The sequence below is a fragment of the Ruditapes philippinarum genome, unplaced genomic scaffold, assembly GCF_026571515.1.
Source record: "Ruditapes philippinarum isolate M1 unplaced genomic scaffold, ASM2657151v2 ctg3234_1_1_1_1, whole genome shotgun sequence".
In the NCBI taxonomy this organism is placed as follows: domain Eukaryota; kingdom Metazoa; phylum Mollusca; class Bivalvia; order Venerida; family Veneridae; genus Ruditapes; species Ruditapes philippinarum.
The window spans coordinates 30,741-98,331 of NW_026859637.1; the positions used below are offsets into that span (position 1 = coordinate 30,741).

The 67,591-nt window shown below is 32.7% G+C and overlaps 3 protein-coding genes and 1 long non-coding RNA gene across 13 annotated transcripts; 1 reads left to right on the forward strand and 3 right to left on the reverse strand.

Moving 5' to 3' along the window:
* Window positions 1-2,469: 2,469 nt before the first annotated feature.
* Window positions 2,470-48,921, reverse strand: LOC132757314 (caspase recruitment domain-containing protein 9-like). 9 transcript variants are annotated; one of them, XM_060748560.1, is made up of 21 exons: window positions 48,700-48,921; window positions 38,352-38,554; window positions 36,797-36,925; window positions 35,640-35,806; window positions 27,928-28,030; window positions 25,935-26,081; window positions 25,273-25,316; window positions 24,492-24,641; window positions 22,796-22,921; window positions 20,982-21,167; window positions 20,560-20,589; window positions 19,263-19,292; window positions 17,190-17,237; window positions 15,973-16,066; window positions 15,554-15,574; window positions 9,211-9,423; window positions 7,450-7,611; window positions 7,010-7,181; window positions 6,189-6,351; window positions 5,027-5,177; window positions 2,470-2,601 (listed from the first exon to the last, which is right to left on the reverse strand). In XM_060748560.1, the coding sequence occupies exons 2-21, from the start codon at window positions 38,527-38,529 to the stop codon at window positions 2,513-2,515; spliced, it is 2,403 nt and encodes an 800-aa protein (XP_060604543.1). In that variant the 5' UTR covers window positions 38,530-38,554; window positions 48,700-48,921; the 3' UTR covers window positions 2,470-2,512. The 9 variants fall into 9 exon arrangements, with proteins under 9 accessions (XP_060604543.1, XP_060604544.1, XP_060604546.1 ...); XM_060748561.1 differs by lacking the exon at window positions 48,700-48,921 and adding an exon at window positions 38,812-38,996; XM_060748563.1 differs by lacking the exon at window positions 17,190-17,237 and having other exon boundaries at window positions 15,973-16,081.
* Window positions 29,712-32,354, reverse strand: LOC132757311 (uncharacterized). Its single transcript, XM_060748559.1, has 2 exons — window positions 31,845-32,354; window positions 29,712-31,471 (listed from the first exon to the last, which is right to left on the reverse strand). Exon 2 carries the CDS (start codon window positions 31,461-31,463, stop codon window positions 30,669-30,671), a length of 795 nt encoding a protein of 264 aa, XP_060604542.1. The 5' UTR covers window positions 31,464-31,471; window positions 31,845-32,354; the 3' UTR covers window positions 29,712-30,668.
* Window positions 32,368-33,643, reverse strand: LOC132757313 (uncharacterized). Its single transcript, XR_009629431.1, has 3 exons — window positions 32,801-33,643; window positions 32,524-32,586; window positions 32,368-32,406 (listed from the first exon to the last, which is right to left on the reverse strand). It is a non-coding gene; the product is annotated as an uncharacterized LOC132757313 (long non-coding RNA).
* On the forward strand, window positions 48,889-56,488 carry LOC132757316 (uncharacterized protein C7orf50-like). Of its 2 annotated transcripts, none has more exons than XM_060748569.1 (4): window positions 48,889-49,024; window positions 51,473-52,206; window positions 52,690-52,810; window positions 54,478-56,488. In XM_060748569.1, the coding sequence occupies exons 2-4, from the start codon at window positions 51,493-51,495 to the stop codon at window positions 54,537-54,539; spliced, it is 897 nt and encodes a 298-aa protein (XP_060604552.1). In that variant the 5' UTR covers window positions 48,889-49,024; window positions 51,473-51,492; the 3' UTR covers window positions 54,540-56,488. The 2 variants fall into 2 exon arrangements, with proteins under 2 accessions (XP_060604552.1, XP_060604553.1); XM_060748570.1 differs by having other exon boundaries at window positions 48,909-49,020.
* The last annotated feature ends 11,103 nt before the right edge of the window (window positions 56,489-67,591 follow it).

The window sequence follows — 67,591 nt, forward strand, 5'->3', positions numbered from 1 at the left end:
TTCATACAAAATATCTCATCTGTTTACATTTTTCATATTTAGTGTACATAAATAGCTAAATGAGCTAGTATCATGCTGCCAATATGATTAGCTCCTAAAAGTGGTCCTTACATGTTAACACATTTTATACATATTCCAACCAATGGTTGTTTAAAAATAGTTCAGACAAAAATAGCAGATGAACAGGTATGAGAGGTAAATGAAAATGTGAGACATCAATAATCTGGGTCATACTGAATGATACAGCTCAGCTTGGTAGTGAAGCTATCTATAAACTTTAGTGAATTTTATGTGTGAAACAGCCAGGACAAAAAAAAGAAACATCTTTGGGGAGCATACTAAACAGTGGAAAATGATATACAGTGGAACTCACTTACAGTGAAAAGTCTGTTATAAGAAACAAATCCGCTGGGTCCCAATTTTTCCCGTTCTTTATCCCCTATATAAAACTTTTTGTTTATAGCATACTTGCTTATAGTGTTACAAGAAACTGCATATTGAGGTCAAAACCAACCATTTACCATAGAAGGTAAGTTGTTTCCTGGTAACATGCTTTCACACCTTCACATGTATAGCAAAATGTTGTTTATATTTATAAGATACTATTTCCTTATATTGTTTATAAGAAACCTCAGATACAGCAAACTAAATGTCAAGGTCCAAACAAGTTCTATATAACTGAGTTTCACTGTATATAACTAAGATTATGCAGCAGTATATAAATAATACAGGAAATTACAGTGTTACCCGAGGTATTAGCCAAGGGTAATAGTGATTTTACATTGGGATGATATTTTTACTGTTACTCATAAACACAATGTGTTATTTATTTTATTACCTCAAACAATAATCAACAATAACTGTTATGATTTTATGATGAATTTATTATATTTTCTTTAGAAAATAAGACCATGTTACCAGATTTTATACTGTTAAATAATACTGTTACCATGTAACAGTACAAATTTCTAAGTCACATGCTACACTTGCATTAATAGTATAAAAAAACTCCCAAATTAACATTACACAAAAAATAAGCAGAAATAATATAACATGTCATTATGATAAAGTAATAATGTAATTCAAACCATTGAACAAAACAAGCTTTACTTTAATAGAACTTAATTTCATTTCCTAATCTAAACAAGAATGTCGAACGAAACATATACCCCCCTTTCTAGCCATTGACTCACATAATTGGTAATTTTATTACAGAAACTTGCCAAAAATGGGTACAGGGAATTGTTCAATTATGGAAAAATCAATGGAAAACATTTTCACATTTAAGGCCCATGTGACATTGACCTGTTGACTAAAGACCCGATCAAAGATCTCTACTATTATGACATAACTAGATGAAAAATTTAAAATTTGTGATGAAATTTTTCAAGTAATAGCGGAACCCTTTGACATTTAAAGGCCCCCGTGGCCTTGACCCTTTTCCTAGTGACCCAAAAAAATGGGGGCATCTTATGAAACCAAACCTTTTTGAAATTGAAGATTTTGATACTACTTTTCAGATAATCAGAGGAAACCCTTTTGAATTTTAAGCCCCCGTGACCTTGACCCTTTCCCATGACCCCAAATCTATAGGGGGATCTCTGTTAGACCAAACACTGTGTGAAATATTTAAACTTTTGATAAAAACTTTTTAAATAATCGCAAAACCATTTTGACATTTTTTAAGGTCCCTGTGCCTTGACCCTTTTACCCATACCCCCAAAACAATGGGGGCATTATAGTGATGACCCAAACACTTTTGTGAAAATGAACTTTTTATACAATTTTCAAGATAAAACGCGAAAACCCTTTTACTTTGCCCGTGCTTACCCTTTTCCCAGGACCCCAAAAACATAGGGGCATCTATATGATGACAAAACCTATGTGAAATATGAAGCTTTGTGTACATATTTTCAAATAAACAGCGGAACCATTTTTTAAAAGGGCCCCGTGACCTTGACCCCTTTCCCATGACCCAAATAATAGGGTATCTATATTTTTGACCAATCACTTGTGAAATTGAAGACTTTGTTTAAATACTTTTCAAAAATAGCGGAAACCCTTGTCTAGACGGCAGGGCGACGACTGAAAAACAACCCAATTAGCAAAAAAATTCCCCCCCTTCTTTGAAGGGGGTATAAAATTCACACTTTTAAGATAATAAATTAGTTATAAAATTTTTTAAAGAAGCATTTATGGGCCTCTTTTAAATATGCAGTTGTAAATAGGCTATAATTTAATAGTTTGCCCCAAAAAAAGATACATACATATACACCCTTAATTTTTTGCTTTAAAGCTGACAGTAAGAAAAGGAATTGCACTTATTTTCAGATACAAATTTCCTGTTAGAAAAAAGAGATATGTTTACTTTTGAATGTAATTTTTCAAAAGCAAAATTATGTGCTTATTTTTGATATATCCTCCTATATTTAAACAGGCCCCTACTATCGAGGTTCTACAGTATGTTAAATATTGTGTACCTAATACAGAAACAGGCCCTACTATCAAGGTTCTACAGTATGTTAAATATTGTGTACCTAATAAAGAAGTAATCTCCATGCCCATTGTTATTCTCCATCCATCTGCATGCAGACATGTACTCTAAATAAACAACAACAATAACATTAAATATACAACAATGATGCCACAATAACAACAATAAATATACAACAATGATGCAACAATAACAACATTAAATATACAACAATGATGCAACAAGCAAACATAAAACAACCACAAAATTACATCTTTGATTTTCTGTTGCAAATGTAAATAATTTTGAGTACTACCATCCCAAGAACTATAGTTCTTTTTGTATTAAAATATATTATGTCTGAGATAAAAGAAAGGATCACATTTTGTACAGTTTTTTTTATTTGGCACTCATTTGCTTTGGGAATGTTGGTAGCCATATATTTCAACCTTTAGTTAGAAATAGGAAAGTTAAATTTTAAAACACAAGATGTTTGACTGTCATGTGTTTCTCATGATCATAATCAGTATAATATAAAATTAATAATGTATGTGTTTGTTGCCATGGATACAAATTAGCATATCAACAAGAGCCACCACCGGGCCAGGACAATGCTTGACTTTTTAAACTTTTTCTATACAAAACAAAAGAAATTTTTAAAAAAAAGTTAGTTTTTCCCTTTTTTTTCATTCTAATAAGTCTGCCAAGGCAGCACACATGTTGTTTTGTCCAAGTATGAATCATCTCTTTATAAAATGACAATGTTAAGAAAATATAAGCAAACTTCAATAATTTGACCTCGATGGTCAAGGTCATTTAAATGTTAAGCTCATGGTCATATCAGTTCAGCATGAAGGTCCTGACCTAGATGTTGTGTCTAAATATGAAGTTAATCCATCGATCTATGAATTACAAAGTTAAAGCCAGTTACAAGGAAAAAAACATGAAAATATCATTAACTTGACCTTGATGGCATATTTTTTTGTTTGGTAGCACATCTAGTTTTGTAAAAATCAAATCCATATATAAATTACAAAATTATGACAATTTAATAAAATTTGACCTTGACTGTCAAGATCATTTAAAGGTCAAGGTCAGTTCAACCTATTTAGAAGGACTTGTCCAAAGTATGAAGATATTAATAAATCCATTTATTTATTACCAAGTTAAAGTCATTTATAACAAAAATCAGTAACATTCAATAATTTAACCTTTAAGTTTTAGCTCATATATAAGCCAAGGTTAGTTTGAGTTTGGTATACATGAAAGTCTTATCCTAAAGAATGTTGTGTCTTAATATGAAGCCAATCCATTCATTATAACAAATTAAAGTCATTTATAGCAAAAACTGAAAATTTCAATAATTTGACCTTCAAGATCATTAATTTTAAGGACTATCCTAAAAGATCATTGTGATCAAGTTTGAAGACAATCCATTCAAAAGTAACAAAGTTATAGCCCCTTACAACAAAAATCAAGCAAAATTTAGACATTTGACCTTGAAGATTTAGGTCATTTAGAGATGAAGGTCAAGTTTAGTCTGGTCTACTTGAAGGTCTTGTCTTCTTGTGGCCATGTGAAGATAATACACTAAGAACTTAAAAAGTTATGATCAATGTTAAAGTTTGGGGAAAGGCAACAGCAATGGGAAGGCGACATGACTGTAACAATGCCTCTATTCTTTTCTTCGAAAAACAAGTCAAACTAACAAAATGATCAATTATCTAATAAATTGAGCTTTTAAGTAAAACTTTAAATATTTCTATTGATGTCAATTTTGAATTCCATGCATAATTCTATAACATATTATTGGCATCTTAAATGAAACATATGTATTATTCACTATCCAGAAGGAACAGGTCTGAAAAAAATATCGCATGCTGTTTCACCAAGCACAATAAAGACCTTTCTGTTGTAAATTATCTATGACCATTACCATATGAATAAAAAGCTACTTAAAGCCTAATTAAATGCAATAAACAGCTTACCATAACCCTATCCCATCAATCTAAAACCAGTTTCCCAATCTAAGCTTAATTCCTAAAGGGTATTACTGCAATCTACTTATAAGGTTTATTTCTATAGAAACAAACACAGACTTTTTGGTCCCACAATTCCTTATCAATATTTAAAGATGGCTAGCTTAAAATGCAATTACTTGAAACTGGAGAATTAAATATCATTGAATACTTAAGTTTCACAGCAGATTAGGTCTCGGGTCTGCATTTCCTTATAATACAAACAAAAACTGCCACAGGAGATGGCTACTGAAATATTCTTATAACAAATTTCAATGACTTCAATTAATATTTTGGTAAAATAACATTTCTGAGATGATAGGAGCATACACAATTTTTGTCTGGTGATAAAAACATTTTAGGGTGTGTAATACAAAGTTCTGTAAAAATCCACTGATTGGTTCATGATATGTTTAAAGGTTAAATCTATTTACACATGTACCTATGGTCAAGTGTTTCTAAAAGTTTATCTAAAACTATTGAGCAATAAATCTATAATATCTGTCATGTGACAGAGTGACATAGTCAGTCTTACCTTGTTTGCTATTTCTGACCTCCAGACAAAGTTCCTTCTCTTTTTTCTTATTTATGATTTCACCGCCTAGCAGACGATGAAAATCATCTAAGCAACAACCTTTGAGATTTGTGATAACTGGGTTAACTCTTTCATTTGGTGTGAATATAATCTGAAATATTTAAACCATTCAATAATACCTCCACCAAACAGAAAAGATTCCTGACATTTTATTTTCAAAAGCAAATCCAGAAATCAGTCAAGTTAAAGTGACCGTATGCACATTTATTCACTGTAAGGGCTGAGATCATTTACATGTAATAATTGTACATATATATTTTGAAAGACTAACTATAACTATGGCAATTGAATTAAACAAGAACTGATAATAACATAATGTATAAATAGCCTGAAATATTAAAAGACTGTCCCACTCTTTTTATAAAATGAAGAAAAACAATAAATAATGAAGGATATTTATAGAAATTTCTGTGGGTCACAGTAGTTTTTGATTATTCAGATGATGTTTAGTTTAAAATTGAAAAAATATGACATAATGTAAAAATAAAAAGTTTTTTTTTAAATTTTACCTGCATTATGTGACTCAACATTTACTCTATATATACAGCTCTACATGTATAAACAGTTCAAATTTGATAAAGAAATATCTATCTTCCATAAATGTCTAACCCCAGGCTGGGACATAGACATAACTCTAGACTTCAGAGACAGCTATGAGATACAAGGGAATCTGGGAACCAGTCCCTGGCTCTTATTGAATAGACACCCCTTGGATCTTTTACATGCCCTGTGTATTGCACTGATACATGCGAGGATTACCTGGATTTCTTACCAGTGCACCTCTAGGTAGGAGGAAAACATTGAAAGTATCTCTGAAAATTCCAAAGGATGTTATCCAGGATCAAACCCGGGACCTCAGGAGTGACAGTCAGTGGTCTAACCAACTAAGTTATTGTGCCACCTTTCTATAAATATTCAAATTTATTGGCCACATCTAAACTACAATAAAGCCATTATTCTAAGGTGAGCTTAAAGTATTACACTTGTCCAGCCTAAGAATGTCTTTATTCCCCCTACTAGAACTCATGCCAGTTTGGAAAGGGTAGATACAATAAGTAGGTAGGTAAGTTTTTTTTACACCATTAATAGAGATTAAACTTACTCCTTTCACTTGCTCCCCTTCATTAATCTCCAACAGCTTGTGTTGTTTAGTTATAAATATCCCAGTGTGATTACCTCCCTTGAACACTAGCCTGTCCAGGTTTGAGTATTTCATCCTGATACGTCTGCTCATGTTCTTGTCTGGCAATCCTGTCCGATTTTCACTAGAAATAAAACATCTTACTATGTAAGTTATCCATGTTTGTTTATTTATTCAAACACCTCCAACAGAAGATATAGTTTAAACATATTTATTTATGCTCTATTGTGAAACAAGGTCTTGCAACTTATATAAATCACTTTTGAGTTCTCTTCCTGGAACCAACCAGAACTGGTGTCATATGAAGAAACATGGTCGTGATGCAAGTAGGGTTCGAACCCATGATCCCTGGGTTGAGAGGCAGATACCTTAACCACTAAGCCACCACTCCTAGATCACAAAAGATTATACACAAGCATGGCTTATAACAAGGTTCACAAGTTAAATTCTAACATAATTAGATGTTTAAAGGTTTCATCTATAACACACAAAGTTGATAGTGGACTTGCTCGATAACTTAGATTGGAAGTGAATGATCCAACGCTAGTCAAAATTGATGAATATTTACCTATAACATCAAGGAAAGACAAACAGATTTTTTATTTAAGATATTATATTAATTTAATCCATTATTATTCTTTTTATTTTATATGTAACATCATGTAATTTTAGGAATTGAATTATTTGGACAATTTAAGAAAGGCTAGCCACTTTGCATGTCTAGACTCTGTAAATAATTATATAATATAGTCATGGTTTAAGTAACTTCCAATAAAGCTTACGTTGGACAATCTTTTGGTAATAGTGCTGTATAAACTTCATGACTGGAGAAGTCAGATATAACACTATTATCACTGGAGCTATCTGATTGGCTAATGATGCTGTCACATTCTGCACCCTGTCTTTTATTTGCTGACCTCATACTGTCACCTGTCTCTCTAATGTAGGATTTACCTACATGTACAGCAAACACATTTAAAACTGCCGTCGATTGCTGATTTATTTACTTTAATTAATTTTATTTTACTTTTGATCTTTATTTCTATTTCTGTGAAAAATTTGTACCATTTTTAATATACAGCCTAACCCCATTATTCGACAACCCTAAAAATTTCTAACAACCATGTACGTATTTAGATAATCGTGATAATAACATGTGTTTTTAAATCAACTTTTATTACCGAAAATAAAATTATGCAATAAACATAAATAAGCTGTAAACCTGAAGTATTTGAAGATTCAAATGATGAACCAGATGGTATTGTGCTTAGTTTGCGACTTTCATCATGACTTCCTCCAGATGTACGTGGTATATACACTGTACTCTCACTGGCAGTGTCAGGTACTACTTCCTCATACTTGGCTAAATGATGACTCACAGGCACTGCAACAGTAAATACATATCATACAAATGACTCACAGGCACTGCAATAGTAATATATATCATACAAAATGACTCAGAGGCACTGCAACAGTAATATATATCATACAAAATGACTCACAGGCACTGCAACAGTAATATATATCATACAAAATGACTCACAGGCACTGCAACAGTAATATATATCATACAAAATGACTCACAGGCACTGCAACAGTAATATATATCATACAAAATGACTCACAGGCACTGCAACAGTAATATATATCATACAAAATGACTCACAGGCACTGCAACAGTAATATATATCATACAAAATGACTCACAGGCACTTCAAATAGTAATATATATCATACAAAATGACTCACAGGCACTGCAACAGTAATATATATCATACAAAATGACTCACAGGCACTTCAATAGTAATATATATCATACAAAACGACTCACAGGCACTGCAATAGTAATATATATCATACAAAATGACTCACAGGCACTTCAACAGTAATATATATCATACAAAATGACTCACAGGCACTTTAATAGTAATATATATCATACAAAATGACTCACAGGCACTGCAATAGTAATATATATCATACAAAATGACTCACAGGCATTTCAATAGTAATATATATCATACAAAATGACTCATAGGCACTTTAATAGTAATATATATCATACAAAATGACTCACAAGCATTTCAATAGTAATATATATCATACAAAATGACTCATAGGCACTGCAACAGTAATATATATCATACAAAATGACTCATAGGCACTGCAACAGTAAAATATATCATACAAAACAACTCACAAGCACTATCAGAGGATCACATTTCTTTTTTACATACTGAAAGTTTAATCATTTAATTAGTATATTGATTTTTCTTGTCTAATGAAGTTGTGTGAAATTTTGTCTGCTTAAGGCATAACATCAACTAGACAGGTTGCATTATTGTATGATGTCATGGCCTTTAAATAATGCAGATCTAGCATAGCAAATGCATAAGTAACTGCAAATTTTTAAATAAGAACAAAAATCTGCCACAACCACTGTGTAGCTTTTTGTTTATTTATAATATTCTGTAGATAAAAAGTTGCAAAAATTTGCAGATACAGAGTAATACGAGATCTACTGTCTTCAGCTGGTTTTAAAGTGTAAGGGATGGGTAAAACAGGGAGTTTGACAATAAACATCCCTGGTGGCCTTCAATAAAGAAGTATGCCAACATAGTGGAGAACCATATAAAAAAAAGACAGCTAAATCGCTATTGTACTCCATCTAGCCTCATCTTCATTTTAATAATCTATATCAAATCCTTATTGTAGTTTAAGTAACAATTTTTTCTCTCAAAATATCAAGTAATTGGTGGTATGAAACAAAGGGGTCATTATATTACATTGTTGAACACAATGCTGACTCAACTGGGCTTGTGCAAAGTTAAAAAAAAAACTATATAAAACTGGACTTAAGCGCTTTGTCCAATATAGGATTGACAGCTTTGTACTTGTCCAACAGAATTCAATAATGTACTAAACAATATATAATATAACCTCATAATATCATTCAATATGCCTCATAGACAAAGTAACATACCTCTTCTATGTATGGATTCAAATTCAGGTGTTTCATTCAACATCACAGGTGTGCTATCCCGAAAACTTCCAGTGTTCACATTCATTGATGTAGATATATTTTTTTGAGAGAACCTAAAATTTGCAACCTCTCGCTGAAACATTTTCTCCGGGGTCTCATTTGCCTTGGCAGGTAATGTGTAAGATTTATGATTCAAGTCATTCATGTCATCATCTATGGTAAAACAAAACAAACATAATTGAGCCGTGTCACGACAAAACCAACGTAATGCGTTTGCGACCAGCATGGATCCAGACCAGCCTGCGCATCTGCACAGTCTGATCAGGATCCATGCTGTTCGCTTACCAACCCTTTTACAAGTAGAGAAACTGATAGCGAACAGTGTGGATACTGATCAGACTGCGCAAATGCGCAGGCTGGTCTGGATCCATGCTGGTCTCAAACGCACTATGTTTGTTTTGTCGTGACGTGGCTCAAATATCAATATATAACTATCACAACAGGCTTGTCAATATAACAGTCTTAACTTTTTTTAACATCAACATAACTTATTAACATGTCATATGAAACTTAAAAACTATTCCTTTTTTTGAATTTGTGTTTAAGTCCTCTTGTATACAAAAAATATAATATTTTCCAGAGGATATATACATATGTATGGTGGTGCCATTAATTATAATAATGAAAATGAATGACATGCATTTAATTTATTTTACTGGTTCATGTATAAACTTTTTAAGGCAATTGAAGTTGTTGTAGAAACATTCAGGTCAAATTACAATTGTTACAGGGGAAGCTATGTTTGCCAATTAGTACATAATCAGATTGTTTAGGTCATGACAACAACTCCGCTGTTTAATACATGTAGAAAAGTTGAGCTTAAAATAATCAAATCACAAAATCCTGACAATATGAGCCAATACACTTCATGAGAACACTTCTGTGAAAGCTTAGTTGAAATTAGTTGAGAAAATTGAATGAGCAGTTGCAAACAAAACAGATTTTTTCACCTGCCGTAACAGCCATCTAAAACATTCATCAATCTCCTAACAGTACCTGTATTTTCTTTGGAAAAACCTGGTTACATATTACTTACAGGCGTAAGAGAACCACTTTTTTACTGTTTCAACAGTTCTCATCAATATAAATGGTACAATTTCATAAACTGTTCGCATTAACAAACGGTTAGCTGAGAAAGCTTTGGATTGATAAAGATAGGACAAAAGAAGATACATGAAGCAAAAAGTAACAGGGGTGAATCATTTAAACATAAAATGTCACAAAAGTTTTATTCTACAAGAAAAAAAGTTACTTCAAAAATTTTAAAACAAGAGCTGTGCATAAGACAACAAACTTAAGTGTTCCTTTAACAGAATACTGATATAGATGTATGTGCTCTAGCCTAAATGTTAGTGTGTGAAGGTCACAAATAAGTATTCCATGATTCAAAGCAATATCTCAAAGGATTCAGTCAAACCATGGATGATACAAACAAAAAACTTCAATGAAATTTTAGAACAAAGAAGGCCCTTACATATATTAAAATTTATGACAGCATAATGCACTCTTTCATACAAGAGGAGATGATGGTCATGAAATAGTTTACCCAGGTAACAAAAAAATACCTTACAGAGTTCAGTGAAAAAATGAGTAATAGAAAATCTTTCACCATGATCTTAAATGTAGTAAGAGCAGTGTATGTCTTACTAGAATCAGGCTATCTTTGCAAATGATATTCATCTTAGTATTAACAGATAAAGTGTCATATTACTAAAATACTGTTGTGAGAATAAACAAGAGGGCCATGATGACCTGAAATCGCTCACCTGTATATAGGACCCTGGGCCAAGGCCAATTTTTAACCAGGGGCTTTTACTTGAACAAACTTGGTAGACACTCATTAGAAGATGTTTCATGCTAAAGCTCTAGCTAAGCTCTAGCTCTTTGGGGTTTTTATAACAAGATTTTTTAAGTTTTTACTATATACATATAGGGAAAAACAATGACCCCCAGGGCAGGGCCAATTTTAACCTAAGTTTATTTGAACAAACTTGGTAGACACCCATTAGAAGAAGTTTCATGCTAAATATCTTAGCTCTAGCTCTTTGGGGTGTTTAAAAGAGGATTTTTTTTTAGTTTTACCATGTACATTAAGGAAAAACAATGACCCCCTGCCAATTTTTATCCCAGGACTTTTATTTGAACAAACTTGGTAGACACCTACTACAAGGTGTTTCCTGCTAAATATCTAAGCTCTAGCTATTTTGGTTTTTAAAAGAGGATTTTTTAAGTTTTTACTATATACAAATAAGAAAAATCAATGACCCCTGGCATGGGGCAAATTTTACCCAAGGGCTTTTATTTGAACAAACTTCATAGACACCCACTAGAGGATGTTTCATGCTTAATATCTAAGCTCTAGCTATTTGGGTTTTTTAAAAGAAGATTTTTTAAGTATGTACTATATACAAATAAGAAAATCAATGACCCCCAACCCGAGGCAGGGCCAATTTTGACCCCAGGGCATTTATTTGAACACTGACTAGATAATGTTTCATGCCAAATATTTAAGCTCTAGCTCTTTTGGTTTTCTAAAAGAAGATATTTTAAGTTTTTTTCTTTTGGTTGGAACATTCCTGTGAAGTTTGGATGAAATTGGCTTAGCGGTTTGTGAGGAGATTTGTAAAAGTTTATGGACGGATGGACGATGAACGGACTGATGCCAGACGAAATGCAATCACAAAAGCTCACCAAACACACCTTATTAATTTGCTTAAAAAAACAACACTTGTTAGATAGGACACTTATAAGTCAGGATCACTTTAAGTTCTTATAAACAAGAACCGGTTGAACTGGGTGATGCTCCCCGAGAAGGTTCTGGACACAGGAAAGTATAAAAAAAAATGAACAAAGGGCAAAAACTCCAAAATTAGGCAAAGCGGAGTTATGTTTTTTTGCACTGCACTTCTATTCAATGAGATCTATCTATCTATAAAGTTTCCTGATGATATCAGAGTTATGTCCCGGGTAAAAGTCCAAGTGTAAAAATGAACAAAGGGCAATAACTCCAAAATTAGACCAGGCTTTGTTTAGGTTCTTTAAGCATTGCAGTTCTATCCAATTATATCTAGCTACCTACAAAGTTTCATGTTGATATCTCTAATAGTTTTAAAGTAATGTCCAGGACAAAAGTCAAAAAGTAAAAATAAACAAAGGGCAATTACTTCAAAATAAGGCAAGGCAGAGTAATGATTCTTAAGCACTGCACTTCCACCCAATGAGACCTATCTATCTACAAAGATTCATGTTGATATCTCTTATAATTTTAGAGTAATGTCCCAGACAAAGTTCAAAGTGTCAAAATGAACAAAGGGCAATAACTCCAAAAGTAGGCAAGACAGTGTTACAGTTCTTGTGCACTGCAATCTTATACAATGAGATCTATCTACCTACAAAGTTTCATGTTGATATCTCTTATACATTAAGAGTTATGTGCCGGACAAAGTTCAAAGTGTTAAAATAAACAAAGGGGGATAATTCAAAAATTAGGCAAGGCAGAGTTAAGGTTCTTGTTCACTGCACACCTACTCAATGAGATCTATCTACCTACAAAGTTTCATGTTGATACCTCTTATACTTTTAGAGTTATGTCCAGGACAAAGTTCAAAGTGTAAAATAAACAAAGGAGGATAATTCAAAAATTAGACAAGGCAGAGTTACGGTTCTTGTGCACTGCACACCTACTTAATGAGATCTATCTACCTACAAAGTTTCATGTTGATACCTCTTATACTTTTAGAGTTATGTCCCAGACAAATTTCAAAGTGTAAAATAAACAAAGGGGAATAATTCAAAAATTAGGCAAGGCAGAGTTACGGTTCTTGTGCACTGCACACCTACTCAATGAGATCTATCTACCTACAAAGTTTCGTGTTGATACCTCTTATACTTTTAGAGTTATGTCCCGGACAAAGTTCAAAGTGTAAAATAAACAAAGGAAGATAATTCAAAAATTAGGCAAGGCAGAGTTACGGTTCTTGTGCACTGCACACCTACTCAATGAGATCTATCTACCTACAAAGTTTCATGTTGATACATCTTATACTTTTAGAGTAATGTCCCGGACAAAGTTCAAAGTGTAAAATAAACAAAGGGGGATTATTCACAAATTAGGCAAGGCAGAGTTACGGTTCTTGTGCACTGCACACCTACTCAATGAGATCTATCTACCTACAAAGTTTCATATTGATACCTCTTATACTTTTAGAGTAATGTCCCGGACAAAGTTCAAAGTGTAAAATAAACAAAGGGGAATAATTCAAAAATCAGGCAAGGCAGAGTTACGGTTCTTGTGCACTGCACACCCACTCAATGAGATCTATCTACCTACAAAGTTTCATGTTGATACCTCTTATACTTTTAGAGTTATGTCCAGGACAAAGTTCAAAGTGTAAAATAAACAAAGGAAGATAATTCAAAAATCAGGCAAGGCAGAGTTACGGTTCTTGTGCACTGCACACCTACTCAATGAGATCTATCTACCTACAAAGTTTCATGTTGATACCTCTTATACTTTTAGAGTAATGTCCCGGACAAAGTTCAAAGTGTAAAATAAACAAAGGGGGATTATTCACAAATTAGGCAAGGCAGAGTTACGGTTCTTGTGCACTGCACACCTACTCAATGAGATCTATCTACCTACAAAGTTTCATGTTGATATCTCTTATACTTTTAGAGTTATTTCCCGGACAAAGTTCAAAGTGTAAAATAAACAAAGGGGGATAATTAAAAAATTAGGCAAGGCAGAGTTACGGTTCTGGTGCACTGCACACCTACTCAATAAGATCTATCTACCTACAAAGTTTCATGTTGATACCTCTTATACTTTTAGAGTTATGTCCAGGACAAAGTTCAAAGTGTAAAAATAAACAAAGGGGAATAATTCAAAAGTTAGACAAGGCAGAGTTACGGTTCTTGTGCACCTCTTGTTGTTTCAAAGTTATGTCCCGGACAAGAAAAGGGGACGGACGGACGGAAAGACGGACGGACGGACAAGGCGGCGACTATATGCTCCCCCGAAATTTTTTCGGGGAGCATAAAAATGGTCATTTAATTAACAGAAAAAGTCAAATGTAAAACAGTCACAATCAAGACAGAGTTACTTATAAGACAGAAAAATATAAGACATGGTTATCTTTAAAACAGACATTTTTAAAACTGAGTTATTTATAAGAAAATTACTCATAAAAAGGATTCACTTATAAGACAGAATTAAGTCATTTATAAAACAGGGTTACTTATAAGACAAGATTACTCATAAAAATGACTCACTTTTAAGGCAGAGTCATTTTTTATAAGACAATGTCACTTACATGTACAAGACAGGAATACAACTACCTACAAGCAGCATCACATATAAGTAACAGTTACTTATAAGAAAAGTTCACTTTTAAGACAGGTATTCTGGTAAGACTATAAGTTAGGGTTACTTTCAAGACAATGACACTTATATAATACAGTATAACATATAAGACAAAGTCACTTATTAGACATGGTTACTCATAAGACAGTCAATTATAAGACAGACAGAAAATTATCTACTCATTTAGTCTTTATAAGACGCATGTTTAAAATAAATAGTCATGATGTTATGTACTCAATATAATGTCAAAGTCAATGGGTGATGACAAATCAAAAATGGCACATCAAATAGAGACTGCTGAGTATTTAGATATTTCTTTGCTCCAAAATATCATGTGATAAAAAGAGTCTTACATTTGTCATCATTTCATTTAAACTGTCTGAGAAATTTCATTAAGTTTGCCACAGACTTTCTTTATAGACCATTCCTAGACTTGTATAATATTTATAGGTTATTACACATTGAACTGTACAATTGTGGAATATATATGGATGAGCGAAACATAATTGGACAAGCTGCTGGACAAGTAAAATATAATTTCTCAAGCTTTGTACAAGTCCAAATATATCCTTTATTGTTCATAAAAATGTTATACATTAGAGAATGTTGCATGAATGTGCTATTCTGATGGTTTGTATTACTTGAGCCCATTGGGTGTACCAACATTACAACCACATTTGCAAAATAAGCCTACTTTTTTTTAAAAGGGGGGGGGGGGATAATAACAACAAATGTAAGATCATATTTGTCAAACAAACAACAAAAAAATCATATCATTTGATGGCACTCTGTGACTGGCATTTTACTCAAAATAGTCAATCAAACAAGGAAAACTTATTACTTAATTTCAATCTTTGTTTAGAGATTTAGAGAAAGCAGAAAGGAACAAAATAAAGAAAAAAGTCTTCTAGAAATAAATACCTTTCTTCATTAAAAAGTCACCTAAAGAAAATAACACTGATTGGTAATTAGAGTCTCACATTGCAAAGTAACACTCATTAGAAAATATTTTCAGACTAAATGACAATAAGGCCATAATGGCTATTGGTTACTCATCTAAGATCCATTGACATAATTTATATAACTTTTGTCCATGTCCACTAGGAAATACTACATGCCAAATATCTAAGCTCTAAGCATTGTTAGTTCATAAAAGAAAATTAAAGTGATGGCCAAAAGAAAACAGACAAACAAAAGCTGACCTTTATTCTTGATATGTTTGACCCTTTAGCATGAGCTAAGCAGCTGTCACGATCACAATTTAATTCAATTCCCCCCTCCCCCAACCCCTCTTAAATAAATAGCTAAAACTTTCATAACAATGATAAAAAAATAAGTACCAAGAAGATCCGCCCCTGGGGTGTGTCGTCTCTGACTTGCCAGCCTATCAGCATACTTCTCACCAGTGTATCCTTTCTTCACAACTTTCCGCCTCTGAAATTTATAGTTCTGTACAACTGTAGATACATAGTTACAAAATATCTAGATATAAAGTGCAACCAATGTTAGTCTGTGCAAATAGTATATATATGATGCAAATTTAACCCTTTACTTGCTGAATTTCATCAATTGATTTATCCAACTTATCAATTTTGGGAATAAAATACAAAAAATAAAATTTTAAAGTTAGTCTGTCAACAATAGAGCTTAGTCAGACTACATGGATGTTCAGAATTGCCAAAGATTGTCAAGGTCAAATAAAGGTCAAGGTTAAGGTCAGAATAATTCAACATATTGGTTTTGTCATATGTGTTGCTGCCAAACACTGATCAGTTTCTGTTCCAGCTGGTTAAGAAAATAATTAAATTGAGCCGTGCCACGACAAAACCAACATAATGCGTTTGCGACCAGCATGGATGCAGACCAGCCTGCGCATCCACGCAGTCTGATCAGGATCCATGCTGTTCGCTTACCAACGCTATTACAATTAGAGAAACTGATAGCGAACAGCGTGGATCCTGATCAGACTGCGCGGATGCGCAGGCTGGTCTGGATCTATGCTGGTCGCAAACGCATGATGTTGGTTTTGTCGTGACGCGGCTCAATTAATGATTTATTTATCTACATTGAATATATTAATGTGATACATAACTAAGGAAAATCTATCACACATTTGAATACATTAAACATTTCAGCATAATTACTAACATAAAGTAAGATAATGGCATAAAGGTGTTGCTTATTCATTTCTAACAAAAGTCTTTAAAATATATTCAAATGTTTGAACAGTTTATGATAAATTTTAAAACAGATACTTAAGGCTTCTATATATAATTATGTAAAAAAACATCACAAAAGATTTTAGCAATCTGATTAATAATTAACTTTAAAAAGAACATAATCAAGCAAATGATCTAAATATTGTTAGCTGACTAGTTGATAGCAAGCAGTACTAACAATACAATTATATGTTTCAACAGTTAGGTACTAAAGTTTGACATTATCACTATTATAACATGTACCTGGAGAAATGTGGGTTTATGATACTAAATTGTGAAGGTAAGTTGAAGCTATAGTAAAGTGGAGATAAAATGAATAAGTAGTTATTATCAATTACCTGACGTACAGATCTATATTGAACTTCCATATCAAAATCAAGCAAGTCCTTAAAAGGCAAGCACATATCATTAAATATTTAGTTCAAGCTCAAAACAGTTTATGTAGTTCAAGCTCAAAACAGTTTATTTAGTTCAAGCTCAAAACAGTGTTTTTAGTTCAAGCTCAAAACAGTATATTTAGTTCAAGCTCAAAACAATATATTTAGTTCAAGCTCAAAACAGTTTATTACCCTTCCAGATTTTTCCGCCTTTTTGATTGGATATTGATCACCCGAAAGAAATTGATATTACCAAGCCAGACGGGTAATATACACACTAAATTTCCCCGTCAGGTACCCGACGTTGTAAACAATGTGCACTGTGGCGATGCGCATACGGTTTGATCTTACACAATGTAAATTCCGATTTACAAGCACTTTTTAACTGTCAAATGATAAATATTTACCAAAATAGAGTAATGATACATATTCTCATCAGTATTGAAAATAAATCTGACCTTGAGAAAGCTTGATATTAATTCTAAAAAAGTGTGTTCAACAGACTACTTTTCTCTTGTTTAAATACGTTACGTTCGAAAGAATATACGTCATGTATTTATGTGACGTTGTGGTAAAGGGGTACCCTAAAGGGAATCTTATTTCGAAGTTTCATTTAAAGTAGCAATGATTTATTTTAAAATCGTCTAAGCTTGACAGGGGAAGGGTAATAAAATTATTATTTTGGTTTTTGAGTGATATATGTGGATATATTACCTGCCAAGATAAAATATCACCCTCGCCTAACGGCTCGGCTGATATAAAATCTTGACAGGTAATATATCTACATATATCACTCAAAAACCAAAATAACATTATAATATTAAGTTTAAGCTCAAAACAATATATTAAGTTCAATATACACACTGATAAAGCAGAATTCATTAATGTGTAAATATATTATAGTTCAGCAACAGTGTGTAGTCCAGAATAATTGTGCAACACTGCATAGTTAACAAATAAACAGCCCAGATAAACATATCACTGCATTGTTAAAATATGAGAGCATTTATAAATTAAACAAACATAGATAGATAAAAGCAGAAATAATTTATCTTTTGTAATTATTATTGTTTCTATTTAATTCATGAGTGTTTGATTTTGCAGACCCTGCGCGTTGACCTTATGAGCACTATAAAGAAGTAGCAACCAAGATGTATGAAAACATCAAAAACTCACTGCTTCACAGAAAATATGCACCTAGTCACACCACAAAAACAACACTGCTGGAAATGAATATGTAAATTGTAACAGGTTCAGGAAGGTCCGTCACCCTCCCTTCTTGCTGGACTTAAAGTGTTAATCTTTTCATATTCAAAAAGTAATAAAAAGACAATACACAATGTTTGAGCTTTAATCTTGTGATGTTTACATGCGCCCTAAAACAATACCATGATAATTAGACTTCATATATTTTGTTTGTCTTTTAACCTTTTCCTCTGCAATTTTGAGATTTTGCTCGGAATATATTTATGAAATGTACTTTCAATTTTGGCATTGATACATGGAATTGTATATCCTTTAAACTTGAAACAAACCACAATTTTTTATGACAACCAAAATACATGAGATATAAAATAAAAATGTGTAAGGTGTATTTACCAAACATGTAGTATTGCTGAAGTTTACCAACATGATATGGTGAATCTGTCTATAACTAACATACATAAACAAGTGCATTTGATAAAAGATTTTTGCTATATTTGGTGTGTGTACATTAAAGTAAAGCTGTCTCATAGTTAACATGCATAAAGTACAGCAGAATTTTGCATTCAAGTTGATATATTTGTACAAAAATATAAAAACATGTATTTACATGTATAAAGTTACAATTTATATTTTCTCAATAAGTGCCAGAAAAACATCAAAAATGCTTTCATGCATACAAACATGGAATAAAATGAGTAAAGATAAAAAATTTTCAATTAAATAAGAAGCATCAACCACTCTAAAAACAGAAGTTAATAAATAACAAACGTGCTACACAAAAACATACACTTGTTATCTATAATACAATGTGTATATATTTATACTTACTTCTATTCTTCTATATGTTCTATTTCTGTCCTACAAACAAAATATTTCACAAATGTTTGGAAACAAAATATTTAATAAACGCTTTCGTTTAATAGACACATGTAAATTGATTTTATATACATGAATGTGTGCACATGGCAAGAATGATGGATGTTTGTTCCTGGGAAACAAAACATGCAGTAAAATATGTTATATTCTTAGGACTTGGCACCTACATCAGCCAATACTTCCAGTTTCTTGACCTTTGAAGAAAACATTTGGCCTTTGTGATGGTTGGAATCTCTTATAGTAGATGAAAAGGGAATTTCATCAATGTGCAATAATAAAAACAACTAGCACTACAAATTCCTGGTTATAATCTTAAAGCATATACAGGTCAGCATTTTTATTCATATTGCAATTATCATTCCAATACCCTAATAAAGAATGCATTTTAAAAAACTTTTATCATAGATTTATTGATAATCAGTTAATTAATGGACGACCTTCTATTAAATGTATAAGAACCAAATGACAAACAATGCATCACTGTTGTAAAACATAATCTAGCTTGCCTACTGATTCTACAGTTTTCTGAGACATGACTAGCAGAAAGAATAAACTATTATAATCATTAAACATACATTCTAACATGACTTGTGATTTTGTCACTATACATGAAAGAGAAAATAAGCGGTGTAAAACCATAAATACCACTTATATATTGTTCTTTTATATACCGGTATGTTACATCATGTACTCCCTAAGATAAGTTTGATAAACAATGGTATTTTCCATTCCTATCATATTTTCTTTTCAAATCATGCTAAAATCTCAAATACACCAATTTGGTGAGTTTTGAATCCTATCTTTATCTATTTAAAGCAATATTATATAAATGTAATGTTATTTGATAAAATAAAACTTGAAAATTAAAACTACAATGTATGTACTGATACTTCAAATGATAAAGTCTTTTTTTTGTTTTGTTTTATTTATCACTTTAGCTACAGTAAGGTGGGGAATAGAACAGCCAAATATAAAAATCAGTAGTAGAAATAATCTCTACTTGAAAATAACGCAAGTAATCTCCCTTATTCTTTCTTCTTGGTCATGTTAGAATTGAAATAATATTGGTCTGAGTGGTGTTTATCGCCTATTTAACACCTATTTGTCATATTGATGCCACAAATTAACCACTCAGGCCAACTAACTTCATGGTTGATTCTTACACATGACAGCTCAAACCAGTTTTAAATAGCGGATAACCATCGCTCTGACGAAAATAATTTCTCAAGTAAACTTTTGTACATCTCACCTCAAGAAGCTCTGTGTCAGATCCACTGCTCTGCAAGTATAAACAATAAAATCTAATTCAGATCTATAATTTTTTTAGGATTTTAGATTTTAAATTTTGTAAAAAAATCCATGCCTATTAATTAAGGACAAAAATAAGATAATCTTCATCACACATCAAATGGGCTGTAAGTCTGAGACTTCTTTTTGCACTGAACTTTCAACATTTATCATATATCTACTGTTTTATGTGATAGAACGACTTGTTTAATAGTGTGTATATCTGATGTAAAAATTAATGTCTGAATTTTAGAAAATAATTCTTTCAAATTGCTTGTATTAAATAAATATGTTAGTAAAGTGCCTTTAATATATGTGAAGGCGCGTATCCGAAATCAGCGCTAACTAGATAAAACCCTTTAAAAATATTACAGTATATAATACCCCAATTTCCTGGCTGCTTCCTGTATTCTCAATACTGCTACCAGACAGTCTTGCCTTGATCTTGTCAATTTCTGCCCTACATGACTGCAGATTAACCTCTAGTTGGTGATTCTGTTCAAACAGTTCCGCCTTCTCTCGAATTAGCTCCGTTAATCTTTGTTGTTCTGCCATACTGCGCTGTTGTAACTTTTTAACAAACAAAATATATGAGCCTTGTCACAACAAAACCAACATAGTGCGTTTGCGACCAGCATGGATCCAGACCAGCCTGCGCATCCGATCCGCGCAGTCTGATCAGGATCCATGCTCTGCACTATCAGTTTCTCTACTTTTAAAAAGGTTTAAAAGCGAACAGCATGGCTCCTGATCAGACTGCGCGGATGGGCAGGCTGGTCTGGATCCATGCTGGTCGCAAACCCATTATGTTGGTTTTGTCATGACACAGCTCATATATTTATCATCCAAGTTTTACTTTTTTCATGAATTCAATTTTATAGAAACACAAAAAATGAATTATCAGTCCCAAAGAATTAAACTAAGTAAGATATATCACAGAGCAAATTTCTAATCAAGAACAGCACTTAGTACTTAAAACACAGTATGTCATGTATATAGGGAAATCATGCTGATATATGACATTCATAAAGGTAAGACATTTCTTAAGGTAAGATCATCTAACCTTGTCTTTTCTCCCATTATTAACAAGCATCAATATACAAAACAAATGTATCTGTCTACAACATTTGACCATTCCCTTACAACTGTAGCATCATTTTGAAATGGCCAAGATAATGGTTGTATAAACAAGAACTGTAGGAGGAAAGTAAGGCTCGACTATTCAAAAAAGTTGTCACAAGGGTGTTTTATTGAGTATAATAATGCTTACCTATGAATACATAGAATTGACCGAAAAGGTACAAAGGCTTGTAATTAAGATGTTTTATCAAGTAAATCACTGCTTTTATATTATGAATGCATAAAATTGTCTCAAAAAATGCACAAACCCTTCAGTAGTTATGGAGATAACAGCTTACAAGCAAAACTTTACCATGAATTTCTAAGTTGAAAAAGGGGAGAAAAATCAGCCTCAATGCAAGATAGAAGTATGGATCTTGGTCTGTGACCTACAATTATGACCCTTAATGCATATGTGAAGTTTTAAATAAATATCTTTGATAGTTATTGAGATATGTAAAACTTGCATGTACACATTAACCAAGAGACTAAGTAAAAAAGGGGGAGATAAATCAGCCTAAACAAGACACAGATATGAGTGCTTATCAGTGATCATTATTTATGACCACAAATATACATATGAAGTTTCAAGTTTGTATCTTTAATAGTTTCAGAGATATGCAAAACTTGATTGTTAAACTTAACAACAAGAAAAGGAGATTTTTTTAGTACAAAAGGGAGCATAATTAAGTCAAAATACATGGCAGAGTAATGAATCTTGAGATGTGACCTTCAATTATGACCCTAAGTACATGTGTAAAGTTTCAAGTAAATATCTTTGATAGTTTTTAAGACCTTTAACAAAAATTTCTAAGTTTCAAAAGGGCATAATTCTGCAAATATTGTAGGCAGAGTTATGCAACTTTGCAAACTGATGAACACTGTTACTATAAAAAAAGTATTGTAAATTTCAATTGAATATCTCAAGCAATAATTGAGATATTTGACTTTACAAAAAACTTTAACCAACGCAGAAGCTGACGCCGGGGCGACTGCATTAGCTCTCCATATTCTTCGAATAGCCGAGCTAAAAACAACTTAGTAAGAGGCCATTAGAAACTACTTATAAGTATACTCACCTCGATTATTTCATCATTTTTCTTCTGTATAGTTTTAAAGTAAGATTCATGTTTTATATCAGCATCAGTTAGTTGTTTGTCCAACAGTCTCTTCTCCTTGCTATACCTTTTTAAATCCTTATTCATCTAAAATCAAAACTTTCATTTTATAAATATGTACATATTATGTACATTTAATATAATTTATATATACAAGTATATATACATGTATATATATGAACCATTTTATTCACATGAATGAAAGGATGAATAAATGAACAAATGAACAAATAAATGAACAATCAAACTAATGAATGAATGAACAAACAAATAAATTAATTAATCAATTACTAAATAAATTCGCAAACAATCAAATGGATGAATGACCAAAACAAATGACCAAATTACCAAACGAATGAACAAGCAAATGAATGTATGAATGAATGAATCAATGAACAAACAAACAAACGAATCTTTATCCTGACTGTTTCAATCTCAAAATCAACAAGAGGGCCATGATGGCCCTGAGGTCGCTCACCTGTATATAGCCCCCCCCCCGGCAGGGCCAATTTTAGTTCAAGGGCTTTTATTTGAACAAACTTGGTAGACACTCATTAGATGTTTCATGCTAAACATCTGAGCTCATTTGGTTTTTTCAAAGAAGATTTTTAAAGTTTTTACTATACACATATAGTTAAAAACAATGACACCACTAGGGCGATGCCAGTTTTGACCCCAGGGCTTTTATTTGAACAAACTTTGTAGACACTAACTAGAAGATGTTTCATGCTTAATATGTAAACTCTAGCTATTTCGGTTTTTTCACAGAAGAGTTTTAAGTTTTTGCTATACACATATAAGGAAAATCAATGACCCCCGGGGCAGGGCCAATTTTGACCCCAGGGCTTTTATTTGAACAAACTTTGTAAACACTCACTAGAAGATGTTTCATGCTTAATATCTAAACTGTAGCTATTTGGGTTTTTTCAAAGAAGATATTTTAAGTTTTTGCTATATACATATTAGGAAAATCAATGACCCCCTGGGGCGGGGCCAATTTTGACCCCAGGGCTTTTATTTGAACAAACTTGGTAGACACCCATTAGAACATGTTTCATGCTTAATATCTTAGCTCTAGCTCTTTGAGTTCTTTAAAAGAAGATTTTTCAAGGTTTTACTATGTGCATATAGGGAAAATCAATGACCCCCTGGGGCGGGGCCAATTTTGACCCCAGGGCTTTTATTTGAACAAACTTGGTAGACACTCACTAGAAGATGTTTCATGCCAAATATCTAAGCTCTAGCTCTTAGGGTTTTTTTTAAAGAAGATATTTAAAGTTTTTTCTTTCGGTTGCCATGGCAACCAGAGTTCTGCATGGAATTAAATTCTTTGAACACTTTTTAAAGGTGACCACCAAAGGAACATTCCTGTGAAGTTTGGATGAAATTGGCTTAGTGGTTTATGAGGAGATGTCATTTAAAGTAAAAGTTTACGGATGGACGACCGCCGGACGAAAAGCGATCACAAAAGCTCACCCTGTCACTTTGTGACAGGTGAGCTAAAAAGCTGACTTCTACAAAACAACTGATATATAATAATGCTACCATTTTGTTTCAATATCCATAAAAGTGACTTCAACAATAATGTTTGAAGAATTTAACATTTGTATTAGTTCATCCTACTGTGATAATATTGTAAAAAGTGTTCGAGAAATACCTTTTCATTTTCCTCTTCCAGACTTTGTATGATGTCATTAGCTCTCTGAAGACTTGTTGACAGTTCCTCACTGTGAGTCTTATAGCTGTCCAGCTCCTGTTCTAATATCTCAACTTTAGCCTTGTAATGGTCACCATTGTCAACACGTGGCTGAAAGTCAACACACACGCCTTCTATATAGAAATATGATACTGAATAGTTTTCATCTTCTCTCAAGAGAAAGATTATTTTACATAGAGTTCAAATAAGACTGGAAGTTTGTTGCAGTAATATATCATCATTTTTAGATTATATACAATGACCAGTATCCAACTTATTATGCATGATAATGCACAATATTCATGAAAGTTGAAGTTAGACAATATTTGTAATTTTCGTAGGAAATGTTGTAGAATACATAGAACAAATTTATCTGTATCAGAGACCATTAGTCTTCATCTTGTTCATAATAGAATTAGGTTTCATGATGCGCATGGCAATGTTAATGAGCAGACTATATAATGCATAGCCCATGTTCAACCATCAGGCAATCGTTTTTCCTGAGCAGAACTTTACCTCATTCTCAGAGTGGTTCAGGAACGATAAAAGTTCATTTAAGTTTAAGCTTTCTACACATGATATATAATTCTTAAACAAAAGAATTCATGCAGACCATGCATATATAATATAACAATTACTAATTACTGCAATCAACCTATTCAAAGTAGCAATCATGAACAATCAGAATATTCTACAATATAATTTAATGATTATAAAGAATATAAAACAAACAACTACTTACATTTGGTGTCTTTAAACATTCCTTCCATGGGATTTCCACTTTGTCTATAACATCATAATTGTAAATGTGAATAATTATTTAAAACAGAGCTTTTTTGTTTTGTCTGCTTTTACAGCGCACCAACATAATTTAGGTCATATGGCGCCGAAACAGGAAAAATGATTTTGGCTAACCTCAGGTGTTACAAACTTAAGACAACACTAGGGGTCAATACCACCCCACCTGCTGGAGCTGCATACACTCCAGTAGTTCAAACCCATTAAGTCACTCTTACCATTATGCAGGGATAAACAGTGGCTGTGATTCTGATGCCTCTGTCCTTAAAGGCATATCCTCAGCTTTATAATCACATTAAAGTAATTCTAACTGATAATTGTAATGAGCTATCTGGCTGTCATCTGAGTGTTTTGTTAGAATATCACAGAATTAAAAGGAAGTAGATCAGAATTTTTTCAATCAATTATATATTTAAAATTTACTCTGGATTCACATACATAACAAAATAGTCTATGTAAAACGAGGGCATTTTATTGCATTTATAATGGTCAGTCATTTGTTAGAAAATCCATATTGTACTTAAAGTGACCTATAATAATGATAATGATATATTATGATCATAAATATACGTGAATACCTACAGTGTTAAGACAGACAAACAATACCTGGTGCAGGGTTTGTGGGATTTTTCTGCTGTTTTAGTTCTGTATACTCCTTGTAGAGTTGATCATATTTCACCTGTAGATCACAACACTTGTCTTTATTCTCGTTCAATGACTCCATCAGGTGATAGGACTTTGTTGTCCATGTGTCTGAAACAAAAACACATAATGCAACCATTAATGAAATGCCATCATAGTTAATATCATGTCTGCTTTACACTAACATTCATTCTGAATAAGGGAGGAAACTTAAGTTTTGATTTTGATTTTGTTAGTAAAAATATGGCCATTTCTGATAATGAACAATGAAATTAGGAACTGATAATCTGGTCCTAGTGAAGTGGACATTTTCTAAATACAGTCGACTTTCGTTATCTACAAGTCATCGGGACCGTCTAAAAAATATCGAGATAACGAAATGTCGAGATAAACATATTAGGGTTTGAATAAGGCAGAAACTGATTTTTACAAAAGACATGTGCATACCTTATGTCAAATAAACTATGATATCCCCATGTCTTGTTTTCATAGGCCTAGTAAATATTTAACAAAGTAACATTAGCGGATGTTTACCAGCGGAAATACGGGTGTCTGTGATAAAAATACATAGTGAGGTTTACTCAGTAATACACCAATAAAGTGAAAACATTGTTATCAGGGTGGTTGATCCGGATATCCTCCCGGGCTAGTTATCGGATCTTTCTCGAGATTGTTCGACCACTGATTGATTTAGTGGTGATGTTGTGAAACAATATTGCAACGATAGCGTTTCTATACTTTCACTTTTTCATTTACATTTAAAGTCATAATGAATTGATACAGTGTTCGAATATTTATAAAGAACGTATCATTCACTCATTTTGGACTTTAGTCAATCAACACGTTAATAGATTATTTTTTATAAAAACAGATAAACTTGTCACAAACATAATCATCATTATGATGCGCGCTATTGAGCAATAATCGTCTAGTTTGTGTTTTTCACACCTCTGAAGGGAACAGATGAAAGAAAACTATAAGTCGAGATAAACAAAGGAAAATAGTGTGAAAATAATAATGTTGGGGCTGAAATTTTACATCGAGATACTGAAAAAATCGAAATAAAAATATCGAGATAAACAAATATTTCCAATATAGATAAAGAAGGAAGAAAATCAGGACTTTCAAAATTTCATCGAGATAACGAAATATCGAGAAAAGCAAGGTCGAGATAACGATAGTTGACTGTACATTATAAATATAAGGAAGCATGACAAAGTAAGCTAAAGTTTTATTACATACTAATCATACATGTATAGAATCATAAACATTATTGAGTCAGTACTCTTTCTGGTCATGATTAATTAACCATAAATGTTGCCTGTATTATGCAAAGAAATACTTAAATTGTACAAAAAAAATGACCTAATGTCCCATAAAATTTTGAAATGTTCTGTTGAACAAGACTGGTTGATAGAATTTTGTTATTTTCTGAATATTATTTTGTTTTTTGCTAATGTAACATGTTAAACTTTGAATGGACTGTTCAAAAAATCAAAGCAGGGCAAATCCATTACATTAATTCACAAGATTAAGGGTTAATATACTTTTCAGTTTATATCTTTGACTGAACACTTTCACAGTATGGTATTATGTAGACAGAAATCCGGTCTTGACACCAGTGGGTTGAAAAACAGACACTTTGACAACTATGCCATCACTCCCCTTCACTGAACATTTATATGTAAGTTATTTGAGCCGCGTCACGACAAAACCAACATTGTGGGTTTGCGACCAGCATGGATCCAGACCAGCCTGCGCATCTGCGCAGTCTGATCAGGATCCATGCTGTTCGCTATCAGTTTCTCTACTTGTAATAGAGTTGGTAAGCGAACAGCATGGATCCTGATCAGACTGGGCGGATGCACAGGCTGGTCTGGATCTATGCTGGTCTCAAACGCATTACGTTGGTTTTGTCGTGACGCGGCTCATTTTATTTTCCAATGTTACAACTTACTTATAGTAACTTGATGTTCATAGTTATCTGTTTCTAAACATTTCACTCTCTGTAGAAGTTGCTTGTTCTCCTGTCTGATATTTTTCAACATCTCACATTCTCTCTGTCAAACAAAAAATACAATCATATACTGATATACTGAAATATTATGTAAATGAATTCACAATGTTTCTTATATGTCAATGATCACTGAGTACAGCACTTTTAAGTGTTGAGAAATGAGTACCGCTCAAGCTGGGGGCATGAGGGTTGGGGTACTTATTTGTTATCCCTCATGTTCAAACAAACCGAGTCTGCAATTTTCACGTCATTTTTCTGTTTTAAATGATTCTGAAGTATCACTTTTTCCCAGATATAATTACAGCTTATATGTCTTGATAAATGTATAAAAATACAATAACTCTTAAAATAATGAAATTCAAAAGAATACATGGGATACTTTTATGCATTATGCATTTTTATTATGCATTTATCTACTTTTCTACAATATTCGAATGGGCAATAGCCCATTGCTATGGGTAGGGAAGTCAATTCCTTACTGCTAATAGAAAAAGGATTTAAACATCAAATTTGAACATTTATAAAGTAAGTGAGTATTGTTTATACACTTTTCATTATTATTAAGATCAATTTGCATATGAAAATGTATATTACATTGATTTTACCCAAATTACGGGTATCGTTTTGTCTGACCATGATGTGCACTGTTCACTATTCAGTCATTAATTGTTTTGGAATTTTCCCTAGAAATTATAAATGGTTTTATCCGGATTAAAACTAGAGCTTTTCACAAGTGCAGAATACCCCCAACATGCACTTGTCAGAAAACATATTTTTAGTTAATCATTTTGCATATACACCGATTATAGGAGAATACAGTAGTTTATGGATTTAAAAATGATTTAGAATTATTTGTCCTACATCAATAATATAAATTAAAGATCCTGTATGTTTTGTGATTGATATTGTTACTGTATGTATACAACACTTGCAAAAAGTTAAATATGTATACTGGGGTCCTACATATTACCGGACAAAATATGAAGATTTTTCGCTGTAACTTTTATTAAAAACCATGAAAAACACTGAAATTTTACCCAATTGATTTTAGGTTCCTAATTCACGTAAAACTGACCTTATCAAACACGAAATTTAACATTTTGACTATAAAATGTGTCTTCAAAGTGGGGCATTATTATAGAAAAAAAATCATGTAGAAAACTCAATTTACTGGACATTGTGTTTCATAATATTTTGAAGTCATGAATTGAAATTAATCTTTTAATAATCTACAAGGAGAATACTCCAATTGAATGGCAAGGTTAAGATACTGGAAAACCCAAAGATGTCACTAAAATAGACACAGTATCCATGCTTGTTTCGAAGAGGCCTATTTATGGGATGTAATGGACATTCACAATTAGTCCAGTCATTCTAGCCCGAAAATGGCCAAAGGTAGAAAAAATTGCAAAAGAATTTATTTGCATGTTTTTAAGTATTTTTATATGTGTAGAATAACGTGATAAGGGTTTAAACTGTTTTGCTTAGGCGGAAAACACTCAAATATTTGAAATAAAACATGCCTTAAACTTTTGCTAGAATTAGACTGAATTGACAGAGCTTGTTTAATTTTTCTATGTTTTTCCGTTTAAATTGTTCGTTTCATTGTTTTTGAGCCATTAAAGACAAAACATGTTTGTAGAAACTTGTGGTTTCATAAACTTGGCCATTTTTAGATCATATTTGTCATATGTCGGGGGTAAAATATTACCCCACCCACTTTTTCAGCAAAGACAACACGTTCTCAAGTTTTTACTTTTAAGATACTCATTGAAACATATCATTCAGTTGATGTATCTAAGTGTTATTCTTTGAAAGTAATAATAAACAATAAAGAAACTAACTTTCAACCATTTTACTACATTCATGACAAAAGGGTAGATAGTTTACTCCACCTATTTCAAAAAGAAATATTACAATAATTAAAATACAAAATGACATAAATTATTAAAATCTCTATTGTACACAAAATATATATCCTTTAGACTTGTTCCCAATTGATTTCAAAGTTCATTTTATTTTTAAAGCTTCATTTTGATTTTATATCAAATGAAATTCATATACATATATATCTGCAAATAACCGTCAATTATATAGATAATTTTGGTCGCTAAAATTAAAGCTACAATTCAAATTAGTTACATTTTGTTTGTCAAAAGGCTATTACACAATCAAGGTATATGGACTATAAATGAACGTGGTCAATACAGAAACTGTTATTTTTACAAAACCAGGATTTGGTAGGTATGTAACGAAATTGATTCGTTATGAAATACGATAGCATTATAACATACATATGAGTAGATTTATCATTATTAGTGAGACTTAAATATTTCAACTACAGCTACAAAATAAATATATTAAATAAGCACTTGTATGCTTATAAATTACTAGAATGCAATTGAATTACATAAAACAATAATATAAACACACCACATTTTTGTTTTACTTGAGCTTTATAGAAATACAGTCTCATACAAATATATACTGTATTTATATAGTATACAAGAAAATACAAGTTTGGTTGTTAAATAAAAACATAAGTTAACCAAAACTGATGTGTATACGGTAATCCATTACAACGTACATATGAGTTAAAGATTTCTAACAATGTTCTTAATCCTCTTACAATGCAAATGAATACTAATACAAGGTTTTCGGTCTTTGACCATCACAGTTATTCAGTTTTCAGACACATCATCGTCATTCTCATTAAGGGCGGAAGAGTTCGAGCAGGTCCCCCGACAGGCCCCACAACCTTGTGAACAATCTAATCCATGTTTCCTACACGTACACCGTTTTGAATCACAGTTCTGTCTACAATTACATCGTACAACTTTGAGTAGAGGTTCCGGAGCTGGCAGAAGATGTGTCCTTATTGGATATAGTTTGTTGTTAGTTACTTCCCATCCCCAGTCTACAGGATTTAGTTCATTATTTCCAAGCCATATCTGAGTCTGAAGATATGTACGCAGTGTGTGATACAAAAATGCAGCCGTGGTCGGTGGTAATGTCTCTACTTGGACGGATGTTTTGCTTGTGCATACCTTTTGTGTAAACTTACGGAACCTCAGGATATCAAGCCCTTCTAAAGGAATACCATTGTTGAGAAGAATCAATGCCTGCTCACCACGAGTTGAAATCTCGTTTTTATCTGGCTCCGCTCCATTGAATATCTCAATAACAGGTCTAAATTCGGAACTGGTTCTGAAAAGCTTCAGTACTGCTTCTTTGCTTAAACCATATATAATAATGTGTTCTATTCGCCCAAGCACAGCAATACCCCACAAGTCATTTCTCTCTTTACATTTCCGAATAATTGTATCTTGAAAATCTAAAGTTTTAACATCCCACACATCACCACCCCTTTTCTTTTTGTTTGATTTAGCATAATTTGTGCAGAATAAGCAGTCAGATTTTATATTAAAGTTCTCTTCTGATCTCAAACGTCTGCTGTTCTCTTGGTCATCCATCATGTTGTGCCCTACAACATAAATTGAAATATTAAAACTATCTACATAAGAGTTGATTAAAGACCGAATTAATATAAAGTATTGGCTTGTGTGGCACCAGTAAAAAATCACCCTCGGTTTTGAATCATTTTTGTTACATTTTTAGTTCTTTGTGATGAAATGTTTTCATCATATTATTTAGCTATGTACTGTACATGCAAGATGGCGTGAATTGTGTTGATATTATATAACCAATCGTTGACAGTCCCAATCAAATGGGGTCTGTTATTGTTTTGCTTTTATAATGTCCTTAGAAGGCATATTTTTTCATATCGTAATAGAATGTCTATTTGTTAGTAGTCATTGGTTTAAAATTATTTAATAACGTAAAATAATAGAGCATACCATGAACATGAATGTAGAAGGCAAACGCTTTTAGATCTGCTTGTCTTGCCAAAGATTTTACATGATTTTACACACTATGTCTGAAAAAACAAAACAAACAAAGCATATAGAACCCAGAATCTGGTTTTCTTTAAATAATAATAATAATAATAATAATAATAATAATAATAATATTTTTCTTTAATTGTATAAACATTAATCTTTATGATAGAGATAGATAAAGAGTTGCCAAAAGCTACACCTATAGCTTAAGTTTAATTGTTATATATATTCACCGACAATAAATGGATATTGACGGGAGCTGGCTGCCAAATTGGGGTTGCATTTTCTGGGAACAACTCGTTAGCAGCCCCAATCAAAACAAGTTTGCTATTCTTTTTTGCATGTTTTGCTTTGCTAAATTCTCATTTTCAATGTTTGTTTTATGATACAGAGCAATTGATTTTATTCTGAAAACACATCACATACCTTTTATTCAATTGAAATATGATCTTACCTCAGATAATACTACACGTGACTGCTTTATTGTAACACCTCATTAGAACCAATCAGGTTGATATTTCTGCAAAATACAATATGAAAATACATTAAATGGTATCAGGAGTAGTTAATTATATTTTTTTATTTAATTTCATAGACAATAGCACACGTTAAAAATCTAACCAAAACACACACTTACCACTGCTTTAAGTTCCTACAGTTCAGCCCACACCTTCATTTCTCAAGTTCACATGTCTTTTACCTGAGAGAAAAAATACTTTTATTACTTTTATTTCTATACAGTGGCTTGGTATTATTTTTTACTTTTATATTAAGCTTTCATATCCACGAAAATAGTTTACTACACATAAAAGTATATATGAAATGACAGCGAAAGCATGAGAATATAACTAACTGAATAGTATTATATTACTTAATATTGTACATTGGTAACATTATTAAAGTATCTATTTTACCTTTAAACGTTTACATGCACGTAACGAACCAGCTTCAAGTTAAAGACTTCTCCTGCAAACTTATTTCACTGGATTAGTAAGGTCAATCTAAAATGAAACAAATAAAAAAGTACTTTAAACTTATTCATTTAACATGCATTATAGACTTATTTAGCCAAAGCTTTGTCATAAATCGCAAAAAAAAAAATTAAGATTTATTTTCTAAATTTCCGAATTTTGACCCAAACACGCTTCCGTAGTTTAATTGTTTGTGCAGACTTTTATTTACCGGTTATATAAAAAATGATTTTATACACAGGAATAACATATATTTTATATAAAATAATTGATCATCTGCTTTCAACAAATTTATAGGGCCAAAAAGAGATATTTAACCTTCATTTGATGCATAATTATGTATTGTTCATTTCTCTGCTGTAAACTCGATTTTGGCTTAAATATCAAAGGTTTTAGACATTGTTTAATGTTGAAATTCAAAATTTATAGGAATTATTACAAAAGATAACTTACTTTCTTTTATATTTCTAGTAAATGCTTACCATCACACCAATTATTGTTACTGAAAAAACACACCGGCCTGAGTCAACGCATCCGCCATTTTATATGATTTCACGTCACTTAATGACGTCATATACACAGAAAGCACCTGAATGGTGTACTATACAGGACATCTTCAAAATGTATTATTTTCGCCATTTTCATTGTTGGATTTTTACACTTTCCCCATTGAAATGAGGCTTAAAAATAACATTGTGTCTTAATTAGGCATTGTTACGTACGATGCACAAGGAATTAATTCTTTTGCAATTTTTTCTAGGTTATAAATAGAATGACTGGACTAAATATTAACTCAATTATCGTATTGATTCATCATAAATCAGTAAACGTAAATTTTGATATTCATTTCTAATTCTGTTCTTTGTCATACAATTTCATTTTGGTCATCGTGAAGCAAGTGAAATCCAGACAATATATTTTATTAACATTTCATAAAGAGTTTCACTCTTGGTTTGAAAAATCGGGCGTGACCTGTTTCCTAATGTGGTTTTTACTTTGCATTTCCCTATAAAATACAACAAAGAATACTGTCTGGATTAAATTTGGATATACTTTTTATTATTAAAATATGGTATGATTGTCTTGCTAAGATAATGCAGAGAAGATATAATAGTAAAACCTGTCTTAAATAATCCATTTAGGGCCTCAATATTCGGGCATACGCAAAACACATAACTCCCCCGCATGACCAGGTATGAAATAAAATAGTAAACGAAAGGGCATGTAATTAAATAAAAAACTGAATCAACGATATGTACATGAGAGTGGTCTTGTTGTTATTTACTTCGAAATTGAAAGTGTGTGTGCAATTCAGACCGGATGGCTTTTGATTTGAAACAAAAATAAAGCAATATTAAACAACAATCGATTTTGTCCGGTAAACTGTTTGTCCGGTAAATATGTAGGATCCCAGTATAATTATGCAAATGAAACAATTTTCAAACATCGGAGAATATGGAAAATGTGTACTGCAAATATTTGTGCACATTATATTTAATCAGTAAATTACATGCATTCATTTCTTATTGGAAAATTTGACTTAGAATTTATAGAAAATAAATTTCAAATTACCTCCCTTTATTTACATGAAATGTTAAATTGGGTAATATCTTTATAAATAATGCTTATTGGAACTTACAATATTGACAAATCTTAATTTGAGCATCATATTTATGAAATAAAACCATGAAAAAAGTGTGTTACAGGATCTTTAAAGTTTGGATGACTCAACTTTCAAGGTATTTTATTTGTATTCTTTGTTAAATAATTATTGTAATTCAATGTAATTGTAATAAGTAACAAGAGTAGAGTGTTCACAAGTTTATAAAGTGTGCACACTACTGTGCTTTCATACAATGATATTTATTAATCTGTGAAGTTTCAAGTCAGTAGCTATAATAGTAATTGAGCTATGGAGTGGACAACAAATAACCAACAAAAGACAATAAATGCAGAACAATGAATGGGAAAATTATGGTTCTTGTGCATTGCACTTCACCACAATGAGATCTATCCACTTGTGAAGTTTTAAATCAGCATCTGTAATAGTATTTGACTGGAAAAGAAACTAGGCAAGTTATGCCACAGACATTGTTCATAGTGTAAAAATGAATGAAAGACAATAACTCCAAAATTAGGGAAGGGAGTGTTACAGTGCTTATTTACACTGCACTTCTACTCAGTGAGATCTATCTTCCTACAAAGTTTCATGTTGATTCCTTTTATAATTCTCAAGTTATTTCCCAAACAGATTTCAAAGTGTAAAAAAGAACAAAGGGCAATGACTTCAAAATTAGGGAAGGAAGGGTTACGGCTCTTATTCACCACACTTCTACTCATTTAGATCTATCTACCTACAAAATTTGAAGTTAATACCTCTTGTTCATTCTGAGTTATGTCCAGCACAAGAAATCTGCAACAGGTTGCCTGTCAGCCCAACCAACCGACTGGCCACCAACTGACTCAACTATACCCCCAAAAACTTTGTTTGTCTGGGGTATAAAGATGTACAAGTCCATTTAAAATATTATCTTATTTAGTATGGAGAGGTTTAAGTTACATCTTTCCAAACAAAAAAGTTACCATTTGATCAATACTGAATACTTTTAAATGTACGAAACCAACCTTCATGTGACTTATTTTCCTGTTGCAAATAGTTATATGCATATGACTGTTGTATTCTATGACTACCAATGAATTAACTAGATTTAAATTTGAAATTATTTCATTACTGTACATAACAAATAACTTATTAAGATAATATTCTAGTTAGAATAACAACCTCAAGGGCGGCATTTTCTTCCTTTGACACCTCTAATAGTTGTTGTAGCACACACAGCTGAGATTCCAGCTCAGAATTCTCCTCTACTTGTACTTTCATTTGTTCTAGAAGATTTGGCAAGTTACGAATAATTCTCAGACGATCACTTATACGATTACGTATAAATCCTGTAAGTAAACAAACAATAATGTTAAATGTTCTTTATTTGTTACATAGACATTTACTAGTACTGCCTGATATTATAACAAATAATTAAAAACAAGACATGCTACATCTTGCTAGAATGCTTGATGGTAAAACAAGAGCCTAGATAATGTAGGAATTCACAAATAAGAACATTTCATTCAAAATACATATACATAGCATGGTTTATGAGTTCAACATGTGTGAGGCTTCACTAAATTCCTTTAGTAGTACTAGTTTGAAGACTTATCTTACACACCAAGCTTTAACCTAGTATTTTTCTATGTCCACAAAGGACCATTATTCTAATTCATTCAAAACCTATGCTTGATATATGTGTCATAGGGAGTGACCTCACAGATGTGTGTTTTCAACCAAATGTCTGCTATATGATGAGAAATTAAGTCATAGAAGAAGGCAAAACTTTAGCCAAAGTAATAAGAGAATGACAAACATAAAGATGGATAAAATATAAAATTCCCCTCTATGCAAGGATCCCTGACCTGTTTAATTCTAATTATCAGATTAGTGGATACAATTCACTACAACATATTTGTTAACAAAAGATCACATGTCAATGTTTGTGGTTAAATGGACCTTTCCGGTTTTTTGTAGCGGAACATTTAGCCACACCTTTTCCATTCATTGCTAGGTCAACTGCTCACAAACAGTATCACAAACATCATAACCCAACTGTTCTTTTGTGCAAACCAGGTCAACCAATGACTATATATTATCTCCGTGTAGCTATTGGATAACAAGTTAGCCAATTTACATAAAATTCTAAACACTGGAAAGGTCCATTTGTTGTTATTCAAATGAAAGGTCAAAGTAGGGATCTATCAATTCTTCAAAAAATCTCTAAAATTTTAAAAATGTCAACACAAATATTACTACAGTTAGGTGTTCAAAGAAAAGAATAGGTGTAAAGGCAACAAAGGATTACCAGAATTCATTATAATATCACAATTTACCTGGTGGGGGGTCTCTGGGTTCTTTCTTTGTAACATCCTGATAGACATGGGGATACTGATACTCCAGGATCTCCAGAAATTTTTTGTAACCATTTTCTCCTCTAGTCATCAAAATCTCTACCAATTTATCTAAAATATTGGAAATAAGATAGTGTCTTATAAGTAAAAAATCAGTTTATCTACAAACTCTCTATAAAATATACAGTTTATCTACAAACTCTCTATAAAATATACAGTTTATCTACAAACTCTCTATAAAATATACAGTTTATCTACAAACTCTCTAAGTGTTGATCTAATAATGATGCTGATAATATAAATGTTAAAGTAAATGTACGTATATACACTGCTGTCCCAATCAATCATTTGTCAAAATTTTATACTTTAAACTTCAAAAGAATTATAATATCTTTAGAAATCATGTTCATAGAAAAAAAAGCAAAGTTTATTTGCATAATTTTTATGTTAAGATTCAAATACAGACTCAAATAACTCTTAAATAGGTCATGAATATTCTTCCTGCTACAGCAGTTTTCTTATCTATTTAGTTGACAATTTATAAATCGTGATATATAATAAACATTAACTAAATGACACAGCAGAGTGGCTTGCCAAGTTTATATCTCTTACAATTTATGTGTAAAAGAAAAATGCAAATGAACATGAAAGCCATGCCATTGATAAAATTCTCAAAACCAGCCAAGTATCAACACCAGATTATAACTTATAGATTTATACTTAGACAAAATCTAAAGTCTACTTTGACCAAGACACAGATGTCAAAATTGCTTTTTTTATAAAAATTTTAGGTTACTATTTTATTACTCATTTATATTCATAATGAATATGATGATTGTTCTGTAAATACAGATAATATTAGTTGTATGTGGTATAATTGTTACAATAAAAAGACAATATGGTCATAAGTCACTCAAAAAATAAATATTTGATATATAAAAAGATCTGATAGAAAACTTATCTAATGCTTTAGTGAAGATCCTTGCTACCATTATGTTCATGTGAAGAAATAATTCATAAATAATTATTTTCTTTAGTCAAATGGAAATATTTAGAAGGCTCTCATACATGCAGAAAAAATACAAAGATGAGACACCATACCATCCAGTGATGGTACAGTATATGTCAAGTACTAATCTTTCAGTTAAGAAACATAAATTATTAAACAGTTTGGGACCTTTTTAAAATTTCTTTATTTTGAGCCTTGGTGAGTCCTAAAAGAGGCCTAGACTATGGCTGTGACTCATTCAAAGGTTCATGAATGGAAGTTATTTTTACATTTTCCATATTAAGTCATTTAACATTACAAATAAACTAACCAGAAAACTTAATCACCATCATGTATGAATCACTGATGTACTAAATAAGAAGAAAGTACTTGAAAATTATGACAACACTGACCAAACCTTGAATAAATGAGATTACCAATCCTTCAAAATGCTATAGAAAAAGAATTTAAAGTTTCCTGACCTTGTTTTTTGTGAGCTAAAATGCATTTTTACAAACAATATTATGTTTATTGAAAACATCGACTTACTTGCCCTCTCTCTGCGATTATGATGGATGCATTTGTTTGTTATAACTTCCTTATCATCAACTGTTAGAACATCTTCACTAATAAGTTGTTCGAGAAAGTCCTCCGCTACAATGTACCGACTAAACAGATAGAAATTCTTCTGTAGAATATCCTGGTAATTCTCCTCACTGTCACACATTGCTCGTGTTATATCTTCAGATATCCTTTCAAATAAATTGAAAAATAAAAATTTTAAAAACAGCTTCTTCTATCATTACTTTGAAACTGTTTAAACATTATTTGCCAGTAAAATATTTTATTCAGATGCTCATTCATGCCTGAAATAATGCACAGAGGGGACCCTGAGGTCTTCATCCACCAATTAAGCTGGAAACAGTTGCCATATAACCTCTACTGTATTGCTGCAAATAAAACCAAACTAAAATAAATTTATCTCATTAGGTAAAGTTTTGATCTATACCTTCAGTTGTTTTTGTTCACAGTCATTATATTTCTTTTTCATTCATATTCTAAATCAAAAATCAAAAAATGTCCTTCACTGATCAAATACAATAGATATCTGATAACCAATCTTTATGTTATAATTCCATATTGTTTTTATCATTTATTGTAGCCATAAAATGTCCTCTTTCTGGTATCATATATCTCAAATCTATTTTAAACTTTACTTCCACAATGAAACATGATGCGTCACTTTGTTATAACCTGATATATGATTCACACAGTAAAGTGAAACTTGCACACAAGATATATAAATGAGCTGCGTCACCACAAAACCAACATAATGGGTTTGCGACCAGCATGGATCCAGACCAGCCTGCCCATCCGAGCAGTCTTACCAGGATCCATGCTGTTCGCTATCAGTTTCTCTACTTGTAATAGGGTTTGTAAGCGAACAGTATGGATCCTGATCAGACTGTGCAGGCTGATCTGGATCCATGCTGGTTGCAAACCCATTACATTGGTTTTGTCGTGACGCGGCTCAAATACTATCTTTCTTTCAAATATCAAATTCATAACAATACAGAAGATCCTGCATCCCTTACTCTTCTGAATTTATAAAATGGACTTGTCTGCCTTCCATTTCTAGGACACACTTCCATTATTAATTTTAGGGATATTTAGATGATGATTTTAAAATAGGCCAGTCAAACATATAGAGCCTGGTCAGACTTAAAAGATGTGCAGACTGGCCTTTCTCTATACTGGTCGCATGTAGGACTAATCACTTTCAGTTCATGTAAAATAATCATATAACATTTAAGAATTTGATAAAATTTAAAAGTAAATTAAAGACCCCTAAATGGGTCTTTACTTACAACTAGAACTTTGACATTATTAACCCTTAAATCAAACCAAAGATGCTGTACACCCTGGGCCCAAGTTTGGCAGTAATCAATCTATTGGTCTGTGGTGAGTTCAAAAAAGTTATGTTTTTTCATTCTGTCTTAAATTTACATAGATAAACATAACAAGAACTGTCGGAGGACAGAGATGCTTGACTATTAAAAAAAGTTGTCACACTTTTAGGGTGTTTCATTGAGTAAAATAATGATATATAATACCTACATAGAATTGTCCCAAAAAAGCACATTCCCTTCAGTAGTTTATGATGGAGATACCAGCTTACATGCAAAAACTTAACTAAGAATTTCTAAGTCGAAAAAGGGGCATAAATATGCAAAACAGTAAATTAGAGTTATGGGATTTGTGCCAATCATGTTAGATAATCATATAGTACAAGTGTGTAAAGTTTCAATCCAATCACTTCAGTAGTTATGGAGATACCAGCTTAAACACAAAAACTTAACCAAGAATTTCTAAGTCAAAAAATGGGTCAAAGACAGAAAAGTCCGGGTTGCATAATTATGTATACAAAATATCATGAGGCTGTGATGTTACTTAAATTTTCTACCACTGTCTGACCATTGATGTTGAAAATTTAACTTAGTTGGTAAACCGGAAAAGAATGAGCATCAGACCTGAAATGGAATCCCACATATGGGACCACAGTCAAGTCAATGCTGTGAACCACATATCAAGAGGCTGTGGTACGTAGTTGCTGTGAAAACTATTACGAAAATTTCCTACTATCTATTGATCATTTATAATGTCAAAATTTAATGTTGAAAATTTAACTAAGTCGGCAAACAAGAAGTGGATGAGAGACAGACCTGAAATCGAATCCCACAGTATGAGACCATGTGTTGATGCTGTATACCAAATATCAAAAGGCTGTGATAAGTAGTAACTGTTGCTGAGAAAACTGTTACGAAAATTTCTTACTATTGACCATTAATGTAGAAAATTTAACTAAGTCGGCAAACAGGAAGTGGATTAGCGACAGACCTGAAATCCAATCCAACAATATGGGACCATGTGTTGATGCTGTATACCAAATATAAAGAGGCTGTGATAAGTAGTTGCTGAGAAAACTGTTACGAAAATTTCCTTCTATTGACCATTAATGTTGAAAATTTAACTTAGTCGGCAAACAGGAAGTAGATGAGCGACAGACCTGAAATCGAATCCCACAGTATGAGACTATGTGCAAATGCTGTATACCAAGTATCAAAAGGCTGTGATAAGTAGTTGCTGAGAAAACTGTTACGAAAATTTCTTACTATTGACCATTAATGTTGAAAATTTAACTAAGTCAGCAAACAGGAAGTAGATGAGCGACAGACCTGAAATCAAATCCCACAGTATGGGACCATGTGTTGATGCTGTATACCAAATATCAAAAGGCTATGATTAGTAGTTGCTGAGAAAACTGTTACGAAAATTTCCTACTATTGACCATTAATGTTGAAAATTTAACTAAGTCGGCAAACAGGAAGTAGATGAGCAACAGACCTGAAATCGAATCCTACAGTATGGGACCATATGTTGATGCTGTATACCAAATATCAAAAGTCTGTGATATGTAGTTGCTGAGAAAACTGTTACGAAAGATTTTTTCCCCGCCCGCCCGCCACCCGCCGCCAAACATTCACCATACTATAAACAATGATCCGCCCTTGTTTCTCCCCCTCCAGGCAGGGCCAATTTTAACCCAAGGGCTTTTATTTGAACAAACTTGGTGCACCAGTGCAACCCGGCCAAAATGGGGCATAATTATACAAAAAAGCAAATCAGAGTTATGGGACTTGTGCCAATCATGTTAGATAAACCCAGAGAACAATTGTGTGATCCATTCCCTTTAGTTGTTATGGAGATACTTACACACAAAAACTTAACCAAGAATTTCTAACTCGAAAAACAGGCATAATAATGCAAAAAAGCAAATCAGAGTTATGGGACTTCAATCCATTCCCTTCAGTAGTTATTGAGATACTTGCTTACACACAAAAAATTAACCAAGAACTTCTAAGGGGAAAAGGGAAATTATTATGGAAAAAAGCAAATAAGACTTCTGGGACTTGTGCCAATCATGTTAGATAATCACAGAGAACAAGTGTGTGAAGTTTCAATCCATTCCCTTCAATAGTTACGGAGATGCAAAAACTTAAACAAACAAGAGGGCCATGATAGCCCTGAGATCACTTACCTGTATAAAGGCCTCTGGAGCGGGGCCAGTTTAAACCCTAGGGCTTTTATTTGAACAAACTTGTAAGACACCCATTTATTAGAAGATGTTTCATGATGTTAAGTTTTTACGACACACATATAATGAAAAACAATGATCCGCCCTTGTTTCTCCCCCTCCAGGCAGGGCCAATTTTAACCCAAGGGCTTTTATTTGAACAAACTTGGTAGACACCCATAAGAAGATGTTTCATTGGGTTTTTTAAAAGAAGATTTTTAAAGTTTTAACTATACACAGTCATATAGTTAAAAACAACGACACCCCTGGGGCGGGGCAATTTTGACCCCAGGGCTTTTATTTGAACAAACTTTGTAGACACTCACTAGAAGATTTTTCATGCTTAATATCTAAATTCCAGCTATTTGGGTTTTTTCAAAGAAGATTTTTTAAGTTTTTGCTATTCATATTTAAGGAAATTCAATGACCCCCGGGGCGGGGCCAATTTTGACCCCAGGGCTTTTATTTGAACAAACTTGGTAGACACCCATTAGAACATGTTTCATGCTAAATATCTTAGCTCTAGCTCTTTGAGTTCTTTAAAAGAAGATTTTTTAAGTTTTTACTATATGCATATAAGGGAAATTCAATGACCCCCTGGGGCGGGCCAATTTTGACCCCAGGGCTTTTATTTGAACAAACGTGGTATCCACTCATTGGAAGATGTTTCATGCAAAATATCTAAGCTCTAGCTCTTTGAGTTCTTTAAAAGAAGATTTTTTAGGTTTTACTATATGCATATTGGGAAAATCAATGACCCCCTGGGGCAGGGCCAAATTTTGACCCCAGGGCTTTTATTTGAACAAACATGGTAGACACCCATTAGAAAATGTTTCATACTAAATTTCTAAACTCTATCTCTTTGGGTTCTTTAAAAGAAGATTTTTTAAGTTTTTACTATATGCATATAGGGAAAATCAATGACACCCTGGGGTGGGGCCAATTTTGACTCCAGAGCTTTTATTTGAACAAACTTGGTAGACACTCACTAGAAGATGTTTCATGCCAAATATCTAAGCTCTAGCTCTTTAGGGTTTTTTAAAAAAAAGATATTTAAAGTTTTTTTCATTCCATTGCCATGGCAACCAGAGTTCTGCATGGAATTAAATTCTTTGAACAATTTTTAAAGGTGACCACCAAAGGAACATTCCCGTGAAGTTTGGATGGAATTGGCTTTGTGTTTTATGAAGAGATGTCATTTAAATTAAAAGTTTACGGACGGACGGAGGAAAGACAGACGGAAGATGGACGGACACCAGACGAAAAGTGATCACAAAAGCTCACCCTGTCACTTTGTGACAGGTGAGCTAAAAAGCAAATTGGATTTATAGGACTTGTGCCAATCATGTCAGATAATCACAGTGAACAAGTGTGTGAAGTTTCAATCCATTCCCTTCAGTAGTTATGGAGACACTTGCTTACAAGCAAAAATTTAACCACGGACGCCGACGCCGACATGGGTGACTGCATTTCCTTGATTATTCTGCGAATTATTGAGCTAAAAATGGTCAGTTACAAAATAAGACTATTATATTTAAGGCTGCTGTATACAAAAGTTGATGATCCACCTTTTTATTTTAGGGTTCTCCTTCCGTTTTCAGGGCTAAAAAAGATCAATGCCCTTTAAAGCTGAATGCCTCCAGATTAGTCAAAATATTTCAATAAAATCAAACTTGAGAAATATGTACTACGATTTTAGGAAAAGCAAAATGATTCAAGATTCAAATAATATTTTATATGTTATGTGCGGTTTATAACTGATGTTACAGTATTTACAAATATATTTCTACTGCATTACTAACGCAGTAAGGGCGATTTATGCATATTTTGACCACTTTTTGGTAATTAACATGGGTTGTAAGTGCCATTGATAATGTGTAAATTGCTTCCTTTTGGTTATTTCACAATATAATACATTTAAATACATTTTAAAAATTTTCAAGAAAATTAGTGTGAATTTGGACGCGTGCTGCTTTAAGTTGGACAAATGTTTAGCTTGGTCCTATCCTGCTAGCTTATATCTTACCCCTGTGGTTTTGAAAGCTAACAAGCTATTTATCTTTCAAATATAACAACTGAAATTTGTTCAAAATAATTAATTTATATGACAGTTAATTCTTTTTTATCAAATTCCATTAATTTGTTTTTCCTTATTAAATAAATTTATGTAACAAAATGACATTGCTCTGTTTTAAGGATAACCAAAAAGAAAGTCCTAATACATAGAAGATGAATCAACTAGCATTACAGTTGAAGTTGTTCATGTGTGATGCTCACTGAGAGAAAGCATTATTTGAGCCCCGTCATGACAAAACCAACGTAATGCGTTTGCGACCAGCATGGATCCAGACCAGCCTGCGCAGTCTGATCAGGATCCATGCTGTTCGCTATCAGTTACTTTACTTGTTATAGGGTTTGTAAGCGAACAGCATGGATGCTGACCAGACTGCGCGGATGCGCAGGCTGGTCTGGATCTATGCTGGTCGCAAACCCATTATGTTGGTTTTGTCATGACACGGCACATTTTATCTTTCCTATATCAACAAGATTTTCTGTCAGATTACATCGTAAGTAGAACATTCTACACCTTGTGTTAGTAAATGCTTCTGTAGGCAGAAACAAAAACATTTGCCGGTAATTAAAACATAAGTCTCAGTGAAAATCCAGACATATAAAGAGATATGAATTCATAAAAAATACACTTCAAAATCAAAAGGTTTAATGTGTAAATGAAAATTGTTCAGTCAAAGTAGAAAAATATGTTGACAAGGACATCAAGCATAATTTTAAAATATTAACAGTTATTATTTACAAAGATAAAGAAACTTAAAAAGACAGATAACAACAGCACTTAAATAACCTCTGTAACTTATTTCTTTAATCTACATGTACATAACATATATATTTTGGTCATATTCTTCATCTTAACCCGTAACCTGCTGAATTTTTTAAATAATGAGTTTGCCCAGGTTCCATTGTTGTAATTGTCTGTTATTCATTTAGAGTATATCAAAATAAAAATAAAATATCAGTCAGCCATTAGTGTTCAACATCATTTGATGACCAATAAAATCACTCCAATTTTCAAAAAAAAAAAATGCCCTCATAATCGTACAGACAGGCAAATTTTGTCACTTATTCATAAATTGAACACCAATGCTGATCCCTACCGGTTGCTTTCTTTGGGGTTCTTAATTGTTAAAATTTCACTTAATAAACACTAACACATACAATTGAGCCTCGTCATGACAAAACCAACATAGTGCGTTTGCTACCACCAGCCTGCTCATTCGCTACTTGTAATAGGGTTTGTAAGCAAATGGCATGGATCCTGATCAGACTGCACAGATGCGCAGGCTGGTCTAGATCCATGCTGGTTGCAAACGCACAATGTTGGTTTTATCATGGGGCGGCTCAATTGTATATGTTAGTGTTTATTATGTGAAATTATGGTCATCCTGGTCAGGCTGCAGGTATTTGCAAGCTGGCCAGGCTCTATACCGCTGTCAGAGACTTAACTACTTTTGCTTCTAGTAATAAAAGGGTTAACATGAATATTACAAAAAAGAATGTAATAGAATAATAAAGCAAGATGCAATGATCAATAATCTAAAATATATCATCTGCAATTACATTTCTGTCAGGATTTTATACATGTACTAAAATTTTAGGTCATAAAGTCATCACATGAACAACACCTAAACAGCCAAAGCCAAAAAAAAACATAAATTAACTACATCATGTACTGTATCATTCAACTCATGTGTTTATAATCCATTCAGTAATGTAATTTGAAGATGTACACATCATTCTACTCAACTAAAATTTTTAACTGGATATGTTATGTCATGTACACCTTCTGAAAGTTTCTCCATTTTCCACCCCAGATTATAAAAATCTTTTTAATTCTGTAGGAAAAAAAAAGATTAAATTTATGTTCCACCAATTATTTCATTTTCAGTATTACTTCAACATTGAAATTTTAATCATATAAACATCATAATCAAGTTTAAATGAAATCAGGCTATATTGGTCTATAAAATGTTTATAAGGTTTTCCTTACATTTAACCTAGATTTGGAAGGTCATCCAACTTTGAAATCAAGGAAGTTTCAACATAGTTGGGCAAAATGTGTGATAATTTATGTGAAGTAGGGCAATAATGATCATTTTTAAAGTGATAATTCATTTTTGATTTTTTTCTTCCCATTAAGTGCAATAAATCTGCCAAAACATGATACAAAACTATGACTAGACAGTAGATCAAGATTTCCTAAATTTGGTCATATAACAAAGAAATAGTTAATTTAAGAAGTATGCAGCTACATCTAGTGGAATATTTTTAAAAGATTAATATAAATGGAAAAATTATGTTGTTTTCATTTGGGCTGTCATTGATGGACAATTTAATATTGATACATAGAGAGACAAATATCTACGATATATTGATATATCGGGATCATGGTGTTATGCATGCTTGTATAAGACTTCACAAATACTTCAAATTAACAGAAAATTTGTTTTTATCTGTGAATTTGGTCACTGACATTTTAAAACAGAGTATAAAGTTCAAGTGACTTCTCTTATTAGGCAAAATAAAGAGATATATTCACTAACAGATTTAAATAAATTTTAGCTTGTATCAATATTTGAAAGTGTGTATCGATATTGTATCGGATGATAAATATTGTTGATATATCGATATTGCCGTATTCAATGTCAGCCATAGTTTTCATAAACTTATTGTGCTCTGTGAATTCTCAGAAAAGTTGTAACATAAGTGTCACAGTTCAGAACTATTCACTACTTAGGGGAGAAGATATGTAAGTGGTCAGATAGCTCAGTCGGAAGAGCTGCGGAACGGTGTTCCGAGGGTCCCCAGTTTGAGTCCTGGTCAGGCTGCACATTTTTCTCACCCTGTGACATTTGGCACCCAACGGGGACTGTGACTGCATATAACTCAGAGTTTAATTTACATTGCTCTGTACCTCTGTGAAATTCGGGGACAAATTTCAATACAGCAGGGGAGTATGTAATGGTTCAGAACAGTTCACTATTTAGGGGAGAAGATGTGTAAGCGGCCAGATAGCTCAGTCAGTAGAGTCATGGGACAGTGTTTTCTCACCCTGTGACATTAGCAATACAAACATCATGTGTAAACAGAATAAAATGTTCCTGAACGAAATATTACTCTGCTAATATTAGTAATGAATTCATGCATGTACCAATTATTGCTTTAAGAAAATATAAAAATCTTAGTATTGCAAAAAAAATAATAATAACAATTAAATAAAAAAGAAATATACGTGTTCATTACGATAATTGATGTAAGAATTTTATAAGTTATTTGATTTTACTCATAAAATATGGTGCTATATCAGCCAAATATATTTCATCTTTGTGAAAGACAAAATGAAAAACTCATATTTATTTTTGGGACTTCATTCTCAAATGTTTCTCTGTTGCCATTAGTAACTAATCAGCTATCCATTTAATCATAGGAAATTATCTGCTTATGTTTTTCAAAACACTCAACTGTTCAATATGGCTATGCTGAATTGTGTTTGAATTTGAACCATGTCAGGCACCTAGTATAGTAGTATAGGTTAGAGTGCATATTGGGTGTTCTTCGTAAATAAGAAAGTTTAAAAGGAGCGGAGCTTGCGAAGCGACTGTAGCTTTCTTTTTTACGAAGAACATCCAATATGCACTCTAACCGGCTTAGTGCTCCGCCCACTTGCGTTTTATAATATAAAACGTCCAGTTTATATAAAATCTGTTCTATTCAGATTTGAAACCTGAAAATTTGAAAAATCCTCGTCAGTGATTGGCTTAAAAAAATTGGCGAGCACTAATAATTAATCAATGTATTACTGCGCAGGTAGAGTTAAATAATAAAGTGTTGTTTTTTTTATTTTTCGAGGAATATGGAATAGCACAATAAAATTCTATAAATTTCATATGCCTGAACATGAAAATATATTCCATATTTCACTCAAACGAAAAAATATCCTCTTCATATTAATAGATATATTTCTAAAACAACTGTAGCACCTTTAATTTTAACAAGCTTTACATTTATATCAAGATTGTTTGTGAAATTTTTAATTGATATTAAAATATTCCCTTTTTTTGCTAAATTGTGATACCTGAAAGAAATAGGTATAAAGTTATCTGTCTGTCTGTGTTATGCAATTTTGGTATCAAAATGTGATTGTTTTCAGGTATTTTTATTCAATAAAAGCCGTTTTTTTATAATTTTCCATTTGATAATTAATTCATAATTAATTAACACACGAAACATAAAATGGAAAAAATTAAAAGGATTTCATCAACAGTTTGAAAATTTGTATTTTAACATGTGTTGTAAACCATTATTTAACTGTAGCTAATCATTACTGTGGGGAATCATTATATTACAAATCGTGTGATTGTAGTTTACTTTCCCTGGATGAACTCGGAACTTTCAGTTACTTTTATCTGTTGCTGATTCCAGGATTTTATTCTACATGTCACTTAATTAAATAATTACTGCCACTCTTAATTAAGAATTTAAAATGCATTATCATATATATTATTTTTGTGTTCTATGATTCAATAAAACTTAATTTTATTGAAATAAATATTAATAAGAAGATATTCATTTAATATTAATTAACCGAAAATAGGTAAAAAAATTGGAAGATAATCTGATAATAGCAGTTATAATTAATATTGATATGCATCATATGATAATGAATTACAAAATTTCTAATTTTCATACCTTTTTACAGTACTGTAGTGTAGGCTATCCGAATAATAAACCAGACGGTAACTCTACTATTACACCTTTTAAATGGGATTGGTTCATTCAGTTCAGCGTGTCATGACAAACAGGATATGGCATGTTGACATTACAATCTAAACTCAAAGATTGCACATGGTCAACCCACTTTAAAGTTATTCTTTCATGTTAAGTTGAACTTTTACTTCCTTGTTTATATTTTTTGAGGCAAGCGTCTGATATTAAGGATTTAAAGGAAGATAACTCTTGTGAAAACATAAACAACGTGTGAATGTGATTGTAGTTTATCAGCTGGGTTTAGTAGGTATGACTTTCTATTTTATTTCTAAAATTCGATGTAAAAGAATTCACATTGAGCACAACTATTTTTAAAATAATATATTACACGTGCATGCATGTACCAGGAATGTAATTTATATCATACTGTAGACATTGGTAAAGCATTGTAAACAGGTAAAGGCAAAACAAATGTAATCTGACTGACATACAGTATACACAGGTGGCAGTATCAGTGTTTGGACACCCTATCCCTATCTGCCCCTGGACTCATACTACAACCCTGAAAAAAAATAATTCAACACTCTAAGGCTTACTATAAGGTACCAAATACAAAACCGCCGATAAAATTATATAAAAAAATATAGATATTAAAGATTATAGTTCTATAACTATAATTTTGATAGTGGAAAAATTTTTTTTTATATTTAATTTCAACGATGGTTTTGTATTTTGTACCTTATAGTAAGGTAAGGTAAAAACTGGGTAAGGCTGTTTAGGAATTGTCATCCTGGTACAACTACCATGGTGTTGGTAGTTTTCACTCCAGATTACGGCAGTAAGCCAGAGCACAGTTCAACCACAGTTCATGGGCAGGCTGTCAAGCAGTTTACCAGTACTAGTTGCCTTCACTTTTGCAAGGAACTGAAACCTCTGTTCATGCCAGAGCAGAGGTACAGTGCGAATGACCGTAGAAAGGATTTCATGATCAATCACAACGAAAGTGACCTGCACCTTGCGGAAATCAAACCCAATTGTCAGATTCACAGTCCAACGCTTTACCTATTGACTATATCCCCCTCCTGTGTACCTTGAAGTATTCTCGATATTGTATTGAGAAACGACAGCATCAAAATTGTGTCCCAAGTCAAGCAGACTTACTTATATTCTTAGGATTTAGGCACAAGAAAGGGGAGGGAAGTGAAAAAGAATGCAGCCTGAGTGCTGAAAGGGAAAGCTGATCATTTTTTCAAAAATTTACTAACTTATTTAACAACATAGATTTTTGGCTTGTTTAATTCTCAGAGGCCGTTCAGTATTACAGGTATCAATCATACAATGAGTACTTTTCACCTGGATGGTAGTCAAAATATATTGACGTGCCAAAGCCAGATTCTGAGATATTTTCGTTCTAGGTCAGAATCTAGCATTATATTGCCTAGACACAAAATAGCGCAATATCTCGTTGCACAGTATAATTAGTTGGACTTCATGGATGGGTACTGTCTTTTATACTTAAAGATATTTGTAAGGGACTACAAGTATTCCCCAGGAGGACAATAACCCCAAAAGCCTTTATACATAAGATACAAAAGAAATGGCTAATTCTCCATAATTAACATAGCATATACATAACCAACATAGCTTTATGCTATTCTTTGACTGATTGAATTCACTGACCTTAAAGGGCTGCTTCACTGTTATGGTGTTTAAACCTTTGCGGATGCCATTCTAGACAGTTATTATTTGCATTCATTTAATCACTGCAAAATTTAAATGATGCAATTTTTTCCAATTTTTAACAGACCATCACTGAAATTCCAATACAAATACAAATATCTTAATTTCTCTCAGGTCAAGACATTGACAACATGAGGTACCCAATGCCATTGGTATGGGTCATGTTCCCAAAATGCTGGAAAAAAAAAACCCTGAAAAATGATGGATAATATACTGCCAAATATATTTTACATCTTTGTCTTTATTGATCTAGTTGTTGCAAGTTATTGGTCAATAACTAAAAGCTGTACAAGCAAAAGTGTAATTATCTATTTTATGTACCTTGGACTGAGTGACCCCAAACGTCCTCAAAAGTTAGAGACTGCATTTGGTATTTGTCAACCAGATATGAAAGACAGCAGTCAATAAATATAGGCTGTATGAGCTAAAGTTTTAAAGATATTTTTAGCACCAGTGACTTTGACCTTAGTGAGCTATTTTACTCTACATAAAAGTAGAAGATTTCCCTCAATGTTTGTGGAGTTTATTTGTGGAGTATCCAAGGTATCTACCTTCAAAATAGGGAATCTATAAGATGTTAGCCTGGGATGTATGGGCAAACAGTTCATTTACTATACATGTATGCCCAGGGGCATAAAAATATTATTTAAACAGAATATATTGTCAAAGATATAGAAATATCCCTTGAAAATATACTATCAATAAATTATTGTTTATCATCTTTACATAGAATTAATATGTTAAGGTATATTCTTACTATTTTAAATATTTGTTATGATAGTTTATTAACTAATGTAGTTTTTTAAAACTCCAAAACATGACCTATGATCACTGTTAATGAAGCAGTACAAGATGCTAGTGATAAAACTACGACAAACTTTCAATAACACAGCCAGATAAAAAAAGTTATCAACACGTTATTTCAACTTTTGCATTGTATTTGTTTTCACAGTTACATGTTTTATGTTATAGATATATTATAATTTAATTATATGCCTGATGATATCTTTTTCAGATCACAGAATAAGTAACATCATGGATAAAAGAAAAATGAAGAATCAAGACAGCAACACTGAAATTAAGAAAAAAAAGCAGAAGAAGAATAAAGATTCTGAATTTACTGCTGATCAGAATGACCGTCAGATAGAATCATCAGGAAAACAGAAAGTGCATCAAAAAAAGGCAAATGATTTAAATCTAAAGGTATCCAGCATGCAAAATCTGCTGACTGAAAAGTTAAAGAGAGTACAAAATAAGAGGTCAGAAAAAACTGACGTTGAAAATACTAAAAAGATAGAAGAGGCAAAAAAGGTAGAGGAGGCAAAAAAGGTAGAGGAGGCAAAAAAAGGTAGAGACCAAGTACCTAACAATAAGAATTTAGACAATGTAGATAATAAAAGTAATGTCCATGGAAAAAATAAAAGAAATAAGAAGGAAAATACAGACAGGAATGGAGATGAGCAAGCTGTCATTGCAGAGTCAGATAAAACTGATCATGTACAACACGAACTTGGAGAGGAAGAGGAAGTTGATCCAGAAAAAGCTGCCATAAGAGAGAAAAAGAGGGAAAAAAGAAAACAAAAGAAGTTAGATAAACAAAAACTAAAGCAACAAAATGCTGACAGAGCTGGTTCAGGTCAGAAGGCTGCTATTGAATACTTGAATCAATGGAAAAATAGCAAAGATGAATGGAAATTCTTGAAAGTTAGACAAGTGTGGTTGTTACAAAATATGTATGATCAGAAAATGGTAATTTTCCTTGTTATTATACCTCTATTACATGTACATAGGAAAAACATACCTGAGACTTGCTGTTGGGTTATAATTGTAATTGTAGGTCAGTTGTCAAGTGTAATATAAATTACATGGTTACTGAATAAAACTGTTTGCAATCAAATTCTTGCATGATCAAGATCAAAGTACAGTCTAACTTGCCCACGTGACCACATGTATTAAGTGACTTTTGTCTTATATGACCTCTTTAAATTCTTTTTTGGGCAAAGCAACCAGCAACTGCTTATTAGTTTACAACTTTACATAAATGTGCTGTCTTGTGATGATTTCTAACAGTATGCAATTTGCAAAATTTTCCTGCAAGCAAAAAGTATTCAGACAACGGTCTCAAAAAAATTAGTTATATAGGTAAATTGAATTTACACAAATTGATAAGAAATGAATTAAACAATATTTTGTATTAAACATATAGTATGTAAAGTTTATTGATTGTTTCAGGTTGAGGATGATAGTTTTGAAATCTTGCTCGAGTATCTTGAAGGTTTACAAGGGAAATCAAGGGAAGTCACTGTGTCAGAAGCAGAAAAGGTTCTTGAAAAGCCCGAATCAAATGATGAAGGTTTGCGATCTTAAAATCTATTTAACTGAATATGAGGCTATGCTACTTATCTTTGCGAAACACCTGGTTTATATTCTGTGTGTGGCACTATATCTCATTAACAACTGAAGACATTCACTTGCATTTTGACACATTTCTTCTGGATCATTTAGTTTGTTTACCATAAGAGGCCTTTAATTAAGCATGCATTAATTAATTAATTTAGCATAACAGAATATTACCTCATGTGAACTCGGAAAATTCCTGGGTTGCATGTTAGTTTTATTTCCAATGAAGATAATACTATTCAGTTTTTCCTAGATTCTCCCCCCGCCTATATGACTGAATTACTGTTGGGAAAAGGCGTAAAATCAAACAAACAAACAAACAAACAAGATTCTCCCCCTTCGATAACATTGAAAATTCTTGGTGCAAGTTTGATGGATCTGCCAAACCACATGCATGCATGTAGTTTCAATTTCAAACATGTTTATCTTTAGGGTCTCTGACCCTAAACAAGTACATCTGGTATGTATTTCTCTGAGTAATTCTTGTTTGTGGACTTCATGCCTCTTTCCTTACATATTTTTTCAAAAAAAGGAAATTAAGACAAGATAAAAATGAAGAAATACTACATGTCAACACCAGTGCAAGTTCAGTTATTTGATAATCTACCGGTTTCGGTTCTAACGATAAACATTTACAAAATTTTCAAGCTAAAGTATACAAATATGGATGTCTTTTATTGTTGCTTAAAATTGAAAATACTGGCATTGTGCCAATCAACGAATGAAATTACTCTAATCTTTACTCCTAGTATCCTACCTGTATATAACATTGTACTTTGTGAAAGATATGCAGTGTACATAAACAGGTAATCATTTGAATGATATGTCGGCTGAAATATATTTAAATATTGTTATCAGAAAATGGGGAAGCCATGCCTATCTAAATTATTAGTCAATCAAGCTATAAAAATTTTGAAGTTGATTTTTATCAAATTTAAGCTTAAAGGGATACTCAGGCAAAATAATGACAAAAAATATTAAAATGATCTTATGTACTCAAATCAAGCTTAAATGACTTTTCTTGAAGTTTCAGCATGAATTTCTGTTTAAATTCTATATATTTTGGGTTTGAAGCGTAAATATGTCTATATATGTTGAAAAAAAATTTAGACGCCAATAGAATCACCAAATAGTTTTAAAACAAGTCAGGTGACTTGAACAAACCCTTGAAGTTACAATAACAGATATTCTGGATATTGTATGATTGAAGCAAGCCTAAGTCATTCATTTGACATTTCTAGAGTTCACTTTGACAACTTTTGTGAAATGCTAGGCCTCTAACCTGACCCACGCGGGTCACGTTAGGAAACCACCATTTTATTCTTTATATGGAGATAAGTTTTTTTCCTTTGACTGTCTAATATATTTATTTTGATGGCATTTACAGAATAATGAATGAAAAATTAAAAACTGAGAAATGAAAATTTTGCCTGTGTCTCCCTTTAATATATTTATACTTGAAAATACAATGTAGGTCTTTCAGCAAATGATCATTGCCTTGAAAAGTGCCTTGTTCTGTCTTCATCTTTAGGAGACCAGTTTCTTCTCTTCAATTCAATATTGATTTGCATTGTTTGATGTTGTTGTTAATAAATAATTATATTGTATAATTACTTGCAGAATCATCATCATCAGTGATAACTGATCGAGCCAGACAGATAATACAGTTACTGTCAGACTGAGTTAACCGAAATTGAAATCATCACAGACATCATGGAGCATATGCCAGCAATGTTCAACCTTATTGCGATGAAGCTTTGTGGTTTAAATAAGTTGCACATCATGTGAGTTTGAATATGGCATGTAAAAGAGCAACTCAGGGTACTGGATTCCATGTGGAAAATTAGTAGCGGTGTATGTCCTTGCTTTAAATAATGCAAGGAAAGATATCACAGACTGAGAGGAGGGATGGTGTTTAAAAAAAAACAGGCTGGAAACAAAATATATGTAGTAATAAATAGTGATGAAATCCAACTTGATTATTTGAAACATGTTACATCAGCATCACATTAGGTTTTCTTCATGCTAAAGAAAACATTGTATCACTTCTGATTCTTGAAATACATTGTATTGTCAAAGCATTTAGAGGTGTACTAGTTTAGAGTGTGTAAACAGTTTGTTTGCATTTCAATTATGTAATGATAGCATGGAATGTTCCTGGATTCTTACAAAAATGTTTTGGATGACTCACTACTTTAGTTGATGCTAAGATAGTAGCTAGGCTGGGGCCTTTATTGAACCCAGGGTCATTGTTTGCAGCAATATTGGAAAAACAGTGTTTCATGATTTTAACACTTGATATAATGCTTAATGCCATATACATGTATTAACATGTTGTAAAACAAAAGAGAACAATAGTGTTAATTCCATAACAATGGAGTAAGGGTTCTATGGCACTGTATTTTAAAAGAGGAAATAACAAAAGAACGGCCCTTTATTCCTTTTTATACGCCCGTTTGAAAATGGATGGTATTATATTTCCCCCCTGGCGGGCGGCGTCCAATTTTTGTACACCCATGGACGAATTTTAATGAAACTTCATAGAAATGTTAACCACTATGAGAAGCTGTGTCGCGCGCATGGACCAGGCCTGTAGGTCAAAGGTCACACTTAGAGGTCATTGAAAAACGCTTTTCCGGAGCAAAACTTCTACATGGATAGAGAGATTTCAATATAACTTGGCACAAATGTTCACTATTGTGAGGCGGAGTGTTGCATGCAAAATTTAGTCCTTGCGGCCAAGGCTAAGGTCACACATAGGGTCAAAGTTCAGGTAAAAATATGAAACTGTGTATTGGGACCATATAGTTATCATTTATTGAGGGATTGAAACACAAATGGCATTATCATGACTACTGTTGTGATACATGTAATTTAGGTTAATATGTGCAATATAATATAATATACTAAAGATGATTGTCAAGGTCACTAAAGATGATAAAATATAAAGATTTTGTCCAGAGCAAATTTCCTACACATATGGAGGGATTCTAATGAAACTTCATAGAAATGTTCACCACTGTGAGAAGCCGTGTCATGCGCATGAACCAGGCCTCTAGGTCAAAGGTCAAGGTCACACTTAGAGGTTATAGAATAATGCTTGTCCGGAGTAAAACTTTTACATCGTTTTAGCCACTAAATTGCACAATTCTGCGTTACTTTTGCACAATTCCTGCGTTAACTTGGAACAAATGGTTACAATTGTGAGGCAGAGTGTCGCATGCAAAATTTAGGTTCCTGCGGCAGAGCTGCATCAGTACTAAGGGTGTAGTACTTAAGTACCAGTACTTGGCAAATTATGCAGTACCATTACCAGTACTAGATTTTAGCTTGGTATTGCAGTACCAGTACTTTTTTTTGTGAAGTAATTAAGTACCAGTACCATTACTTTTATATGTTCATCAAAGTTTGAATAAATACAGTGTCAAACAAATAATTGCAAATATTATACAGCAAAGAAATAAAATCATAATTTACTTTAAAGTTAACATAACATGTTTACAACTTTATAGTTTTAACATACTTTTTACAAACAATATGTACAATGTTTTTTTAATGATTTTTTATTTAGCGATTAGTGTCTGCTTCTTAGCTTTAACGATATAAGCATGCATATAGTATATATAGCAGAAATTACGTAAGTCTTTTTATTCGTTGAATTGTTACTAAAGTCTCTTATAACTCAAATATATGAGTGGCAATGTACTTTTTAAATCATGTTATATGTGTTCTATGTATATTGTTGTATGTATGTACATTGATGAGACTAAAATAAAGATTGAATATACAACATATATTCATGTCATATCTTATTGTTTAGTAACCAGTCAACTGTAATACAATGCAATCATCTTTCATTTAAAACATAACAGTCTTTTGTTGCCAGCTTTCACACCTTCACACCTCTGTTCAATTTATACCAAAGTAAATAACAACTTTTTATGGTGCTAACAATATAACTTGAAATAGGATTATTTAGAATAGAAGCAATTCATTAGTGATTATTTTGCTCTTTTACTAGTAAATACAAAGTAATAACTTATGTTAATAAGGATCTTTTAGGGTAAAGAGTTATTGAGTCTGTTTATCTCAATTTAATTTTTACTTAAAGTCTTTGGTGCTTTTTTATGATGAATACTATGTTAACATTTGAAGGAATATTGCAGCAAATTATCTATAGATTTAGGAACTTACTTTTTCACAAAAATAAAATAATATAATTTACAGCTTTATTTTAAGAGAAAAAATTGATGCTATTTTTATCAAAACCAAAAGTACTGCATAGTAATGCAGTAGCAGTACCACTTTTAAAGACAGTAATGCAGTACCAGTAGTAGCAAAGTTTTGTAAGAGTAATTAAGTATCAGTACCAGTACTTGCAAAATCGCTGCAGTAGGTACTGCAGTACCAGTACCAGTAATGCAGCTCTGCCCTGCGGCCAAGGTCAAGGTCACACGGGTCAAAGTTCAGATGAAAATGTGTATTGGGACCATTTAGTCATCATTTATTGAGGGATTGAAACACAAATAGTCATTATCATGACTACTGGTGTGAATTATTATCCCCCACCGAAAAGGCGGCGGGGGATATAGAAATAGTCTCCGTCCGGCCGACCTTCCGCACTTCCTTCCGTCCGTCCTTCCATCCGATATTTTTGTCCGGAGCATATCTCTAGAAGTATTTGAGTAATCAACTTGAAACTTCATAGGTGGATAGACCTCATTGAGGAGGAGTGCAGTGCACAAGAATGATAACTCTACCCTGCATAATTTTTGAGTTATTGCCCTTTGTTATTTTTCAAAATTGTTTTTTGTCCAGAGCATAACTACAAAAGCCTATGAAATATCAACATGGAACTTCATAGCTGCATAGATCTCACTCAGGAGGTGTGCAGTGCACAAGAATGATAACTCTACCTTTCATAATTTTTGAGTTATTGCCCTTTGTTATTTTTCATACTTAATTTTTCACCTGAGTGGAGCATAACTCAAAAGTGTTTGACATATCAACATGAAATGTCATAGGTGGATAGATTTTATTGAGGAGGAATGCTGTGCACAAGAATGATAACTCTTCCCTGTACAATTTTTGAGTTATTGCCCTTTGTTCTTTTTCATACTATTTTGTCCAGAGCTTATCTCAAAAAGTATTTGAGGTATCAACTTTAAACTTCATAGGTGGATGGATCTCATTGAGGAAGAGTGCAGTGCACAAGAATGATAACTCTACCCTGCATAATTGTTTAGTTATTGCCCTTTTTTTATTTTTCAAAATTAATTTTTGTCCAGAGCATAACTCAAAAGGCCTTTGAGATATCATTATGAAACTTCATAGGTGCATAGATCTAACTCAGGAGGAGTGCAGTGCACAAGAATGATAACTCTACCTTTTATAATTTTTGAGTTATTGTCCTTTGTTATTTTTCATACTTAATTTTTCAATTCAATTTTTTTCTCAAAAAGTATTTGAGGTATCAACTTGAAACTTCATAGGTGGATAGATTTTACTGAGGAGGGATGCAGCACACAAGAATGATAACCTACCCTGCACTATTTTTCAGTTTTTGCCCTTTGTTATTTTCAGCCATCAGTATTCACAAAGGTTTCAAATCTGTAATCACTATAGCCATCAGTTTTCGTTACCAAAAGACCTCTTAAAATGGAATTATTCTGCTGTACTACATATACATTCTTCCAATGAGCAAACACATTCGGCGGGGGATGGCCATGTTGACATGGCTCTTGTTTAATTTAGGTTAATATGTGCAAGGTCAAGGTCACTAAAGATGATTGTCAAGGTCACTAAAGATGATAAAATATAAAGATTTTGTCCAGAGCATATCTCCTACACATATGGAGGAGGCCGAGTGTTGCATGCAAAATTTAGGTCCCTGTGGCCAAGGTCAAGGTCACACATAGGGGTCAAAATTCAGATAAAAAAATCACTAGAGATGATAAAATATCCAGATATTTTCTGGATATTGCCCAGAGAATATCTGCTATATGCTTATCGATTATGCCCACATCTCTGTCAAAAGCTTCTGTGACGGGCGTATAATGCGACATTGTTGCCTTTGTTCCATTTCAAATCCACCTCTGTTTGTCAGTCACTCTTAGTGTCCAGTCTATACCTCTTCCATTCATCAAGGAATTATTCAATATTGAAAAAATTTTCCATAATACTCCACACCCAGACCCCTTCTTTGAAGGTCAAGGTCACACTTATTGATCAAAGGTCATTGTTTGATGGAGGGTATATAGTTTGTGTCTGCTCCATAAACTATTCATCCCTAACAATAATATTAAAGTATTTACACAGTGCAACAAATGCAATCTGCACTGTGGGCCTCATAAAATATACATAATTATCATAAACAATTTACAGTCATGAATGACGTGAATTATTATGCATAAACATATAGACTTTTATATTGAAAAGAAATTGATATAGTGCCAAGAAAATATACAATGAAACATAGTGCCAAGAAAATATACAATGAAACATATTACAGTGTCAAGACAAGACAAAAGTACATAATAACAAATCTTTGAAACCTGTTTTGTTTGATGAACAAATTGCCATTGCCTTTGATTTCTTTTTGCATTTAGTGACATATTCTATAACTAAAATCTGGAATAATATACCAATCTATGTACACCAGTCTTAATTTATGAAAAATTCAAAAAAGCTTACATAAAGTGAAAGTACTCTAGTTAAGTACCATAGTATTATATTTATATAATTAAGTTGACTGAAGTTTTCATGGTTAATATTTATGTTTAGATTGTCATTGCATTTATAACTAGCTGATACTGTGTTTTATAATATTACATTGTCTTTTGTACAATTATTTGATGTAAATATGTTGTAAATATGTTGTAAATATGTTGAGGTACATATGGAAGATCGTTTTGGCCAATATGTAGCCTTGTTAAATAAAGCCTTTATTATTATTATTATTATAATCATAGAGTTCATTTGACACCAGAAATTAACATTCAATTGTCAGAAGCAGTTTCTAATTTAGTTTGTACTTCAAAATAAGTTGTTCAGAATGCGGAAATGTTTGTATCATCAGCAAATAATTCCATGAAAATTTCTTTTATTTCTTTGGAAGATCATATTATATATATATGAAATAAAAGAGGACCCATTACAGATCCTTAGGGGAATTCTTATTTTATATGTCCCAGTTCTGAAAATTTTCCCTATATAGATACCATTTGAAGCCTGTCATGTTGATGGAACTTGAGCCACATTTTGAAATAACTTGGCACAAATGTTTGCCATAATAAGAAGAATTGATTGTCGTACACAACATCCAGACCCCTACCTCTAAGGTCAAGGTCAAGGTCACACATGGGAGATCAAAGATGGAGGTTATAATTTGTGTCTGCTCAATAACCTATTCATCCATCATGGGATTTTTAAATAACTTTGTTCAAATGTTTACCATAATAAGTGGAATTGTCGTGCACAACACACACATCCCACACCTTTAAGGTCAAGGTCACACTTTGAGGTTAAACATCAAAACTGGGGCGCATTCAAGATGAAGATATGACAATCGTTCTGATCTTTTGATGTCATCTTAACGTTTTTTTTGCAAGCTGTCTTATATAGAATAAATTTATAAATTGGGTATTATCTAGAAAAAAATATTGATAGAATAAATAAATACTTGGGAAAAGTCACTCATGATATTCACCACTCCACCTACTTTTGGTTGACAGTGACACCTTTAGCAAAATTGATTAACTTGTGCTGGCAGTCAAGGTCAGTTTAAGGTCATCCATGAATAAATGACAAAGATACAATGACCATCCATCAAGAAATAAAATAGTTATGATCAAGTTTTTTATACAGCAACTGGTACAAACAAGTGCTACCACCAGCTTGGGCAATGCTCATCCTTTTTTATATGCCCAAAAGAATTTTTGGCATTTTATGTTATACCCCTGGCTTTCGTCAGTCTGTCCGTCCGTCCATCTGTTAACAATTTGCTATCCAGAGCATAACTTAATTTCCTTTTGGCCCACATTATTCAAACTTCATAGGATGATTGTCCATTTTGAGTAGAAGTATTGATTTTGGGGTCTGAAGGCAAAGGTCAAGGTCCTTATTATCTTAAAACTGAAAACTGTTTCAGCTCAATTACTTAAGTATTAATCAACCTACAGCTGTAAAATTTTATAGGATGAACAGCCATAATCCATGACCCCTATTGATTTTAGGGTCATAAGGTCAAAGGTCAGGGTCACAATTATCTTAACACTAAAAATTGTGTTTTCTGGAGCATAACTGAAGTTCCATTTGGCCCACAGTGTTCAAACTTCATAGGATGATTGTCAATATTGTGTAGAAGACCCCTATTAATTTTTGGGTCAAAGGTCAAGGTCACTATAACCTTAAAACTGAAAACGGTTTTTGCTCAATAACTTAAGAATTAATCAACCTACAGCTGTAAAATTTATAGCATCTAAAACTGTAAACATGGTCCTAATGTCATAGCTATCAGAACCTTGATGGTCAAGGTCACATCTAAATGTTTTAATATGTTTTTTGGCCACAAGAGTTGTTTTGTTCTAGTATAATTCAAATCCTTACAAAGTTACAACAATTTAACCTAAATTCAATAATTTGTCCTTGACGGTCAAGGTCATTGAAAGGTCAAGGTCAGTTCAACCTTTGAGAAAGTCTTGTCAAAAAGGTTGCTTTGACCAAGTATGAAGATAATCCATTGATTACTTACCAAGATACAGTCAATGATAGAAATTATGAGGGGAATTCAATAAGCCATGGCCAATTTGAGTTTGATATATATATATAAAGGTTCTGACCTAAAAGATGTTTTGTCTTATAGCCAGATACAGAAATGAACAAGAAAATATAATCGACAGTTTAGGTCAATTAAAGGTCAAGATGATCTAAATTATTTAATATGTTTGTTTGGTAACAAGTCTTGCTTTGTCTAAGTATAAATTAGATTCATACATAACAAAATTATGGCAATTCAATCAAAATTCAATAATTTGACCTTGATGGTCAAGGTCATTTTAAGCTCAAGGTCTGTTCAATCTTATCTTTTATAAGGACTTGTCCAAAAAATTGTATTTCCAAGTATGAAGATAATTCATTCATTAATAATTACCAAGTTGCAGTCAAGTTTAACAAAAATCAGTTCAAAGTCAATAATTTAACCTTCAAGGTAAAGGTCATAAATAAGCAAAGATCAATTTGAGTTTGATATACATTAGGGTTTTTTTCCTGAAGAATGTTGTGAATTAATATGAAGTCAATCCATTCATTAATAACAAAGTTATAGGCAGTTGCAGCAAAAGAAATATGAAAAATTCAATAATATGACTGTCAAGGTCATTTTTGAGTGAAGGTCAAGGTCTGTCTAGTTAACTTGAAAGTCTATCCTAAAAGATTATTATGTTCAAGTTTGAAGACAATTCATTCAAAAATAACCAAGTTATAACCACTTATAGCAAAATCAAGCAAAATTTAGCTCAGGGTGAGCTTTTAGGATCGTTGAATGTCTGTCGTCCGTCCACACTTGTTCGTTAACACTCTAGCGGTCACATTTTTGCCTCAATCATCATCAAACTTTGTCAGGTTGCTTATCTAGGTAATTGCTCAGATGAGTTCAAACATTATTCATCTCGGATGAAAAACTAGGTCACAGGAGCTAAAAATAGAAAAACCTTATTAACACTCTTGAAGTCACATTTTTGCCTCAATCATCATCAAACTTTGTCAGGATGCTTGTCTAGGTAATAGCTCGGATGAGTTCGGATATGGGTCATCTCGGATGAAAAACTAGGTCACAGGAGCTAAAGATAGAAAAACTTGTTAACACTCTAGTGGCTACTGTTTTGATCCAAAGATCCTGGAAATTGGTCTGAATGTTTGTTTGATGATTCCTAGGTCAAGTTTGAATATGGGTCACCTGGGGTCAAAAACTAGGTCACACCACTCAAATATGGAAAAACCTTGTTAACACTCTAGTGGTCACATTTTTTTTATTCAATTCTCATGAAACTTGGTCAGGATGCTTGTCTAGGTAATTGCTTGGATGAGTTCGAACATGGGTCATCTCGGTTGAAAAACTAGGTCACAGGAGCTAAAGATAGGAAAATGTTGTTAACACTCTAGTGGCTACTGCTTTGATCATCAATATCCTGTAAATTGGTCTGAAAGTTTGTTTTGATGATTTCTAGGTCAAGTTCGAATATGGGTCACCTGGGTCAAAAACTAGGTCGATGGGTCAGGTGAGCTATCTAGGGCCATCTTGGCCCTCTTGTTTATTTTGCAATAAAGAAATTGTCAAGCTAAAAATGAAAATGTGATCTTTTTATGCCCTAGCCAGGACAGCAACAACAGCATAATTGTACATAGCAAAAGCATTAATGTTGAAAAGTCAAGCTTCAAACTACCAAGGACTTCATTGTAAGCAATGCAGTTTGCTATGAAAGGTAGTTTTGATATCACCCAGTGTCTGCTTATGATTAATGGTGTTTGCTTAGTCCGGCCTTGTTACGCGCCTGCAGTAGAATGGCTAGGGGCATATAGTGTTACCCCTGTTCCGTCATTCTGTCATCGCCAGTGTCCGTTTATTATCTTGGCAACTGTTGCAAACCATTTGACCTATGGACATATCATTTAAGAAAAATGCAGCTCAAGTTCGAATTTGGTCATGGTTTGATGATTTTTGACAGAGTAATCCCTCTTGAACGTTGAGAAAAATAAGAAATTTTCAGTTTTGGTTCATTATCTCCCCCAACAGTTGTACGCATTCAACTCAAACATAATGTATGGATATGTCATAAGAATGTGCAGGTCAAGTTCGAATTTGGTCATGGTTCGATGATTTTGGACAAAGATAATTCTTTTCAACTTGAAAAAATTTGTAATTTTCAGTTTCCGCACTCATACTTTTGTGGAAATGTATGTTTATTGTAGTTGTATGAGGTTGAAATTACACGTGCAGATATTTAATTAACCAGAAAATACAAGTCAAGTTCGAAATTGGTTTTGGTCCTGTGATTTTGACAGAGTTATCCTTGAACTTAAAATCCGCACTCTTACTTTTGTAGGAATGTATGTCTACCTATTGAGCTAACCGGACGGCTTTTACTATGTGGGTCACAAGCTGAAAATTGCAAATTCATCGCAAGTCAAGGGCAATAACTGTGACAAAACAAAATAGATTCACAAGCGAAACACCTGGCCCCGTGTTCACAAAGATTTAAGGATCAGGATCAAGATCGGGATCAAATTTAAAAACTCTATTATTCTTCGTTGTTTATCCTCATAAATAAAATATCTAATATTAATTTGGTAGAACTGGACTTGCAATAGCAAGTTCATGAAATTTTAGAATGAATTTATTGTTATTATACCCCCAAAAACGAAGTTTGGGGGGGTATATAGGAGTCACCCGGTGGTCGGTCGGTCCAGACGTCCGTTGCATTTTCCTTGTCCGGATCATAACTTGAAAACTAATGGTTGGAATTTAATATAACTACATACAATGGTCAAGCACATTGAGAGGAAGTGCAGTGCACAAGAACCATAACTCTATCTTGACTAATTACAGAGTTATTGCCCTTTGTTACTTTTCCTTGTCCGGGGCATAACTTGAAAACTACTGGTTGGAATTCAAAACAACTTCATACAATTGTCAAACACAATAAGGGGAAGTGCAGTGTACAAGAACCATAACTCTATCTAAAGTAATTACAGAGTTGTTGCCCTTTGTTGCTTTTCCATTGCTTTTTTTTTTTGTCCGTTGCATTTTCCTTGTCCGGAGCATAACTTGAAGACTAATGGTTGGAATTCAATATAACTACATACAATGGTCAAGCACATTGAGAGGAAGTGCAGTGCGTAAGAAACATAACTCTATCTTGACTAATTACAGAGTTATTGCCCTTTGTTACTTTTCCTTGTCCTGGGCATAACTTGAAAACTACTGGTTGGAATTCAAAACAACTTCACTCAATTGTCAAACACAATAAGGGGAAGTGCAGTGCACAAGAACCATAACTCTATCTAAAGTAATTACAGAGTTATTGCCCTTTGTTGCTTTTCCATTGCCTTCTTTTTTTATCCGGACCATAACTTGAAGACTAATGGTTGGAATTCAATATAACTACATACAATGGTCAAGCACATTGAGAGAAAGTGCAGTGCATAAGAACCATAACTTTATCTAAAGTAATTACAGAGTTATTGCCCTTTTATTACTTTTCCATTACTTTCTTTGTCCGGACCATAACTTGAAGACTAATTGTTGCAATTCATTATAACTTCATACAATGGTCCAGTACATTGAGAGGAAGTGCAGTGCACAAGAACCATAACTCCATTTTTGACTTATTTACAGAGTTACTGCCCTTTGTTTATTTTCCTTGTCCAGAGCATGACTTTAAAACTACTGGTTGGAATTCAAAACAACTTCATACAATGGCCAAGCACAATAAGGGGAAGTGCAGTGCACAAGAACCATAACTCCATCTTGACTAATTACAGAGTTATTGCCCTTTGTTACTTTTCCATTGCTTTCTTTTGTCCTGACCATAACTTGAAGACTTATTGTTGGAATTCATTGTAACTTCATACAATGGTCAAGCACATTGCGAGGAAGTGCAGTGCATAAGAACCATAACTCCATCTTGACTAATTACAGAGTTACTGCCCTTTGTCCAGAGCATGACTTGAAAACTACTGGTTGGAATTCAAAACAACTTCAAACAATGGTCAAGCACAATAAGGGGAAGTGCAGTGCACAAGAACCATAACTCCATCTTGACTAATTACAGAGTTATTGCCCTTTGTTACTTTTCCTTGTCCAGAGCATAACTGTTTGGAATTCAGTACAACTTCATACAGTTGTGAAGGACATTAAAAGGAAGTGCAGTGCACAAGAGCCATAACTCCATTTTGACAAAATACAGAGTTACTGCCCTTTGATACTTTTCCTTGTCCGGAGCATAACTTAAAACGTACTGGTTGGAATTCAAAACAACTTCATACAATGGTCAAGCACAATAAGGGGAAGTGCAGTGCACAAGAACTATAACTCTATCTTCAGTATTTATAGAGTTATTGCCCTTTGTTCTTTTTATTTGTCTTTCTGGACTTATTACAGAGTAATTCAATTAAACTTCATCAATGGCCAACCACATTGAAAGGAAATGCAACATACATGAACCACAATTATCTTTAATTGCCCTCAACCATAACTCTATGTTTCAATTCTATAATAAAACAAGGTATTCTGTTACTAGTAACATCCTCATTTCCGAAGCAGACTTGTGGGGGTATTAATCACATTTAGTGATAGTTCTAGTTTTTGCAAGATACGGACATTTTACAGTTGATCCAAATATTGATCCTGATCCTAAAATTGATCCTTATTTTGATCCGAAAATTTTTGTATTTGGTTTGTTATTTGTTGATTTTATCCCAAAATAGTTTGGTTTCTTTGCAAATCGACAATTTTTTACATTTTGAATATCTATCATTTAATTTTAGCAAAACATTATTAATTTTAGTACTATAAAACAATGAAAATAAAATCAGGATCACTTGATCCTGATCCTGATCTTTTCTTAGTGAACACTGGGCCAGGTGCACAACTTCACATGCCGATCAACATTCCTGTAACGTTTTATGACTCTATGTCAAAAACTTTTTTTTAGCTCTGTGAGACACAAGTTGAAAATTGCAAATTTTTACTAAGTCAAGGGCAATAACTGTGACAAAACATAATAAATCCACAAGCATTCTAGTCAATAATTGTTTTATTTTATGAATAGGAAAATTCACAGAAAGTACAACCTTATACATATACAACTTTTGTCTGTTTCGTTGAAGCGCGGGAAAAAAGACGCATGTAGAAGGCGTGCAACAACTATGTGAACGCTGCGCATACAAAAGTAATTCCAAGTTTATACTCATCATTGCGGTGTAACTTTTAACTATAATAGTAAAATAGTGATATTTCAAAAGAACAAAACGCAACAATTATTTTTAATAATCACACTTAATTAACAGTCTATGATATATGGTCATTGAATATGATTCTATAAAAAGTTATGTTGACTACTGTTTGGACCAATGAGATTGCTCATATAATAACGTACAATATTCTTAATAGTCTGCACTTCACTAATTCTATCTTTTTTTTTACATATAAAGACATGAAGAACACTAAAGTCCTATAGACTAAAAGTTATATTCACTGTTGCAAGTCAGTTCTTTTTGAAAGATATACATGCAACATACAAAACAACATTACATTTTCAGGTATTATTAGGAGTGATATTATGAAATGCGTTGTCTATTTGCTAAGTAAATAAACTTAGATAAAGCACATATAGTTTTCTTTGAATTAGAAGACATAATGCTATCAAATTTGATAACAGACGGCCAAAGACAATAATAGGGTTTAAAAAAACCTTTGAATTCCTTATTTGTCTCATTAAACATGATTTACACACGGTTTTTCTACATTGACTTCAGGTACAGATAGATATCTATAAGTGTGCAAAGTTGCACATGTATTGTTTGCAATGGAAGTGACAACTTATAAATTTGTTGTTGTTTTCCATGTGAGTTGTTACGGTCTACATTGTATATGTAAATTTTGGTATACAAAGGCGGGAACCTTGAATTAAAAGATTATATTAAGAGGCATATTATGTGATATGCACGGATACAA

Excerpts from the sequence above, each read along its gene's own strand:
- LOC132757316 (XM_060748569.1), top strand. The coding sequence starts at position 51,493 with ATGGATAAAAGAAAAATGAAGAATCAAGACAGCAACACTGAAATTAAG. Across the intron at positions 52,207-52,689 it reads ATATGTATGATCAGAAAATG|GTTGAGGATGATAGTTTTGA; the intron begins GTAATTTTCCTT and ends TGATTGTTTCAG. Across the intron at positions 52,811-54,477 it reads GCCCGAATCAAATGATGAAG|AATCATCATCATCAGTGATA; the intron begins GTTTGCGATCTT and ends AATTACTTGCAG.
- LOC132757314 (XM_060748560.1), bottom strand. The coding sequence starts at position 38,529 with ATGTGTGACAGTGAGGAGAATTACCAGGATATTCTACAGAAGAATTTC. Across the intron at positions 22,922-24,491 it reads TGGAAGAGGAAAATGAAAAG|ATGAATAAGGATTTAAAAAG; the intron begins GTATTTCTCGAA and ends TTTTGATTTTAG. Across the intron at positions 2,602-5,026 it reads GGTCAGAAATAGCAAACAAG|AGTACATGTCTGCATGCAGA; the intron begins GTAAGACTGACT and ends TTGTTTATTTAG.
- LOC132757311 (XM_060748559.1), bottom strand. The coding sequence starts at position 31,463 with ATGATGGATGACCAAGAGAACAGCAGACGTTTGAGATCAGAAGAGAAC.